At 43.1% G+C, this 68,740-nt stretch overlaps 9 protein-coding genes and 1 long non-coding RNA gene across 18 annotated transcripts; 5 read left to right on the forward strand and 5 right to left on the reverse strand.

The window, feature by feature from the left end:
* The first annotated feature begins 289 nt into the window (after nucleotides 1-289).
* On the forward strand, nucleotides 290-6,083 carry LOC4329622 (uncharacterized protein At4g26450). Of its 2 annotated transcripts, none has more exons than XM_015771109.3 (5): nucleotides 290-564; nucleotides 689-2,898; nucleotides 3,191-3,371; nucleotides 3,498-3,546; nucleotides 5,701-6,083. In XM_015771109.3, exons 2-5 carry the CDS (start codon nucleotides 758-760, stop codon nucleotides 5,754-5,756), a joined length of 2,427 nt encoding a protein of 808 aa, XP_015626595.2. In that variant the 5' UTR covers nucleotides 290-564; nucleotides 689-757; the 3' UTR covers nucleotides 5,757-6,083. The 2 variants fall into 2 exon arrangements, with proteins under 2 accessions (XP_015626595.2, XP_015626596.2); XM_015771110.3 differs by having other exon boundaries at nucleotides 3,245-3,371.
* A 3,479-nt stretch (nucleotides 6,084-9,562) lies between these two features.
* Nucleotides 9,563-11,721, reverse strand: LOC4329623 (V-type proton ATPase 16 kDa proteolipid subunit). Its single transcript, XM_015767210.3, has 2 exons — nucleotides 11,229-11,721; nucleotides 9,563-9,983 (listed from the first exon to the last, which is right to left on the reverse strand). Exons 1-2 carry the CDS (start codon nucleotides 11,597-11,599, stop codon nucleotides 9,851-9,853), a joined length of 504 nt encoding a protein of 167 aa, XP_015622696.1. The 5' UTR covers nucleotides 11,600-11,721; the 3' UTR covers nucleotides 9,563-9,850.
* A 619-nt stretch (nucleotides 11,722-12,340) lies between these two features.
* Nucleotides 12,341-13,919, forward strand: LOC107279892 (uncharacterized). Its single transcript, XR_001542776.3, has 4 exons — nucleotides 12,341-12,417; nucleotides 12,529-12,678; nucleotides 13,167-13,327; nucleotides 13,433-13,919. It is a non-coding gene; the product is annotated as an uncharacterized lncRNA (long non-coding RNA).
* Nucleotides 13,920-24,222: 10,303 nt separating this feature from the next.
* On the forward strand, nucleotides 24,223-27,449 carry LOC4329624 (protein disulfide isomerase-like 5-3). The gene is made up of 5 exons (NM_001416661.1): nucleotides 24,223-24,575; nucleotides 25,044-25,147; nucleotides 25,235-25,608; nucleotides 25,844-26,151; nucleotides 26,395-27,449. Exons 1-5 carry the CDS (start codon nucleotides 24,324-24,326, stop codon nucleotides 26,632-26,634), a joined length of 1,278 nt encoding a protein of 425 aa, NP_001403590.1. The 5' UTR covers nucleotides 24,223-24,323; the 3' UTR covers nucleotides 26,635-27,449.
* An 8-nt stretch (nucleotides 27,450-27,457) lies between these two features.
* LOC4329625 (trafficking protein particle complex subunit 12) lies at nucleotides 27,458-28,899 on the reverse strand. The gene has a single exon (NM_001416659.1). It carries the CDS (start codon nucleotides 28,830-28,832, stop codon nucleotides 27,840-27,842), a length of 993 nt encoding a protein of 330 aa, NP_001403588.1. The 5' UTR covers nucleotides 28,833-28,899; the 3' UTR covers nucleotides 27,458-27,839.
* Nucleotides 28,900-33,188: 4,289 nt separating this feature from the next.
* On the forward strand, nucleotides 33,189-33,983 carry LOC107278049 (uncharacterized). Its single transcript, XM_015768988.2, has one exon. The coding sequence runs from the start codon at nucleotides 33,189-33,191 to the stop codon at nucleotides 33,981-33,983; it is 795 nt and encodes a 264-aa protein (XP_015624474.2).
* Nucleotides 33,984-41,830: 7,847 nt separating this feature from the next.
* On the reverse strand, nucleotides 41,831-45,856 carry LOC4329626 (cytosolic invertase 1-like). Its single transcript, NM_001416662.1, has 4 exons — nucleotides 45,098-45,856; nucleotides 44,551-44,982; nucleotides 43,153-43,711; nucleotides 41,831-42,721 (listed from the first exon to the last, which is right to left on the reverse strand). Exons 1-4 carry the CDS (start codon nucleotides 45,497-45,499, stop codon nucleotides 42,426-42,428), a joined length of 1,689 nt encoding a protein of 562 aa, NP_001403591.1. The 5' UTR covers nucleotides 45,500-45,856; the 3' UTR covers nucleotides 41,831-42,425.
* A 6,416-nt stretch (nucleotides 45,857-52,272) lies between these two features.
* LOC4329627 (exosome complex component RRP45A) lies at nucleotides 52,273-55,580 on the reverse strand. 7 transcript variants are annotated; one of them, XR_010738995.1, is made up of 10 exons: nucleotides 55,369-55,566; nucleotides 55,060-55,269; nucleotides 54,872-54,967; nucleotides 54,663-54,777; nucleotides 54,205-54,285; nucleotides 53,915-54,103; nucleotides 53,609-53,774; nucleotides 53,368-53,423; nucleotides 52,721-52,947; nucleotides 52,365-52,630 (listed from the first exon to the last, which is right to left on the reverse strand). XR_010738995.1 is itself a non-coding variant. In XM_015767458.3 (10 exons), exons 1-9 carry the CDS (start codon nucleotides 55,497-55,499, stop codon nucleotides 52,748-52,750), a joined length of 1,350 nt encoding a protein of 449 aa, XP_015622944.1. In that variant the 5' UTR covers nucleotides 55,500-55,566; the 3' UTR covers nucleotides 52,365-52,630; nucleotides 52,721-52,747. The 7 variants fall into 7 exon arrangements, 5 of the variants coding, with proteins under 5 accessions (NP_001403596.1, NP_001404038.1, XP_015622944.1 ...); XR_010738994.1 differs by having other exon boundaries at nucleotides 52,365-52,633; XM_015767458.3 differs by having other exon boundaries at nucleotides 53,503-53,774.
* Nucleotides 55,581-57,456: 1,876 nt separating this feature from the next.
* On the reverse strand, nucleotides 57,457-64,967 carry LOC4329629 (protein FAR1-RELATED SEQUENCE 5). Of its 2 annotated transcripts, XR_010738996.1 has the most exons (5): nucleotides 64,800-64,941; nucleotides 62,111-64,356; nucleotides 59,744-59,811; nucleotides 58,472-59,656; nucleotides 57,457-57,854 (listed from the first exon to the last, which is right to left on the reverse strand). XR_010738996.1 is itself a non-coding variant. In NM_001417110.1 (2 exons), the coding sequence occupies exon 2, from the start codon at nucleotides 64,352-64,354 to the stop codon at nucleotides 62,255-62,257; it is 2,100 nt and encodes a 699-aa protein (NP_001404039.1). In that variant the 5' UTR covers nucleotides 64,355-64,356; nucleotides 64,800-64,967; the 3' UTR covers nucleotides 61,850-62,254. The 2 variants fall into 2 exon arrangements, 1 of the variants encoding a protein (NP_001404039.1); NM_001417110.1 differs by lacking the exons at nucleotides 57,457-57,854; nucleotides 58,472-59,656; nucleotides 59,744-59,811 and having other exon boundaries at nucleotides 61,850-64,356; nucleotides 64,800-64,967.
* Nucleotides 58,004-61,346, forward strand: LOC4329628 (ammonium transporter 3 member 3-like). Its single transcript, NM_001417111.1, has 4 exons — nucleotides 58,004-58,290; nucleotides 58,482-59,234; nucleotides 59,314-59,599; nucleotides 60,702-61,346. Exons 2-4 carry the CDS (start codon nucleotides 58,587-58,589, stop codon nucleotides 61,208-61,210), a joined length of 1,443 nt encoding a protein of 480 aa, NP_001404040.1. The 5' UTR covers nucleotides 58,004-58,290; nucleotides 58,482-58,586; the 3' UTR covers nucleotides 61,211-61,346.
* Nucleotides 64,968-68,740: the final 3,773 nt, after the last annotated feature.

The following is a 68,740-nucleotide window of genomic DNA, read 5'->3' on the forward strand; positions in this document are numbered from 1 at the left end:
CTTCACTCCAGTCAATGACACCTCTACCCCCACATATCCCTTGTCCCCACCTATCAGTGGCACACTCCAACCGAAGAAACCCAAATCCTCCCCCTTCGCAGAGCCCACCTTCCATTTCCACGTGCTCATTCACGCCCGCATCATAAACTGATACTCTGCGACCCACCAAAAGCAGCATCCATTTAATTTAATTTAATTTCCCCTCTCCTTTATTTTTTTTCCCACCCCCCACTGATTTCCTCCCTTTTTTCTTAACATATATTATATTAAACGAGGCGACTAATTCTTCGCCGTAGAAATCACAATTCCGAAGCAGAAACAAACAGCGACGCCATCGCGTCGCGTCATTCTTCCAATCGAGAACTCTTCTCCGGATTTCCTGGTTTTTTTTTCTTCTTCTTCGTCGTCGTCGCCCCCCCTCCTCTTCGATTCGTCCGTTTCCCAAGAGCACAATGGAAATCGTAGGTTTTAGGAACAGGAATTCGTATTAGCGAGTGGTAATTGCTGCCGGTTGGTGGATAATCCCATTTCGATGGCTCGATCGGCGGTTTAATTTGCGAATTCGTGAGTTCTTTTTTTATTTTGGATTCTAGGGTTCTCGATTCCTCCTCCACGCGAGGGAAGGAAAAAGTTGCGGAAATCGTAATCTCTTTCGTTGTTGTTGCGTCCTTTTGGCTTTAACCCGCAGGAAAAATTGTGGTGAATTTCTCGTGGACTCCGGCGCGGCAAGGGTGGAGGAAGGCGTGGACCGCGCGCGATGCAGTACCACCAGCACCGGAGCAGGCTGCCGCCGCCGCCGCCGCCGCCGCCGTTCGGGCGCGGCGGGGGTGGCGCCGGGTACCCCCGCGGACACAAGCAGCTGTACGCGCCTCCGCCTCCGCCGCCGCCGCAGCATCAGCAGCAGCGAAGGTACGAAGTGCTCATGGAGGCCGGCCGCCTCGCGGCCGAGTACCTGGTGGCCAAGGGCGTGCTCCCGCCGTCCTCCTTGCAGCGCGGCGTCGGGGCGTGGGGCGCTCCTTCTCCTCCTCCTCCTCCTGCTGCGGCGGGGGCGGCGCCGCCCCCGCCGCAGCAGCAGCGGGAGGACCCGGCGTTCTATGGCCGGAGAAGGTATGATGATGAGTATAGCAACAACTCTAGCGCCCGGCCTAGGAGGAACAGTAGCAACAGTAGCAGCAGCAGCAGCAGCAGAGATGATTACAGTGGTGGTAGCTACAATGGGAGAGGCAAGAGGAAGTATGGGGATTACAGGAGAGGGTATTCGGATTGGGGGAGGGATAGGGAGAAGGAGAGAGGGAGGCCGGGTTCGAATGGCCGCCGCTATGAGGAGAATGACGATGAGGATGGGGCTCCTGGTTTCCGGAGGGAGCGGAGGGGCAGTGGAGGGAATGATGATGCGAGGAGTAGCGTTGCCGACGTGTATAGGGAGGCAACACCATTGATGAGGAAGGAACTAGGGGATTTGGAAATGAATGGTACTGAGTCGAGGGCCGCGAATCCCAGTGGTGAAGTTAAGGAAGCTGATGCTCCGCAGATGGTGCAGAGTGAAGAGAATGAGGAAGGTGAGATGGAGGAGGATGGCATGGTGTTGAATTCGGAACCAGAGGTTGTGGAGCTAAGGATGGACACAAATGATGATGTTAATAATGCTTCTGTTGGTGTTGATATGGAGACAGAGTTGCAGCGTTCGCCCAATGGTAACGTTCCAGGTGAGAAAGCCGAAGATGACGACAAAGTTTTGGTTGAGTCTGCTTTGGACAGTATTGCTTTGGATGATGAGGTGGCAAATACGGAAAATAACTTGCACGGTGATGAGAGGAATTTGCTTAAATACTGTGAATATGCAAAAGCTCCAACTAAGCGCAGGTCATCACGTCCACAAAGGAATGCAGCATCTGTCCAAATAGAACCAGCAGTATCTGAAACAACCGATCAGATTTCTATTGGAGAAGCTTCCCAGATAGTACCTGGTGAAGTTGCAAATGAGATCTCAGTGACCAACCTCAAGTCAGAAAATAGAGAAGATCAAATCTACCGAGAAAACACTGACTTTAGCACTTCCTGCAATGGTACATTGGAGCCAATTCTTCTTGAAGAAAACAATGAGTCAGCTGCGACTGGAAATATAATAGAAGAAAAGAATGATGTACAGCTCCATGTGGTCAAGGAACCAGAGGAAGAAGTAAATGTATCTGCATTCGCGCCTTCTCACAAGGATAGCTTGATGCAAGAAACTGACTTATCTCCATCAACGGCTTCTCACAAGGATAGCTTGCTTGAGGGTAACTTACCCCTGTTGACAGATTCTCACAATAGCTTGATTGAGGAAACTGGACCTCCATTGACACATTCCCATGAGGATAGCATGGTTGAAGAAACCAATCTCTCGTCCTTGACAACTTCTCACAAGGGCAACTTGAAACAGGAAACGGACTTATCTCAGACAATATCTTCTCATGAGAATAACTTGAAATTGCAATTTAAGGAAAGTTGTGGCATTGATATGCTGCCACAAGATGTAGACTTGATTGAATTGTCTGGTCAACGGAAAAGTGTTGGTGGTGAACTATTTTCCAATGTTGGAGCTGAAGCTGCCTCCAAAATGGAAGATGAAAATCTAGAGCAACCAAATCCATTTAAAATATGCGATCAGAACTTGATTGGTAGTTCTGAGGTTTCTGTGATACATAATAATCCTGGTTTGGCCCAATGCTCTACAGAAGGATCTTGCACAGAGTCACAGAAAAACCAGCATCAAGATTTTGTAACCACTTCAGGTGATATTGCTGGTAGTACAAATAATATGTGCCAACTTCCATTAGATAATAAGGGTGTCCAAGTAATTGATATAGAAGATGACACACCAATTGAAGTTGGTGGCTTTGATTCTTCAAAAGCAAAGTGAGTTGCTTCTATTCCAGTTATTTTTCTTGTCTAGCATGCTGTTTGAATTTGTTCTGTTTCTACCGTAGTGTTTTCTGCCCCTTTTATTCCATTAGTGTTACTGTATAATGGTGTAGGAATTAGTTGCTAGTCTCCTTAAAACTATTTGTATCTCTGTTTTTCTTTCATGGTCAAAGAGCTGTGTTAATTGTTCATGGGGGCCACCTTGTTGCATCAGGACATAAATAATATGATTGTTAAATCTCATCGTAGTGTTTGTATTTAAAAGATATAATGTGCTTTTGATCAGGAGCGACATGATATGCTCTAACATGGATAACATGATGGGCCCTGTTGTACACAGTGGTGATCTTCCTGGTATTCAAGATGGTTACAATCTTGCAATTTCTGATTATCTTGGTGGTGATATACCATGCTACCCATCAATGCAATCAGATCTTCATGGTGGTATAGGTGCTAATGATTCTGAGGTGAGACATCCTGATTAGTTATCACGTGGAGGCTAGTAGAGTTCCAAGAGAACTTTGCAAGAATGTAATATTGCACTGTATTTATTTCCGTAGATGATGTTTTGATGTTTTTGTTTTCCTTTTCAGGGTATCACTGTCATGGATGATCCAATATATGGGTCTCTCACTGATATTGGTAATTGTGACTAAACTTTAAGTTTCCTTAATCTGCATTATCTCTTTTCTTTCTTGTTCTGTATGGCCACTTTGTCAGTCTAAGATACATAATAAGTAGTTGCCATTTTCAGTTTAATTTTTTGGGGGGATGGAACATTCTAGTACTAGGCTGTTCTGGTGTATGGTTCTGGTATAGAAACATTTACAAACGTGTTCTATTTTATATACTGTTTTTATCACATACTCCATGCAGAGAACCCCAGATAACTCCACAATTAAGTAACAGAGCATGTATTCTGATTCTGGATTCAATGGTCCATGATAGCCAAGAGTGGCCATGGCAAGTTGGACAGCAACAGTGGTAACGTCAACTTGTCATGAAGCAGCAGTAGCACGTATGCAGGAAGGCAGTGGCTAGTTGATTGACTTAGGAAGGGGATAAAACATTAGTTGTATTCCCTTATGGATATACCCCTTCAGGAACAAATTGTTGAGATGTTCGCTGGTTCCTCCCAAGATACTATATCTGATGTAATTGGAAGCCAAAAATAAAAATAAAATCACCTAAAATAAAAATAGAACCAGGTCCTCTCTCCTCAATCACTTCTCCTACCAAGCATCATCTTTAGCACTTTCTCCTCAATCCATGCCGTGTGGCCTCTTCAGGTGGTAGTTACTCCATAGAGTCATCCTATACTTCACTTTGTCTTGTCGCATACAAGTTACAAGTGAGCCTTGTTTAGACGGCACATGTTGAACAAATGGGGATTCCTGGTGGAATAACAAGACTTGACACACATTGAAAATCATGGATAGAAGGACCATATATGCCAGGAAGGAAAAGGCTGTGATGGTTGTCAACTTCTCTCTGGTATTAGAATAGTTGAAATGGCCCATAGCAACGAGATTTCGAGGCAAAAAAACACACCCACATCCTTTGTGTTAGGAAAGAAAAGTAGAATGTTCTAGACTTCCAACTGTTCCAGCTGGAAGACTCTTTAATGGGTAGACCCGCAAGGTGCAGTTCCTGCTAACTTCAAAACTAAGAAAAAATATTCTCTCAGTTTACAAGTGATTTCAATTAATTTGGAGATTAATTAGACACAACAGGAGATCCACACAATATGGAGGGAGCAAGTTTCGGGTCGGAGTAACTCTGAATTCAATCAGAATAATTAATCACTCATGAGAAAACACATGTATACACTGTAGGTCTTTGTAGAACTTCTACGGGCATGATTGCCATATAGAAATCCATTTATGTCCAGAGTGCCTAGATAATTGTGACGAAATCACTCTTCTAAATAGCAGCCTTCATGATCTCAACATCAGGCGCCATGAAGGCAGCAAGTAATAGTATGTCTACCCTGGTGCCATGTGCATATCTGTCGAATTTCAAGATTTAGAAATCCACTTTAGCAGCCCTCGAAAAGCTTTAAAGGCCTCTATAGCAGCCGAAAGAAAACATGCTCAATATGTAGCTACAAGTAGCTGAACTGGGATAATAACTAGAACCTTATTATTTGTTACTTTTCGTGGAACTGGAATATAGGATAGCATAGAGGAACTTGCGTGCCATTACTGGGATTTGAACCAGTGATTTACAGATTCATGCCATTGCTTTCCTTTTGATAATTGGGCATGTTTACCCCTGTATGAGTGGGCCTCATGTTCATGCATCCCCACAGTCCACCGCACAGAACTCTACCTTCACAAACCACCTGATTTATTATGCCCTTGTTTTTCTATGCTTCTCGTTCTGTACAGCAAATTACTGCATCAAACTCTGCTTCTAATTTTACTGAATAGATGTTTGGCACATGAGCACAAAACATTTGTTCATTAGTACACGGCAACAGTCTATATGTCTATATCTGCCAGTTATATTAGACTAGGAACCAAAGTGAATATATTGGATTGTAAGAGTATACTGTGCGCCAGTGAAATGAACGGCAAACGTGTACAACACCTTGACAAATAGAGTTGTTCAGGATTACTTGATACACCGTTCAAATGTTGGCATGGTGTTAAGTTCATTTTTGTTGCAAGTGTTGCCGCTTTGGTTTTCTATGGTGTAACCTTTTGATATTGTTTAGCACTTCGAAAGTCCCATGCATCTTTTTTTTCCCGATTTTCGCCTAGAGGCTAACCTCATATGCTATTATGGTTTCAGGTTTCATGGATGTCTGGGGGCAGCCAACACAGGATGACTACGAGAAGTTCTTCTAGTCCGCTGCCCAAAGAAGGCTGAGATTGTTGAGGAACTTTACAAATAAACCTGAGTAATCGGTAGCTTAGGCGAGAATAAGTAAAGTAGATTGTGCCCTCGTCTCAAAGAAAATGCTGTATCGGTCTTAGTTTAGCGTTGGTACTCAGGTTGTTGGGGGTGAATGGTGGTTGTTTAATCAGAGGTGTAGTAGAAGACATGTGTAAGGCCAAACAGCCGGACAGCACAGGATGGATAGCTTTTTTCTTGTTTCCCTTTTTGATATGTTGGTGTTCTGTTCTGTAGAATGATTCCGTTTGGATCAGTGTATGCTAGTTCCTACAGGCAAATGCTGCGTCTGGATCTAATGGGTTTTGATCTCGTTGGCACGATAGCGACTTCAAAGCAGATCCGAGACACTTCGTATATACTTCCGTTTCAAAATATAAACGACTTCTAATATATGCAGTTCTGTTCCGTTTATACTAAATTACTAATCCTGCAATTCTATTCCTTTTCAAAATATAAACGACTTCTAATATATAAACGTCTTATTTAAAAGACTATGAAATTATTATTTATTTATTGATTTTGTTTGTGACTTGCTTTATTATCAAAAGTAGTTTAAGTATGACTTATCATATTTTATATTTATACTATTTTTTTAAATAAGACAAATGATCAAATGTTGCCAGCATAAAGTCAAAACGGCATCAAATTTGGGACGAAAGGAGTATTTGATCCGAGATACTTTCGTATAAGCTAAATATAAGGACGTGACTACATAGCTAGCGGTAGCTGGTCCGTCTAAACCAACTACCACTTCATCTATGAGACACCATATCCACATATACTTCAAATAAAATTTTCTCTTAAACTACTCATCAGATCTACGATTCGATTACACCGTTGTGTTTGTAACAATTAAATTTTTATAATAAGATATCACATGATTATATTTTGATTAAAAATTATAAATTAATTTTATAGTGTATCTAAATTACCTTTAGATTTCACTAAATTACTTATTAGACATATAAAAGTAAATTCAATAAAGCCTAAAGGTAACTTACATATATATTATATTATAGGAGTAACTTATAACAAAAAGAAAGGGGTGAATAGCTAATTTAGTCCCTCAAGTTTCAGCGAAGGCTTAATTTGGTCCTTCACGTTTCATTTTGTCCACATAGATCCTTCACATATTTGTTTTGGCTTGAAATCATCCTTGGGTCCACTTAATATGCCATATGGCTATTTCTAGTCAATATTTCTATTAGAAAATGTCATTTTTGTCCTTAATTTGTATACATCTATATACTAGAAAAGAGAAAGCCAACATGAATAAACAATATCTGTATATTACAGATGTACTTCCCATTATTTCAACATATGCACATGAAACTTAAGCAATTGCTATTGTATACACTTGCTAGTACATAATTTTTTTCGTTTTACATAATATACTATGTATTATCTATAAAAAATTCAAGCATGCAATTTCTCTCTTATACATGTGAATGATGAGGGGTATAAGTGTCATTTATGAAGAGAGTTGTTGGTTCAAGGATAAGTTTGAACTAAAGTGAAAACTTGAAGGACTAATATGGATATATTGAAACATCAAGGACTAAACTGAGCCTCAGATGAAACTTGGAGGACCACTTTGGCTATTCACCCAAAAGAAAGTAACTTTAATGAATGCCTTTTTTCATTGGACGTGACTATACAGCTAGTGATAGCTGGTTTAAACTCCATTTAGTGTCTCCTTTCAACTTGAAAAATGCAATAGTATGTATCTTTTTTAATCTCTTTAATAACTTATATCTTTTAAATCACATATTGTTTTTAAGATCTATTTGCATCGTTGTACTCCACTCAAAATATGTGACAAAACGATATTCATATTGAATATATGTAAACATTTTATTAATTTAAAAGTAATTTATTACATGTTAGAAAGTAACTTCCATGTTATCAGGAAGTAACTATTACATCTTATACATGGTTAATTCTCATTAGTTATTTCATCAATGTTATTTACAATCTATCAAAGGTTTTATCTTCTTTTCTCATTCTACATGAAAAACAAAAATGAAAGGAAAAAAACAAATCGGTGATTAAACAGATTTATAGAGAGTTACTTCTGAACCATACAAAAGTTATTTTCAATTCACATTAAAGTTACTTTTAAAAATTGTTAAACTTACATGTGTTAATCTGTACTGATTAAATAATGTTTTCTAGATAAAGTCATATTTTTATCCCTACAACGAATTTATTTCTAATGTCGTGACAAAGTTACTTCCGTTTTGTTTTAAGTTACTTTTATAATATATGTAAATTACTTGTATACTTTATTGAATTTACTTTTATATGTCTAAGAAGTAATTTAGTCAAATCTAAAAGTAACATATATATATATATATATATATATATATATATATATATATATATATATATATATATATATATATATATATATATATGATAAAAATAACTTGCGTGTATAATAAAAGTAATTTACAAATATAAATATTTTTTCATCGTAATATAATCATGTAAGATATTGTTGTGAAGATTTAATTGTAACAAACATAATGGTGTAATCGGATTGTAGATCGGATAAGTAATTTGAGAGAAATCTTGATTTGAAGAGGAAAAAGACATACATATCTTTTAAAAATATAGCATGCATATAGTAGACTACTCCACGTGCATGAGACGGTTCGGGCGTCGCTCGTTAAGGCAAAAGCGAGAGGCCTCTCCAAATAGATTTTGATAATAATCCGGCCTAGGTGGGGTTGGCCGAGGCCCAATAAAGACTAGTCTAATAGGGGAAGGATGGCTCTCCCTTTTAAGGTGGCTTCCTCCTCCCAAGCTAAACAAGGTGGGATTATTCAGAGGCTCACACGGTCGCCGCCCGACTTTGGTGTCTGGGTGGCTCTCCCTTTTAAGGTGGCTCTCTCCTCCCAAGCTAAGCAAGATGGGATTATTCAGAGGCTCCACCCTTTTAAGGTGGCCTCCTCCCAAGCTAAGCAAGATGGGATTATTCAGAGGCTCACACGGTCGCCGTCCGCCCGACTTTGGTGTCTTTGCCAGCGGGTAATAGTGGAGGATGTCCATCATTCCCACCCCCTAAACAAGGGCTGATTATTCAGTGTCTTTGCCAGCGGGTAATAGTGGAGGATGTCCTTCATCATTCCCACCCCCTTAACAAGGGTTGATTATTCAGAGGCTCACACGGTCACCGCCTGACTTTGGTGTCTTTGCCAGCGGGTAATAGTGGATGATGTCCTCATCATTCGCACCCCCTTAACAAGGGCCCAGTTTTGATACCAAATGATAACAATCCGGCCCAGGTGGGGTTGGCCGAGGCCCAATAACTTAAGATTGTCCGGACCCCAACAGTTCATAGGCACACCCACTCGGAGAAATGCCCAATCTTCCTAAAAGACTAGTTCAATAGGCTAAAAGACTAGTCCAATAGGGAAAGCAGGGAAAGCGTGGCTCTCCCTTTTAAGGTGGCTTCCTACTCCCAAGCTAAGCTTTGGTGTCTTTGCCAACGGGTAATAGTAGAGGATGTCCTCATCAGATTTTACCTAAGTATAAACGACAGTTCTGTTCCGTTGAATTAACTATTTGAAAAGAGAACCGCAGGTCGGCAACTGCCTGGACAAATGCTGCCGTGACGTCACTCAGAATAATTAACTCTTAACCTCGTTTATATGTCCTGCAATATGTGTGCACTACAGATGATCCGTCCAGAGCACACAAACAGTCCAACACATACATTCCCAGAACACACAAACAGTCCTGCAATCCTCTATTGGGGCAAGCGATGTGTCCATAGCACAAGTGATAAATATTCAGTACAAAAATTTGTTGTTTATTCACCAAATCGTCTAGCACCATATAAGTCCATGTTCCCATGCAACAAATGTAGCCATGGCTCTGGGGTGAGTCAAAATTATAAGTTGGTTGTACTATCTCAAAAATAAGCAAAAGAAAACGTAGTCTGAACAACAGTACGTAACCACAAAGATACAGCAAAAGAATATTGACATGCCATTATATTCATGACAGACAAGTGTTACAGGCATTATAGCCTGATAAATTAGTCCGCTCGGGATTGACCAGCACGAGATGACAAGATGATACCAACAATGAGACCATAGAGTGCAAGCGCTTCCGCAAAGATAAGGATGAGGATCATACCCACAAACAGTTTTGGCTGTTGAGCATTTGCCCTGAGAGCAAAAGTAGATTATGTTAGAACAGCGCACCAAGCAAAGCATAAAAATCAAAATTCCTGTGGTTCCAATCAAGCTGCACAAAGTGTCATGAAATGGTACTAAATGCGATCATATAATCCATGAAACTGTAGAAGGAACATATAACCATTGAGAGACATACATGCATGGTTTCCTTTGTCACAAATCAAGGTACAACGATAAATTACTGTAAATCATGATTTGAAATTTAATCATAGATCATGCAACATCCAGTTATCCAGTAGGTCAGTATACCAAAAGAATCTTAGCTGCGATCACATGAACTGACCGCAGGCATGAATTGTGCAGTAATGTAGATTGACAAAATGGCTTGTAAAGTTTGGCTGAACTACAAGGACATAACTTTGCATTGAAAAGGAAAAAAAAAAGTATAACCGCATCCATTGGTACGTTCCTAGAAGGGCCAAAAGTGTTCACTAAATAATAATAAAGTCAAGGAAAGTCAAACTTGACTATCAGAGCAAATTTTAAAATACAAAACTCAACTCATTAAGAACCTCAATTACCTGAGACATTTGAATATTTCTGCTAGGCATTTAAATAGCACATAGACCTATCCATACCATACATATAGCCAGTTTTAATTTATTAAAGAAAGGGTCAATTACTTGGAGCCAAGTGAAACTCTGTTTATTTAGTAACGGAAGAATTTTGCATTCTAGAACAATAGCCCCTAGAATAAGGGTCAACATTTACATGGCGCTGAACCCCTGATATGCATGGGATTGACTTTGCTGCCCAAACTCTGAGAATCATAAGCATAGAGATGTTTCCCCTTTGTATTCTTTTTTTCCTTTAAGAAAATGCAATGCCATCAAAAATTGATGATACAATTTATGTAAAGTTCAGTTACAGTAACTATTGTAAAGTTATTAGTGAAGTGAAACATGATGGCTATTTCTAACTAAATTAACATATCAAACATAAATTACATCCATAACAGCTGTAAAGTGGGTTTAGGATCATTGCTCATATCCGCATATCACATTAGAAAGCTCTAAGATTCTAAGGATGTAGACATGTGAGAATGAGTAAAGGATTTCTCTTCTTTTCTCATGACTCCAAACAAATCACAATTTAATGGCATTAGGCACTATAGCAGTTCAGCAATTTTACCTCATTCCGGAGTATTATTAACAAATCCACATCAAAAAAAGTTTAACACATTTTGGGTGGGGGGGATTTCGGGATGGGGATAACCTGACGCCGGCGTCGCCGACGATGCCGATGGCCATCCCGGCGGCGAGGCCGGCGAGGCCGCACGCGAGGCCGGAGGAGAGGTGCGCGTAGCCGTCGAAGAGGAAGTAGGGCTTGGCCTTGGGGTTGATCCCGGTGCTGATGATGACGGCGATGATGAGGCCGTAGATCCCGAGCACCCCGGCCATGACGACGGGCACGATGGATTTCATGACGAGCTCCGGGCGCATGACGCCCATGGACGCCACCCCGACGCCGCTCTTGGCCGTGCCGTAGGCGGCGCCCATGCAGGAGAAGACGAGCGCCGCCGCGGCGCCCAGGAAGCCGAAGAAGGGCGCCGTCTCGTCGCCACTGAAGGTCGACGCGCCGGCCATGGGGGATTGGATTGGATTTGGTCTCCTCCTTCCTTGCTTGCGATGAAATCCTAGGGCGTTTGATCGAGGATTGGGGGTGGTCGCGTGGGGTTGGTGTTGGTGGGGGAAAGAGAAGAGGTGGTGGTGGGGGTGAGGAAGAAGGAAAGAGATATGTGGCGGAGACTACGGGGCTCAATGCTTCAACTTGTCACACCATATTTTAGGCTGTCACATGTCTTTAGAGTCTTATGTTTGGTTTATTGCCATGGTTATGACAAGTCGTACTTTCTTACCATCTTACCCCACATGTTATAGACTCAATTCTTTGTCTAACTTTGCCACAATTGTGGCTTATAATTTGTAGGTCATAAAAACTGTGACAAGCCACACTTATCTAACATTGCCTAAAGTGAGTTATGGCAATGTTAGTTAAGAACCAAACAGCCTCTACATCTACCGTGTAAACTATAGTAAATTTCTGTTAAATATAAAATGTACGTCTGTGATCTACTACCTCCAATCTCAGAATGTATCAATCTAGGATGGACAATGTATTTATATATGAGGCGTGTCCAAATACATTGTCCTAAGATAGGTCTCGTCTCATTTTAGGTTGTTATATTCTGGGATGGAGGGAGTATCTACGTCGTACGTGTTGAAACTTTCAGAAACGACCCCGTCTCATCCAGACATTTAGCACGTTAACCCCCTCACTCTACCCACTGCCCAAATGCACAGGGGCAGGGCTCCGATTCAAAATCCATCCCCAAATTGGCTACTCCAAGCTCCAGTGATGCCAGGGAGTCGACGGTCGGCGGCTGCCTCGGCCGACATTATAGGTCTTACTCTCCTCCCTCCTCCCACATGCTCTCCCCCCTATCCCGTTGGTCCGTATTCTGTTTTTCCCCAAAATGTACTTCCTGTTGAGTTGGACATGTTCCTAATTTCAGATGAGCTAGGGGTTCGACTCTGTCGGTGCTCATGTAGGGAAGGCATGCGAATTCTCCACCTGTAGCTGCCTGCATATCCTTCTCCCGTCTCTTCCCCCTCTTGCATCTGGTCCCTCATCCATTGGCCTGCCAGTTCCTTCCACACAAGAGGTACTAATGGTGTTCCTCCATTTTATTTGTTCAATTGATTCCCCTGGAGCCCTTCCTCTCACACACAAGATGCTGATGTTGCTCTTATATTTTATAGCCAGTTCTTTTTTCACTAGTTTGTGTTGTTGTCCTGGTTACTGTGAGGTCATCCACGAACTGTTCTTGTTGCTTGGGAGGCTGGGACTAGTTATGCTCTTTATTCCATTTTTAAACTATTATTGTTCAACTGATGCGGTACCTCCTTTTTAGGATGTGCTCATCGAGCCCTACTACTAATTAAAATGGTTCATTAGTGAACATGACTGATCTGAAAAAAAATCCAGTGTAAAAATTGTGCCTCTTGTACAAATTAATAGAATTGTGTATTTTAACACATGAACAACAATAGAACATGGCAACAATGATGATTTCATTTCATATATTTTGTTGCTTAGTTTTTACCATTAATTGGGTGTGCCCTATTATAAAAATAAAACTCTTACATATAGGATTCCAATCCTACAAAGTGTTCCAGGAGAGTGAAATGAGCATGGCAAGGAGATTAGAATTTGATGATGTACATTCTGATGCGGAGTCAGTTACTACAGGTGTTCCGCATCGGCGAGCCCAGTACATCAAACCTCAAAAGTCTACAAGCATCCCATTTTGTGTAAGTAGTATCAACGCCCTATTTTCGTTAACTTTAGTATTCCCAATATATTCTTTGATTTTTTTTTCTCAGTATGCACTTCATAGGGTTCATATTTTGTTCCAGAATGTGATGATTCCGTGGTGCCACACATAGGGATGACTTTTACGGATGTGGAATCAGCCAAGGAGTTTTATGAATGCTATGCTCATAGAGTTGGGTTTTCAATCCGTATAGGACAACACAAGAAAGTTGATGGAGTGGTTCTTTACAAATGTTTCCTTTGTGCAAACAAGTATGCTCGGAGCCCACAAGCCGTCACCTCCTCCACCACCGCGGCACCGCGTCTCCTCACGCAACCACACAATTGACCAGCAGTTCTTCTCTCTCGCTGTTCTCCTTCCTTCTCCACGCTCCAGCTCGTTGCTTCGCTTTGGCATCGGCCATGATGGCCATCCTCTCTCTGTTTTGGATCTAGCGATGGAGTTGTACCATTGTGAGAAAGGTGAGAAATAGAATGATGTATTTGAAAATGTACATAGCCTGGACGCGGGGGGGGGGGGGGGAGTGGGGGGATTCTTTGCAGTTAATTACACAATGTTTATATCTGCAGTTTTTCTTAACATCTCAAACATGGTGCGTGAGAAAGTATACCTCTAATCAAGTCAATCTATTTGCAAATGAAATGTACAAATAACTTTAATTTCACAGCATGTTTAGTATTCTTTTTTAGATAATAGGTAAAACCCATATATGGGTTCATAGACCAACATGGGTGTATGCAGACAAACAAAGTATATGGGTTCATAGACCCACCGGTTCATATAAGAGAACAGCCACCTTTAAAGAGTATAACCACACAAAAACTCCAAACGAAAGAAAGGAATAAGAGAAAGTTTAAGCTTTTAATCTTCCTCTAAAATTCCAGCCATTCCTAGAAAAAAAAGCTAAGCACATTGGATTCCAATATTATGCAGTTTTTTTTCATCAAACTTCCTCATTCATCCTCAAGCAACAATGCCCATTGTCGTGCCCAATATGTCTCTTTAAAGATCACCTGCAAAAATAAGTTAATTTTGATACCATTAAATACCACATCATTCTTTCACAATCATCGTCCAACAAAGTGTCGTAATGCCTCCGAAAAAGTGATACTTTAGCGTAGGTTGACAACCGCTAAGCCAAATCACTGAGCAACACTATTAGGATTCGGAATCTGGCATTTCATAATCTATACACCATCTATAGAAGGGCAAATGATAGTGACAGCTCACTTTACATAGGTCATAAAAGATTAAAGCTGGGAATAATATAGACAATCAGAATGTTAAATGTAATTTGAAATTTAATGATTCCTTTTTATAATTGTCTGACAAAGAAATTTAATCTTCACTTTTCAAATTAGGAATTATTAATTTTGATAACGATAGTAATTTTGTGAATGCTATTAAGGATATAAGGAGTTTAGAAATATCTAGGTTAAGTAATGTTTAGAATTGAAAGATAAGCAAATTTCTATTGTTTCTTCTAAAAATGATTTGGTTGATGACCAGTTGGAGGATAATTCAATTTTGGAAAAACTTTGTACTGAAATTATGAAGGAGGTGATTATGATTGTAATTTTCATACCACCTTAGGTTTTGTATTATCTTCTCTGGAAAAGAGAAATGGTAAGAAAGTTAGGTGCAAGAAATAAAATCAAAGTTGTTTTAATGAAAGAAATTTTTGGAATTATGATGGGTTTAACGAACAGAAAAAACATAAGTTTATTTCTGACTGTACTAAAGAACATTAATTAGATTTCATTGCTTTATCAGAAACTATTAAGAGAGATTTTACAAATTCTGTCCTTAAAAATCTCTTTGCTGGCAAAGATTTTTTATGGTGCTGTAAACCTCCTAAGGGACATTCTGTAAACCTCCTAAGGGACATTCCGGTGGTATGTTATTAGGGATTAATTTACAGACTTTTGATATTGGCTTATTTGATAATGGTAATTTTTATATTAAGTCCCATTTTTGGAATAAGATTGATAAGTTTAAATGAGCTTTAGTTTTGGTGTATGATCCATCACACAATGAATTTAAGGAGTAGTCCTGTGAAAAAAGAATAATGATAATTTTGATAACAGATAGTATTTTCTATATAATGTTATTATAGATGACATTAGTCTTAGAGAGCTTACAATATTGAGGAGGAATTTTACATGGGCCAACATGCCAACTTATGAGAAGTTAGATAGAATATTAATGTCGACAGTGTGGGAACAAAAAAATTCCACTGTCCATAGTGTTTGCTTTCAATAGAGACATAACTAATTACACTTCTTTACTTTTAATATAAATTCTTCTTCTATTTGTAATAGCCATAGAGACATAACTAATTACACTTATTTACTTTTAAACACAAATTCTTCTTCTACTTGTAATAGCCATCAAAACTTTAAGATTGATTTAGGTTGGCTGTTAAGGGATGGATTTGTGGATATGGTCAAATTTTTAAGAGGTTGGGCCAAGTAGAATATTGGCTCTTATAAAATAGAGAAGAAGGTTTTGTTAGAAAATCTTGATTTTCTTGATAAAAAGCTGATTCAACTTTGTTAAGTCAAGAAGAGCTTGATACTAAACTTTATTTGATGAATGGGTCATTTTGTTTGCTAAGAGAAGAGGAAATTAAATGGTATCAACGAGCTAAGACTAAAGATATTTTGAAAGGGGACTCAAATACTAAATATTTTCATTTGATAGGAAATGGTAAGCATAGGAAAACAAGGATTTATCAGCTACATCATGGTGGTCGGGTAAATAATGGTGATGCGAATTTGAAAGTGCATATCACAAACTTACTATAAAGATCTTTTTGGCCTTCCTGAAGCTTCTTCTTTAACGTTGAATGAAAGTCAAATAAGTGATATTCCCCATGTTTCTCAATTAGAAAATAATGCTTTACAAGATTTTACTAAGAAGGAAATTAAAGATGCAATTTTTCAAATGGAACGTAATAAAGCTTTCCGGATGGATTCCCAGCTGAGTTTTATCAAGTTTTTTGGATTGTTATTAAGCCAAATTTGGTTGATTTATTTAAAGATTTTTATAGTGGTAGTTTACCTCTTTACTCTCTTAACATTGGTACTATTATTTTATTGCCAAAGTGTAAACAGGTTATGTAGATGCAACAATATAGGCCTATTTGTTTACTTAATGTCAGTTTCAAATTTTTTACTAAAGTTGCTACAGATAGAATTTCTGGAGTGGCTCAGAAGGTTATTAGTCCCACACAGACAACTTTTATACTTGGGAGGAATATTATGGAAGGGCTTTTCATTCTTCATGAAACAATACATAAATTTCACCATAAAAAAAGAGATAATACAAGAAATGCTATTGACAAGCGTCCAAGTCCCAGAAATGCCATTGACAAGTGTGAGTTCCAAGAAATGCCATCGTACAAACAATTTTGTCCCAAAAATGCCATCGTCGTTAGGGTTCCGTCCAATTTGCGTCGTTAAATACACTGTTCATCCTATATAACTTAACGGCGTGGAATGGATAGAACTCTAACGGTGATGGCATTTTTGGGACAAAGTCATTTGTACGATGGCATTTCTTAGAACTCACACTTGTCGATGGCATTTCTGAGATTTGGACGCTTGTCAATGGTATTTCTTGTATTATCTCAAAAAAAAAGGAGTGGTGTACTTTTTAAGATTGATTTTGAAAAAGCTTATGATAGTGTAAATGGTCTTTTATTCAACAAACTTTGAGAATTTTCAAACCTATAAAGGTTTAAGGCAAGGGGATCCTTTATCTCCAATTATTTTTAATATAGTTGTTGATATGTTAGATATATTAATAAAGATAGCAAAAGATGATGGTCAGATTTCTGGAGTGGTCCCACATCTGCTTGATAATAGTTTATCTATTTTATAATATGCTGATGATACTATCATTTTTTAGAGAATGATATAGAGAAAGCAAAAAATATATATATGAAATTGATTTTCACTGCTTTAGAAAAATTATGTAACCTCAAGATAAATTTTCATAACAACGAATTATTTTGCTTTGGCCAAGCAAAGGAATGTCATAAGTAATATTCAAATATTTTTGGGTGCTACTACGAGATTTTCATATTAGATATCTTGGCATTCCTATGCACCTTAGAATTTAGTAATAACGATTGATTAACGGTTGAACAAAAAATTTGGGACAAACCTTGAGGTGATAAATGAGGTTAAATCATTCTTGTCTCAAAATTTTGATATGAAGGATTTGGGTATAGCTGATGTTATCCTAAACATTAAGCTAATTAGAGGTGAGAATGGGATTACACTCTTGCAGTCCCATTATGTGGAGAAGATCTTGAATCACTTTGGCTACATTGATAGTAAGCCTTCTCCAACACCTTATGATCCTAGCTTGTTGCTTCGCAAGAACAAGAGAATTGCTAGGAATCAACTGGAATACTCCCAAATCATTGGCTCACTTATGTACCTGGCTAGTGCAACTAGGCCTGATATCTCCTTTGCTGTGAGCAAGTTGAGCCGGTTTACCTCTAATCCGGGAGATGATCACTGGTGTGCGCTTGAGCGAGTAATGCGTTATCTGAAAGGTACTATGGAATTGGGGCTTCACTATACTGGGTATCCTGCAGTACTAGAGGGATATAGTGATTCTAACTGGATCTTTGATGTGGATGAGATTAAAGCCACTAGTGGATATGTCTTCACACTAGGTGGTGGTGCTGTTTCGTGGAGGTCTTGCAAATAGACCATTTTGATGAGGTCAATCATGGAAGCAGAGCTGACGGCACTGGATACTGCTACTGTTGAGGCAGAATGGCTGCGTGATCTATTAATGGATCTGCCTATTGTTGAAAAACCGGTGCCAGCTATCCTTATGAATTGTGACAATCAAACGGTGATTGTCAAAGTGAATAGTTCTAAGGATAATATGAAATCGTCTAGACATGTGAAAAGACGATTGAAGTCTGTCAGGAAATTGAGAAACTCCGGAGTTATAACGTTGGATTACACATCCAAACAGCTAGAAACCTGGCTGATCCCTTCACGAAGGGACTATCACGAAATGTGATAAACAATGCATCGAAGGAGATGGGTTTGAGACCCATGTGAGTTATACTATGGTGGTAACCCAATCTATGTGATCGAAGATCCTGTGAATTAGAACCTGGGAAGAACAAACCATTAGTAAACTAGAGGAGAGTACCAATCTATACCCTCTCTAAGTGAATATGCATGTACTCTTGTGAGCTGCAAGGCTGGTTGGCTATGCCTTAATGTGTTCTGTTGGCTTTAATTAGCGAAGATGCTGTCCTGCAGAACATTCTTGAAAGAACTCACCTTTGTGAGCTTGACTGTTGGTCGCAGTCTATGGAAATTTTGGGTGAATCTTCTAGGAAGCTGTCACGCCCAGAAATTCCCGAATAGAATTCCAAGCAGAATGTGCATTAAAATCCCCGTCCAGGACCAGCCAGGGTACACAAACGACAATGTTGACATTCAGATCCACGTCTTACAAACATCATAAAAGTCTTACATAAATGCAGCGGAAAGAAAGAAAGACAACAGGAGCTAAGCCTTGACTTGAACTGCAGCGGGAACACCACTCCACAGGCATCCTCGACGGCACGGACAAAGCCTACTCCTCGGAGAAACCTTCATCTGACCCAAACTCGAACTCTGGGGTTGGGAAAAGTAGAGCAAGACTGAGTACTACCCACTATACTCAGCAAGTCATACCGGAATAGGGGTATGATGCAGGGAATCATCAAAGAAGAGCTGAAGTGGTTCATTTGCATAAAGCGAGCATTTGAAAACAGAAATTGAAAGATTTAAACAGTTGTAATAATTAATTAACATCAACTATCCACTGTCCAATGCTAACCCATGTTGCGACAGGCCCAACCATCCACCTAAACTATCCAAATTAAAAGATTACACTAAGGTGAGACTAATCACGGTGAATCTGGTTGACCGCCCATAACCGCGGGCACGGCTATTCGAATAGTTTTACTCTGATCAGAGGTGTACAACTGTACCCACAAGACACAGCCCCACGACACGTTACCGTGCGCCGACATGCCACCACGACATACCGGAAAGAGGCCGTGACAGGACCCTTCGCATAACCCCCTCTAGCCAAGCACACCACACCTCAGGTTTCACCCCCGTCCCCAGCGGGCAACGGGCAGTCCCCTCTCGTGCCTAGGTGAATCCGGAAGCGACAGAGGCCGTCGCAGGGCCCGCCCCGCTCCATCACGCCCACCCTTGCCTGGATGCGTCGACTAGAGGAAAGATACACTACAAGTCCAGCCGTTGCCCACGCTGGCTTGTGGTAAGTACGATAAGTTCTTCCAGTGCATCCCGCGAACCGGTCCTTAACTGCCATGGGTGCGACCAGCAAAACCATGCACCCACAGCCCACCATGTGGTTTATTTTAATTAACCAACACCAAAACGGTGTCACTAATCCAACAACACCATTGGAACCAACAGTCTAAACATTAATATGATTTTCCCCGTTGTGAACTAGTTGAACTAAGCATGGCTAAGCAATTCCTAGTCCAAACTCTAATCATGTTATAACCCCAAGCTAACAAAGGAGCATGGTATCCGAAAAGCATGGCTGTAACAATAGGTAGCCATCCCATAGTAATATTATAAAACAATGCAATATTTAAAAGAAAACAATAGAGCATTTGCAATATAGGATCAACATGTTCAAGTGACAAGCATGACTTGCCTTGCTCTGCTGCTGGAGGAACCTCGGCGACTATCTCGAAGTACACCGGAGCGTCGGAGGAAACGGAATCTAGCGACATACAAAGCAAACATTGCAAACAGGCTATAAGACTACTGAAACAGGGAACAAAACCATTTTTAATGGATTCGGCACAGTTTTCTTGATTTACTGAGACTTGAATGGGCTTAAACGGAGCTCGGATGAATTAGTTATGATTTTTAGAAGATTTACTGTGTTTAAAACTATACAAGAAAAACCTTAAACTATTTATTGCGCAATATATTCCAGGGCTGACGTCAGCACGGAGGGAGTGCGGCGCCGACATGCGGGGCCCACCGGTCAGTGACCCGGGAGAGGGCGGTCCACGGCGGATCGGGTCCACGGACCGGGGAGGAGCGGCGCCGACATGCGGGGCCCACTGGTCAGCGACCCGGGAGAGGGAAAGAAAGGGCGGCGGCACGGGGCTCGGCTTGGCTCAAGGCCGGCCGACCGACCGCGGCGACGGCGATGACGCGCGCGCGAACGCGTTGCCGGCGACGCATGCGACCGACGACGGCAGCGACCGGCGGCACGCGAGGCGGCGGCGGTCGAAGGCGACAGCGCGCGACTTGAAGCGGCGGCGCGGCACTAAGAGGAGAGGAAGGGGAAAAGAGGGGAGGGGATGCCTCACCGAGGGTGGCCGGCGCGGAGGAAGACGATGGCGAACGGTGACGGCAAGCCACGGGAGGACGACGTCGGCGAGCGGACGAGCTTCGGGGTGCCCTAAGGAAGGAGGAGAGAGGGATTAGAGAGAGGGAGATGAGCCACGGCGACCGGAAGCCATGGCCGAAGGCGGCGGTAGAGGTGGTGCTCACCCGAGTGCGAGGGAACGAGGGCTCCGGCAACGAACCTCGACGGAGGAGAGGTGGACGGGGTGGATCCCGGCCACGCGAACCCGACGGCGGCGATGGCGCGGCCTGGCGGCGACCCTAACGGCGGCTAGCGGCGGCCGGAGTAGCGGAAACGGCGGCTGCGGATGGGCGCACGGCGCGAGAGCGATGGGAGGCTCGAGAGAGTACGGCGGAATGGGGAAAAAGTGAGAGGGGACGACGGCGATGCTTAAATAGGGGGTGAGAGGACCGGACGTGGCCGGGAGAGGCGGGAATCGCCGGCCGACGTGGGGGAGTGGGGGAAGAGAGAGAGGCGGGATTCGAAAATCGAATCCCGGCCATCTCGGGCGCGGATGCGAGCGGGAGAGAGAGGAGAGTGGGCGCGGGAGACGCGGCGCACGCGCGGGCGTGGCCGACGTGGCCCGGAGGAGGCGGAGACGTGGACGCGGCGGCGGTTTCGGGTGCGGCGGTTGCGGGCGCGGCGTCGGCCGGAGGAAGGGGAAAGACCCGACAGGTGGGCCCCACCTGTCGGCGACCCCGGGAGAGGAGGGAGGCGGGCAGCCTGGCTGGGCCTCGGCCTGCGGCCGGCCCAGCAAGGGGGAGGGGGAAGGAAAGGGGAGAATGGGCCGGCGGCCCATTCGAAAAAAAAGGAGGAAAAAGGGAGGGAAAAGAAAAAGAAAAAGGAAAAAGGATTTTCCCTGGAATTACAATATTGCTGGCTCAATTTTAACTGGTTAAAATTATTTCTAGAGCTCTGAAAATTCCACTAAAAATCCTGTTAATGAATTTCGACATGTAGAACTCAAGAAAAAAAATTCCACATGTCAAATCCGATTATTATTTGCATTACTTTCTTAGGGTTTTCTCCTGATTTGCACCGGTATTTTCTTAGGGTCATTTATAAATTACAATTTTGGCTTGGGAGGAAAACTTCGGGGTGTGACAGAAGCTTACTAAAGACCTGGGAGTATGACTTATACGCTCCACCCAAGGGGTAGTCTACAGACGGTCTAGTACCAGATAAGACTCTGAGTGAAACTTGCTTGCACAAGACTTGCAATTCAAGGCGTAGTCCATTGTTCAAGTTGTGAGTAAGTGTAGCTTGGAGTTCTAGGTGGATGTTCAATCTTAATCGGTCTCCATCGAACCACTGGTATATAAACAGTACATTGGAAAAGGCAAATCTCAGTGGGATTTTGAGATTTGGTGGGGGATTGTTGAAATTAATGGATGGGCTAAGGCCCACTCAAAGATTAATTCTTTGGAAAATCAAAAAAGCCTACCTCATGGGATGGCATGCATGGGGAGTTTAGTACCACCTTGCTTTTTCTAGGAGAGGGGGACTTCCTTAAAGGGAGGATGCCCTCCTAGCCACTTGAAACATGTGTGGTGGAGAGAAGAGAGGGAACACATGCGCGCGCTCGCTAGCCTGGCCTGGCATGGCAGGCGGCGCACGTGCACGACGTACGTGTCAATAGTCCGCAAAATTGGCTCCTCGCCCTTGCGTAGATGCAGCCTCCTTTTGCAGTTTTGTTTTCCTATGGGAAATTCAGATTTGTTTTGTTTTGGAAACATTCCGGAAAATCCGGTGCATGAAAATGGCGTGGAGTCCAGATAAGTTACGCGCGACTTATTCGGTTCGGTTATGCGGAGTGAAGATCGTGCGGGCGCCTTGATCAAGCGACCTATCTCTATATAAACCGAGTCGTCGCCTTCACGCAACACACGCGAAATCAATCTAGGGTTTGCCTCCTACTCTGTGCTGCGCCGTCGCTCGTAGACTACTCCATCCCGTTCGCCGGCGTGCACCGGCGATCGGGAGAGCAGATCTTCGGAACCTGTGCCTTCGACGTCATGCACAAGAAGAAGGCGGTAATAAGGTTTTTGGGAAGCGGTTCGCACGACTGCTCCCTGTTCGTTCGCGACGGCTCGTCTTCCTCTTCGCTCGCGTGCTGCGCGCCTTTGTCGATGTCCGCAACCGTGAGTGATTCCTGCCGAGCAACTGGTTGTTCCTCAACCTCGGTACATGTTCAATATGTTGCGCATATTTGATCTGTTCATGTTTTACTGCTTAGTTTATATGTGTAGATCTAATGATGCATTAATGCTAGTATACATCTGCAATGTCATGATTTATTTATGGAATATATTAAATCATTATATGCCTATCATCTCAACATCGACTACGGCACAAAGAGCTATTATCCGTGTTGAGCAATCTTGTCGGTTTCTTCTCCAGTCCAAGTATCTGCGTTGCTCCTTTAAAAAGACTCCAACAGCGGTAGTAGTGAATCTGCCAACCCACCTACTCCCATTTTCTATTTCTATGTATCACCCTTTAACTTCTTAAATATTAATAACTAATAAATCTTAAATCTAAATGGATATCCACATATAAAATTAACGTGGATAGCCACATTTTAGGAAAATGTGGGTAATATATTGCATGGAAAATATAATTTATTTATTTTATAAAAAAGTGTGATATTTTCCTTTTATCCGTATCAAAGCACGAGCATTAGCTAGTATTTCCAAAAATACTTTAGTAGTGGTCAGTTTAAGGCTCTTCCTACATGCGTCTACGCGAGTGCGGAGTAGTCGAGGTCATTGGGAGCGACTCTGACGATCCAATTGGTAAGGTAAGGTTCCGATTGACATTGAAGTGGTTGACTAAGCTAAGGTTTACCACAACCATCTCGTTTGTTGATTACAACTTACTCTATCCGTCCCCACTTAAGCATGGTTAAATTAGGTACAGTTTTGAAAACTATTTTTTTACTTTAAATTTCTTATATACTATAATGTTTGTAACAACAAAATCATAATCACATAAAAGTAAATTTAAATAATAATCTAAATTTATTATTTTCATCAAATAAAATTTAATTCATAATGAAATAATTATTGATCAACTATTTAAAGAGTTTATGCGTACCCATCTTAGTGAGTAGGACGGAGCCATGGAGGGTGTATTATTTGGAATATTTGTGAACTTACTAATGGATGATGGTCAAAATTTGAATACAAATAGTTGAAGTACTAGTGTGTAATGATAATAAATATAGTAAAAACCGAATTATTTCGTGCTAGGATTTTAAACATCGTGTAATCCCTTCTTTGTAAAATAAATTTAACTTTCATATACGTATATTCCAATATAGGATATGTTTAGATTCACGTACAGAATTTTATTTTTTTTTCCGAGACAGTGGTGTTATAGAAAAAAAAAAGGGGGGGGGGGGGGGCAAAAACACACATATATCTTGGGTCAAAGTGCAGTGAGAAACATCAAGACTACATACAGATCGCACACGACCGGTGCGAAAAGAGATCGAATCGAACCGAAGCCGAAGTGAGGAGAGCGGCGAGCCCCCGTCGCCGGCGATGGGCAAGCCGACGCTGCCACCCGTCGTTGTCGTCGTCGTCCTCCTCCTCCTCGTCGTCGTGCTGCCGGCGACGACTTGCGGGGCGGACGCGGGCGGCGGAGGGGAGGCGGAGGAGTTCCAGATCCCCCGGGACGGGAGGGTGCTGGAGCTGGACGACGGCAACTTCGACGCGGCGGTTCGCGCCGCCGGCCTCCTCTTCGTCGACTTCTACGCGCCATGGTGCGGCCACTGCAAGCGCCTCGCCCCTCAGGTACCCCTGCCCTCTACCTCCTCCACCGACCCATCCCCCTGGCCCCTGCCATACTATATAGCTTTGCTGCGACCGCCGCCGGTGAACTGCTATGCTCGCGCTGCACCATGGCCCCCGTCAGGCTCCGTTTCCCTTGTTAGCAACTGCAGTGTTGGTGGTGCTACTCACGATCAAGTAGGCAAATCGGCTGGGGGATTTGAGGATTTTTGTTTTTGTTTTTAAGCAGCGAGCGAGTGATTCAAAGGTGTGCAGGTTGACACTGCCATTTTGAATTCAGATGACTTGGGTGTCATCGCAGACATCTCAAAACGGAAGAGAAAAATTCAACTCCACTCTACTTGTGGTGACTCTAGAGTTTTGCCACCTAATGGATTGAGCGCGATTTTTATTATGCTTTGTTCATCTGTGTGTGGATGTCTTTGCCTCTTTATGAAATGGTGGATAGGTGAGCCGTTGCTTGTGTTGCAGTTAGATGAAGCTGCTCCGGTGCTGGCTGGATTGAGCACACCCATCGTAGTTGCTAAGGTGAATGCCGACAAATACAAAAAGCTCGGATCAAAATATGGAGTAGAGTAAGGCACCACCTTAAATAGAGATGTGTGGTTCACTGAACACTGAAAAGATTGAGATGCCTAATGTTTCTGCATTTCTAAATGCAGTGGGTTCCCCACTCTGATGCTCTTTGACCACGGAACCCCAACAGAGTACACTGGTTCAAGGAAGGCCGATTTGCTCGTTGAGAACCTTAAGAAGCTTGTTGCGCCTGATGTTTCTGTTCTCGAATCGGACTCAGCGATCAAAAGCTTCGTTGAGGATGCTGGCATGGGTTTTCCATTGTTTCTCGGGTTTGGGGTGGATGAATCCTTGATTGTTGAGTATGGAGCGAAGTACAAGAACAGGGCCTGGTTTTCTGTAGCAAAGGATTTCTCTGAAGATATGATGGTCTTTTATGATTTCGACAAGGTCCCTGCATTGGTTTCTGTTAACCCAAAGTATCGTGAGCAGAGCATTTTCTATGGCCCTTTTGATGATGGTATGCTTGCTATAATCATTTACTACTCATTTTTTATTCATGTACTCTGAGGGAAAGCCTCAATAACAGTCTCATTCTGCTCGATCCTCCTTTTTGTTCTCCACTTATCTAGTAATGTAAACATGTAGTTTACATAGTGTAGACACCACGTTTTGTACAAACTAACAAACGTGGACACATGGAATACATCCTTTTTTTCAAGCTTGATGATTTGTTGCTGCATTTGTTGATGTAGGAGCCTTCTTGGAAGATTTTATACGGAATTCCCTTCTGCCTTTAGTTGTGCCCATGAACAGAGAGACTGTCAAGATGTTGAATGATGATGGGAGGAAAGTAGTTCTTATGATTTTACAGGATGATGAATCCGATGAAAATTCCCCACGGCTGATAAAAGTATTGAGGTCTGCAGCCAGTGCAAACCGTGATCTAGTGTTTGGTTATGTAGGAGTCAACCAGTGGGAGGAATTCACTGAGACTTTTGATGTTAAGAGCTCAGAGCTGCCAACGATGATAGTCTGGGACAAAAAAGAGGAGTATGAAATAGTAAGTAGATCAATTTTCACATTCCTCTTTCAAAACAAACGCTTGTGTTTTTTTCTTATGAGATGCCAAAGAATTTGCCTATTTTCATTTCTTAAGTTTAATTCATGTCTCATACTCTCATATTGTCATCACATTCTGTTTGAAATGATCTCTTCATATTTACTACTTACTCTAGCTTGAAATTCCCGTCTTGTTCATCTATTCAGTTTTCCGCATGACTAATTGGCATGCTTCTTGTTCAAGGTTGAGGGTTCAGAAAGGCTTGAAGAAGGTGACTATGGGTCCCAGATTAGCCGTTTCCTTGAGGGATACAGGGCAGGAAGAACAATAAAGAAGAAAGTGGGCGATCGATCCCCGACCCTGCTTGGTGTGAATGCGGTGTACATTCTCGTCTTTCTGGTTGCTGTTCTTGTTCTTCTCATGTATTTCTCTGGGCAAGGCGAGGAAGATCAACGACCAAGACAACGAGCCCATGAAGATTGAAGATGTACAATAGTGTCATTCTTGAAAGATTAAAAGGTCCAATGAGTTCCTGCGTCTGGTCTGCAGTAGATGGCTCTTGTGACTCAGAGAGGGGGGTAGCGCGGCAGGGATTCAGATTGGGTGACATAGCATAGGCATGTCACAAGGTGACAGCGTAGATCTCAGCCCTCCAAACCAAATCCAACGGCTGAGATTCATCCACGTCATCGCGAGTTAATTTAACTCATAGGAGTAAAAATTTTACTGGGAGTAAAATTTCAGGAGTTAAAATTTTACTGGAGTTAAATTTTAACTCGTGATGACGTGGACGAATCTCAGCCGTTGGATTTGGTTTGGAGGGCTGAGAGCAAGGATAATGGTGAGCTAAGCAAGCTATATACTTATGTGGAAGAGAGAGATAAAGAAAAGTAGGGAGTGTTGACTCTCATGCAAGAGCTAGCTCCACACAAGCTCCAAGAAATAGGTATTAAATTCATAGTGAGATAAAGAGAGAGGATGAAAAAATAAAGCCAACCTTATAGCTAACCTATTATACATGTTAGCTTTAACATTGGCTTATAGTAAGTAGTGGGCTGTACTACTAAACCTGCTCTGAGATCTACGCTATGTCACACTGTGGCATGCCTATACTATGTCATCCAATCTGAATCCGTGCGGCAGATAGAATGTTTTCTGATTTTCATGGCATTTATCTCTGGAGGGTTTCATCCCAGCATCTGTCCTGATATCTAATTGTGCCACTTGTCAGTTATCAACCCCTCACATTTTTTTTCTTATTGTGAAGAGAATAGCTTATGGATATTGTTTTACTTCCACTTCCAAGTTCCAACCCAGAAACAATTTCATTGAATTTTGCTACTAGTTTCAAGGCTTGGTTTATTATCTTCTCTGCACTTCAAATTATCTGAATATGTGCATCGTCTATTATTATGTTCATGTGTAAAAAGAACAATTCTAAGGAAATCGACGACTTGCTTTCGATAATTTTCCATCATTTTTAGATAATAGATAATTTCATTAAGTAATGAAATTCACAAGAGTAATATATCGATATTAATTGAGCAACAACAGAAAGCTATTGATCCCAGGTAGGACAATCAACTGAAACCCATTGTTTGCTAACCCCCAAATTGTACATCCCAATTTCAGCAAATCTTTCACACAAATTCAAGCGAATTTGAAGAACAGAATTCCAACAATTTCCCCTACATGCGAGTGCAGGAGGGGTCGAAGTCGTCGGGGGCGACCCTGGCGATCCAGTCGGTGAGGCTGCGCTTGACGTCGGCGTGGTTGACGAAGGCGAGCTCGTACATGCTGCACAGGTTCACCACCACCGTCTCGTTCAACGCCGCCGTCGGGTGGCCCTCCAGCGCCGCCTCGAGCACCTTGATCGCGTCGCCGAGGTCGCGCGAGTACATGAGGCACAGCGCCTTGTTGTTCACGGCCACCGCGTCCGCGGCGTCCGCCTCGATGCACCGCTCGTACTCCCGCACCGCCGCCGCGTAGTCCTTGGCCACCACGCACTCCAGCGCGCGGTTGCGGGCGAGGAGGCTGGCGTGGGCCGGGTCGCCGCCGGCCACCGACTCCACGTGGCGGAACGCGGCCGCGGCAGCGGCGAGGTTGCCGATCTGGAGGTGGGCGTAGCCGAGGCGGGAGAGGACCGCCGGGTTGCCCGGGTCCAGCGCCGCGACGGACGCGAGGAGCGCGAGGGCGACGTCGAACTCGCGGTGGGCGAGGTGGTCGGCGGCGAGGAGGGACGTGACGAGGGACTCGCGGCGGCGCCACTCCGGGTGGGAGGCGTCGGGGCGGGCGCGGACGGAGGAGAGGAGGGTGTAGAGGCGGTCGAGGGCGAGGGGGCGGTCGGCGGGGAGGAAGAGCGGGAGCAGGGCGTGGAGGAGGCGGAGGAGGAAGGGCGGCGGCGGGCAGCCCGGGTCCGGGCGGAGCGAGGCGATGAGCGCCGCGGCGTCCGCGTAGCGGCGGAGCTTGGCGAGCGAGAGGGCGGAGAGCGCGGAGAGGAGGAGGCGGTGCCGCGGGTGCGACGCGTCGTCGAGGTGGGAGAGCAGCGACTTCCACTGCCCGCGCGTCGCCAGATCGTAGGGCACGGAGAGGTCGGGGAGGCCGAGCGCGGCGGCGGCGGCGGGCGGAGGAGGAGGCGAGGCGGGGGTGGAGTTGGACGCGGCGGCGGCGGCCTCCGCCATGGCTGGATCGGGATCTCGGAGGTTGGAATCGGAGGATCAGAAGAAGAAGAAGAAGAAGACAGAGGCTGGTCGACGAAGTGGGCTTGGGTTGTACACTTTGTACACAGGTAAGGTATTATTGGGCTTTTGGGCTGTCTCAACTCTGTTCGCTAATCATCACAATCACAAGTGAATAAGTAGATTAAAAAAAGAAAAGGTGATCCCTTTTCTGCTATTAGTTGCCCCAATTCAATTTAAATCTGAAGGTTAGATAGTCAATTTCATCCTCAAGTCAAGGAAAAAAGACCGACGGATGTAAACTCATCAGGAGTAGTATTTTCACAGTACTATCAATTACCGGGAAAACACGCTAAATTACGGCATAGTGGTTGGGGTCCGGTGGGAGGAAGGAAGGTCATGGGAGGGTGAAAACCAAACGGTGAGGTGTCACTCAGCTACAAGAGATGAAGACACGATGATAGACTGGTATTTTCGCAATGGTATCAATGACACAAACTTTGGGTCTAGTGGAAAGAGAGATAGTAGCCTCACAGGAGGGTGAAAGGCCAATAGTGATAAACTTGAATTGTTAGGAGGCTAACAGTGGTAGCAGCAAAAGAGGGGGGGTGGCAACGGAGGAAAGCTTAGGATGGCATGAGTAAGAAAGGGTTCGATCGGGAAGAGAGACGGTTAGTTTTTATATCTGATGCAGCAAGTCTAGTCTAGTTGTCCAGATTTAACACGAAATCAAGAATTTGACAAATAGGCATTCTGATTTGCTCTATATTTTAATCTTTTAACATATGGTCCTTTTACTACTCCCTCCGTTTCACAATGTAAAACTTTCTAGCATTACACACGAAATTTTTTTGAAATTATACCGTTTATCGATTGATTGTGCAAAAATATACCGGATAGCGAACGATTTGCGGAAATAAACCATCGGTATTGCTTTTTGGAAGAGCGATACCGATGTTCGCTCGTTGAAAGTGCGATAGCGTGGCGAAATCGCGATCTGACAAAGCGATAGCGAAGTTGAGCTGGCGCTCTCGCGCAAGCGAGAAGCGAGACCGCAGCGATATCACTTTTCCCACGAGCGAGAGCGCCACGTGGAGAAATCCCCACGACTACCTCGGGTGGAGCCATCGCTCTCGCACTTTCGTTGCGCGAGACCGAGGCCGGTATCGTAATATGAAACCGCGAGACCGATTATGACGCAACGGGGAAGACGTGGGCACGCGGTATCGCGCTTTGCACGCACGAGACTGCTGACGCGGCATGCGCACGAGAGAGAAAGACTGGGGGAGGGCAGTGGGCCCGCGGCGTCGCGCTTTGGGAGCGCGAGACCGAACGTGGTGTCGCTATACGCGTGCGCGAGAGCGAGGCGAGAGCGAGGAGCGCAGTGGGTCAGCGCTGTCGCGCTTTGAGGGCGCGAGACCGCGCGGTGTCGCGCTTTGCGTGCGCGAGAGCAAGTGCATCGAGGGCACGGCAGCAGGCTCGGTATCGCGGTACGCACGCGCGAGACCGCCCTCGGTATCGCGCTCCACATGCGCGAGAGCATCGCCGCTTTTCGCCACCGCTTTGCATGCGCGAGACTGCTTTTTGCACGGGTTCTAGCCATCTACCTTAGCTTTTTAGGGAGAGGTGGAAGAGCTCTGTGTATTCTCTTATCAGGCCATTTGTAACTGCTAGCGCTGGAATTCAATGCGCTCACGGGGTTAAATTGAGAGGAGAGGAGATGGTCCTCACAGAGGAAGACATAAGGGAGTGAACTGAGGAGAGAAAGAGCAAGAGAAGAGAGGAGGCAGTGCAGGTAGTGGAGAGAAGGAAAAAAAGACACGTAAGTTGATTAGTTTTCTATTAGCACAAATTCTACGATGAGGATTTAGAAAATATTAGTTCACGTAGTTAATATTTGTTTTTAATTATGTCAGAGAAAAATTTAGGTATGTACAGCTACATTATATTCTGTTAGGTCGTATGTAAAAATAGAAATGTAGAAAGTTAATAGAGTCGATTCGGGTTAAAAAATAGGTAGACATAATTAATTTATAAGGTACATAAGTATAATATAAGTTAGAATTAATTTGTACGTAGTAGTAATTATAAGTTATAATTAATTAGCAGTTCATGTGATGTTTAATTTTATATATACGGCCAATATTATATGTAAGAAATGAAAAAAACTGAAATATTAATAGTTATATTTGTAGTTATTGATATTGATATTAATAGTATTAATAATTATTAAATGTGGTACAAAAATTAAATTAAAGTTGTAATTAATTTGTAGTAATTTTAAGTTACAATTACTTAGTAGTTCATGCATTTATTTATTTTGTAAGAAATGGAAAAGGTATAAATATTCGTTAAGTAGCGGGAAATATATGGTGTACTTAAACACGAGCTTTACATTGTAGGTTGTTACAACGAACAAAGAAATGCAGTACTACGAAGAACTTTGAAATTGGGACTTTTATATGAGCAAATTGGTTGAAAAGAAGAAGGCAAGACAAGGTATGGTACTATAATGGAAGACAGTTTGCAATTAATAGATAGTTTGTAATTTATTTGGTATTGTAATTAAAGTGCAGTTAAATAAATTTATGTCGCTGCAAATAGTTTTATACTATAATAAATTGGTAGTTATGATTAATTTGATTATGTAATTAATCAAGTGAAGTTAAACTTAGTTCTATTAATTTATCATGTTATGATAAATTTATAGATAATTTTGTACTAACTGATAATTACAAATATTTTGTATTTAAGTAAAGTTACGGTCCGTTAGATAATTTATAGTTAAAGTAGTAATATATTAAATGTACTCATCCAAATTTGCAATAGTAGTATTGTTTCGGAGGTCATATCTAAGTAGGTACAAATAGTCCGTAGCAAAGAACATGATGCAGCTCAATGAGTGTCATTGTCTTAGATAAAGAATATAAAGAGCTAACCAAAATGATTTTTAACTTAGCTTCCGTCAATGTTTCTTCGGTGCAAGTAGTCATTTGTTGTATTAAAATTAATTGATATGTATAATTAATTTGTTAGTTAAACTTATGGATTATGCAGTGAACTAAACTTTGAGACAGCAATTGTTATACGAGCAAGCTGGTTAAAAAGGAGTAGGCGGTGTCTCATAAACGCAGGTAAATATTTCGTCATCATATTTATGTACGATATGGTATGGTTGTGTTGTTTTAAGTATTACGTACTCTTTTACTTAAATTAACTGCCATAGTTATGTTTAATTACGTGTTTTAATTAATTAATATGTATTAATTTTATTGTCATGTGTATATTTTTTATGTAAGTTGTAGTAAAATTATAAATAATGAATTGCATTGTCATGTATTCGTAAGTAAATAATTTATGTTTACGTAATTATTTATTTGTAAATTTTTTATTACAAGTACATGATTTTATTTATAAATAATATGGAAATATAAATAAGTAGTTATTGATAAAGAATTTTTTAACAAAAAAAATAGTATGCGTGTAAACGAATTTTGGTCGCGAATAGGACACGTTTGTTCTGTAAGACTTCCTTACGGACTAGTCCGTGTTGTCTGCAATGGCAGGAATGTCGGCATTTAGAGTGTACTTCGGTGAAGGTGAAATTATGGAAAATGAAAGTGGTGTCGATCTGAGCAACTTTAGGCGATGCACACTATACCATCCAAATCCTGACACTCTTACCATGCCCGAAGTTTGGTACTGGCTAACATGCACATTTTCTTTAGATCCGGGTATATATAGTGTTAACGTGAGGGTTATGTGGAGCCGATCGGCCAACAACATAAGATGGGAGTTAAAAAATGTGACACGGAGTAAGGCTGGTAGGATTGGCTCGCTGGCTGTAGGAGACAGGGATATGAATATGTCATGCTGGTGCAAGCATGTCAAGGAAGAGTCCCCACGAAGAACGCAGCGGGGCAATCCAGCAACTGTGAGGAGTTGGGGTCTAGTTCACACGAAGAAGATGAAGTTGTAGCTCCCCATCGTGGTGGCGATGTTGGTCCTGACATTCAAAATCTATCCATACAAGGAGATGAAGTGGTCAACCGCCATCATACTGATGAAGCCGATGAAGGGGAGGACATACCTGCTATAGTTGAAGAAATTGAGAGGGTGGACCGACATGCAGTCGAAGATGAGGAAAACCTCGCTGCTAAAGAGAATGATGACGAAGATGAACAAGAAGTTGAGGAAGTACCTATGCCTGCTTCGTTGAACCTTGAAGACCCTGGTTATATTGCAGAAAACTCTTGTCATGATTCAATATGGTTCTACGGGAATGGCCAAATCAATCTGGGTGCAATGTTCCGTGACAAAACGGGGTTGCAAGACGCAGTGTAGTCATGGTCATTCCAGATGCAAAGGCAGTTCAGGGTTGTGAAGTCTAACAAGACTAAGTACATGGTCGTCTGTGAGACGGAAGGTTGCACCTTCCGTCTTCATGGTCACGTGCCAAAGTACGAGTCTTACCGGATTGTGTCCAAACTGCAGGAACACTCCTGTCTGATTCGGGACACTAGGGAGTCGCACCGCAACCTGATCGCGGCATACGTCGCGAACAAGTACTACAATGAAATTATTGAAGGTGATGACCTGCCTGTGCAGCACATAATAAAACTGGTGGAGAAAGGTGAACAATACACAATTAGTTACCACAAGGCTTGGAGAGCGAAGCAGAAGGCCATGGAGAAAAGATATGGGACATTTGAGGAAGCATATGACACTCTGCCACAGATGCTTAACATTCTAAAGAGCAGGAACCCTGGGACCAATGTTGCTGTCCAGGATCGGGAGTCAATTCGTCCTCCAAATTATCTTGTGATGCAACGGGCATTCTTTGCATTCGGAGCATGCATTCATGTGTTCCAGTGCTCGAGGCTGGTGCTGTGTGTCGACGGTACTTTCCTAAATGGGAAGTACCGAGGCCAGATATCAACAGCTGTTGGTGCGGATGCGAACAACCAGATAATTCTAGTAGCTTTTGCTTTTGTTGAAAGCGAGAACTATGAAAGCTGGTTGTGGTTCTTGCAACTTCTAAAGTGGGGAGTGGTGCAAAAACGCACATCGATATGCATCATCCATAACCGGAATGCCGGTCTGTTGAAGGCAATCAAAGAGCTCCAGGAGGATGGTGATGGTGCATACTACTAGCTTGACATGCACAGCCGTTGGTGCATGCGGCACATGGGAGCCAATTTTTTCAAACAATTCAACAGCCGGCGGCTGATGAACATGTTCAAGCAGTTGTGCAAGGCAAATCAGTCTACAAAGTTCGATGAGCTTTGGAAACAACTTGACCAGGCGACAAGGACACATATCCGGTCAAAGCAGACCAACAACAACCCGCAGGATGTACATGTCCCCCAGGCCCTGGAACCAATGGATGATCTTATTCCATCAAATGGAAAGAAGTGTAGGTCATCAAAGAATATCAAATGTTTTACCCATTGGATTGAGTGCGAGCCGAATGATAAGTGGGCACTCCTGCATGACACTAATGGGGCTAGGCATGGCATAATGACCACTAATCTTGCAGAGGCGTACAATGCGGTTCTTCGCAAATTAAGGCCTTTACCTCTGACTGCTATTGTTGAAGGCATTATGCATAGGACAACGATGTGGATGAAGACGAGGCGGGCCGCGGCGTTGCAACAAATGTCTAACGCACAAACACCTTTCTGCAAAAAGATGGCAGAGTACCTCCAAGAGAAGGCTAACAAGGCAAGATTTCACACGGTCATTACCACTGGGAACGTCAGACGAAGGTGGGAAGTCACATGTCGCACTAAGGGGGGTTTTGGATCTTCTACTGGGGTCATCACTCATGAAGTTACTCTAGGGCACGAATCTGATAACACATGTTCGTGCTCTTGCAATAAGCCAAAGCTTCTTCATAAGCCATGTAGCCATGTCCTAGCCACATGCGATAAAATTAAGCTTGATTCAACATCATACGTGTCGACGTTCTACCTAAAGGATAGAGTTCTGAATGCATGGAGTGCTGAGATCCTCGGGTGGAGGTCCCTCCAACACCTAGGCGAAACTGGGGGTGATAAAAGGATCTATGTGCCAGACTTGAATTTGTTGAAGGCTGGTAAGGGTAGAAAACAAACACGGTGCTTAAGAAATGATATGGATGCATCCGAAGTGGGAGGGCCTGTGAGGCGATGTGAGGACTGTCTTCAGTACGGGCACCGCACTAGAGATTGCAAGAATAACAAGGAGGGTGCATCTTCAAGCATGGAACCTAGGCAACAACGTGCGAGGAAGAATAGAAGGGGCTCTCAGGGTGCTCACGATAGGGAGGAAGGAAACCTGCAGTAGTTATAATCTACACTGTCCGGTTATTTATGTTCGGTCATGATATGTTTGCTGCATGACGTTGTATTTCAATAAGTTTATAATATGTTAGTCAATAAGCATGTGTAATATTTATTTTATTATGGTAATGTTGTAATATTTTATTGTAAGGTGTTACCAAGTTTGTAACGTTTGTAAACCTATTGTTGTACTATTTATTTCAATGATACTGGTCGAGTTTGTACTTGTACTATGAGAAAATTTGTTTCCTTAATTTAATGCATTATGTACTTTTTCGTATGTGCACTTGATGAAATTTCTAGTTTACCCTTCAGGATGTACATGCAGATATGGAAGATGAGTGGCCTTACCCGTTGCTTAGCAAAGAGATCGATGCACGACATCGTGCAAAGAAGATATCTGATGGAAATTCTTGCTCTAGTCTAGCTGTCCTGATACCGCGTACAGCCGGATGGTGGGGGATTGATCCACGATGGAAGCCGAGGTGCATAAATGGTTAAAGTTTGCAACATCATGATATCGTACTATAACATTGCCTAATGTGACTAATAAATTTCCTCATAGGTTGTCAGCTGCAGATCTTCTTACCTTCGTTCAGATAATGCAGGCAAGGATGCATTACGACGCTAGAGAACCTAAACAAAAACAAATGGGGGCACATAGCAAACGATGACAAAATATCGACAAGTCCCTACTTATGGCAATGGTTGATAGGTGGAGGCCAGAGACACATACATTCCATCTACCGTGCGGAGAAATGACCATAACTTTGCAGGATGTGTCCATGCTCACAGGGCTGCCACTAGCCAGCCAGGCAATTGTACTTCCGGACCCTCCGGAAGATTGGAGAGATGATATTGTATCACGGTATGCCTGTATTTTGCCACGGTACGCTACCGGTGATACAGACGATGATGAGGACAAAATATTTTTCTCTGAAAAAGAAACTCATGGCCCCACATTGAAGTGGTTGTCACAGTTTGAGGTAATTGAATATTTTTAATTAAGGCATATTTCGTTCACATTCACATATCTGACAACACATTGTTTTTTTGTTAGGTGCGATATATGCCCGACGATGTCCAGGAGTACCAACTGACGTTGTACCTTGAGGCTTATCTACTTTGGCTGTTTGGTTGGGTCATGTTCACCGGCTCGCACGGGAACACTGTGGACGCCAGGCTAATCCCCCTTGCTCGCCAAATTACTGAAGGTAATATAGCGCCTTCTGCACAGTTTAGCTGGGGATCAGCCGTCCTTGCCGCCACATATCGTGGATTCTGCGACGCTTGTATTAAGACCGGACAAAGGGAGGCAATTTTCACGAGGTGTCCACTTTTGGTCATGTTGTGGTCGTACGAGCGCTTCTCGTTCGAACGTCCATACATGAGCGTGGCCGTGGCCCACAAGGACGATTACACTGACGCAGTTGATGATCGTCCTACCTTCGGTACTCGCTGGTGCTACGGACTGGTACGCATGCTTGCATTAAAGGAATATTTCTGTCATTTCAATGAAATTGCATAACTAAATCTACAATCTCTGATCGTGCAGCCATAGTGGGCGAGAATCCAGGTGCACAATGTGTACGAGTACTTTACCGAGGCGTTCGAAAGCCTTAGGGAAAACAAAGTTCGGTGGACTCCGTACACGAACGAAGAGGCCATTTTGCGTGCACCACATGGAGTAAGCATCTTATGCTACCGCGATGAACCGTACTGGATGACACAAAAAATGCTGGTGTACGACATATTCGTCGAGGGGTATAATGTTCAAGGGTAATGCGTCAGATGGGACTGTACCAACAAGTCCCAATTCCTGTTGGACTTCACCTTCCACCAGATGTGCACATGTATGTTGTTATTTCAATCCTGTCTAATTTCTGTGCACTAAAAATTGTCAGATATAACTAACAACTAATTGTTATATTTTTGTTGCAGGCAAAAGAGGCAAGCTGACAGCAAGTATCATCGATCTATGCACTCAAGGATGACCCCATGGATAGAGGCATGGTCACAGGCCTTGAATGATGTCGTCCAGGAGACCAGGGCATACGACCACAACAATTACGAACTATACATGGCCTGGTACTCATCGCAGACTCGCATCCGGCTGCTTGCACCCAAGGATCCCGACAAGCGAGGTCCACCAACAATTGATCAAATATATGATATGCAGCTAGCACCCTCCACTCACTTGACGATACTACTACCATTTAAATATTTCGTTGCATCGGTGTGTCCTTATACATGGGGTTCCACTTTCTAACATTGTTGCTACGCTCCATGCAGACCGACATTGCAGGGGAATTAAAAAGGGATGCGAAAACATTGTGGAAGAAGCTTAGAGATGGAATGGCGGGTACCAACCAGGAAGTTATGGCCGCGGTTGACTCCCTCCGTCGAAAAGGAAAGCGAATCATGCGGCTCGCATCGTGCCGACATTCCTCGGACGTCTATACTCCGGCAACATCAAGAAGGACGTTCGAGACAATGCCGGAGCGTCCCTCTACCTCTTCCCGGCCGTCCACCTCAGCCCGCCCTTCAGCCTCCGCGCGACGATCCAGTGATGGTTGTGCAGGAGTAAGGTCAACTTCGTTTCGTGAGCCACACCTATTCCGACTATCCCAGAAATCGCTGAAATTTCGGAACGCCTAGGAGGCTTTGGTACAACTCAAGGTAAAATACGTTATTGCAGAATGCTAAAATAAATGTCATTTATATTAAAGACTAATTTATTTTTTCGCAGCACAACCGGAACAGGTACCCCCACATAGCTCTACGCCCATCACCTCTCAATGGCAGGGTGGGTTTGCGTCGTTTACTGGTACGGGATAGCTCATCATTATGCTAATTTTTTCCCCAATTGTTTATGTGAAATTACTAAATGATGTTTTCCAATTGATGACAGAGGGAACGTGAATGGTCTGTCCCGTGCCTCATATGCCTCCTGCAAGGCCACAAATGATTCCTCAAATGGCTCCCGATGTGCCAACCTCACACTGGCAAGGAGGATTTGCACCTTTTGCAGGTCCGTGTACATTCAGTACCATATTGGCATGCATATGTCCACTCGTAATTTTACTTTTGTTAATTAATTGCACATACAGGGACTAGCCAAGGTATCCCTACCATACCCCAATTGTCTGCAGATTTTATCGGTCAAGGAGGGTTTACGTCGTTAGGCGGTCAGTCTCCCCTTACTCTAATTTCATATTTTTATTATTTTAATTTATTAAATTTTCATGTATATGAATCTTATTGACTATTTACTTCCTGATATTAACAGGGCCTACTCAGTCGGTTCCACTGCATCCACCTACATATGGCACCAACTCATGGCAAGGACAATCCATGGATTACGATGGTACACACAGCCATCATTCTCCATACACATATATCGATGGCACTTTCATACCTTACATGACTCCCACTTCAACTTAAGACAATAACTCCGTGACATTTTATATGGATGCAAAGCACGTCGTTTGATGGTGGAGTACAGGGTTATATGGACTTGTTGCAACAAGGTGATTGGCTATTTGGTCAATATTCCTCGCATCCTAATGAAATTCCATATATGCAAGCACCGTCAACAGGTTTGGATTTTTTTTATGTTATTGTTGTTTGCTCCAGCTTTGATAATTTCTTTGATATCTACATTGCTTCTGTAGGGTCATTTCGCCCTGAACCAATGTCAGGGTTTAGGCCTTACACTGCATCGTACGGCGACATGTCCAGCTTCGGTGGAGGGTCGTCACCGGTACCCAATGAGCCTCAGACTTCACAAACTGATGATGCGCCCCCTGTGACATAGGCCACACAACCAGAGGTTGGCGAAGGAAATGACAATGACCCGCGTAGATCTAACCGTGAGCGCCATGAGCCAAACCGTATGTCACTCTCAGGCCCTCGACATGCCGCAGGACAAAGGAAAAAAACTACAAAAAAGCGAGGTGAAACATCTAGGACTACGACTGACCATGACGATGATGACGAGTAGAACTGAACATTATGTCTTTCAGTTCACTGGCAACCCTATCTGAACCTTGCTGTGATTTTGGCTTATTCTTCATGTTATTTGTACTGCAATGAACATTATTTATTTGTACTGCTTATTCTTCATGTTATGTACGATGTTTCGTAGTTCATAAATATCTCACATTTTTATGCCCTATTTTGTAGCTAGTTAACACATATGATTTTTGGTTAGCTATTAATTTTTCGTACGAGAGCTAACAAAAATAATAGTCTCACAAACTAAATTAATAGTGCAGTTTCAATGTTACTCGTGTGGTTAAAATTGCATATTACTTTTACTTTTTACTACTATGACTTAAATTGCCCACTAATTTCTTTTCACAGAGATGCAATGATACGCACCTATAATGGCATCCTCTCTTTCCAATCACGGGACATGCGCCAGAGCATCAAATCATACACAATTAAACTTTCAAGATTCCGCTGCGCTATGCCGAAAGTGACTTCGTCGCTTTGTAATTAATAAAGCAAACAGTTATGCAGCATGTGCTGCCAAAAGTGACGGTGTCGCTTTGCAATTATTGTCATCACGAGTGAAACAATCTGGCGCTATTGAATTGATTAGTGAAGCAGTCCGACGCGCCGTCGTCTCTTTCTAATAATTGAAACTGTGCAGCTTCTTGCCATCCCCTATGAATAACAACCAAAACTAGCACACAACTACATCTCTTCTTCATAAACGTTCTGCTGGTTCTAACTTCGTCTTGCATATTCTTAGGCCCGATCTTGAGGCAGGAACTGAGTAGTTCGTGAACTCGCTCTATGTTGTTCGTTCACCCACTATTCGGTTCCTGTCCCAAGATCGAGTCTGTGAATATACAAATATGATTTTTTTACTACATTCTTACACCCACTCTTTTTTTCAAGTTCTAGCATCCGTTTGTGAATATGACCTACTCCTGCAAATTCATAAACTCGGTGTTGCATATTCTTAGACCCGATCTTGTAGCAAGAACTGAGTAGTTCGTTAACTCGCTACGCGGTTCTTGTCACAAGACCGAGCCTGTGAATATGCAAAGGTGGTTTTCTCTGTGAATATGACATATTCTAAATTCCTATTCTTTATTAACTTTGTAAAAATTGCTCCCGAATGATCTCTCTACTCCTTTATATATTCTTAATAAATATATATTCAATTTCTATTTTTCTATAGGTAATATATTGTTTCTTTCTCTGATATCATTATTTTGCAAATTCCAAGATATTTATCTTTCTTCTCGTAGCCGCGTACACAATCTTTGCCTATTTTCAATATAAACTTGTTTCTCATGTTCATTTATGTATATATATGTTGCACACATAATAAAAAAATTATGAAAAAAAATTATCCTTTCTACTCCCTCCATCCTGAAAAAACGAATCTAGTACTACGCTGGTTTTTTTAGGACGGAGGGAAAAAAATATACTTTTTACTTTTTCACTCCAAAAAAAAACAAAGCTAGTACTAGTTTGGTTTTTTATGGGACGGAGGGAGTACGTACCAACGGTGACATGAAATATTAGCGATTTGCAAAACGTAATTAGCTAATCGCTCTTGCGCACGGGGAGAGCGATATCGCTTGCGGTCTCGCTCTTTCAAAAAGCGAGACCGAAGCCGTCCCTGTCGCACTGCCACCTCCCAGGATTAGCAGATGGATTAGGGGCGTGGACCACGCGTCAACAGTATCGCGCTTTCAATGAGCGATACCGCCGGCGCTCTCGCATGAGACCGACTCGCTCTCGCTAAACGGTAGCGCGAGACCGCTCCGGTCATTCCTCGGACCCCACAGGCGTCAGTCGGCCCATGCTGCTATGGTCTCGCGCAGCCCGACCGCGATACCGCACGCGCTATCGCGCACTCGAAGCGCGAGACCGCTTCGTGTCCCGCGTGCGTCAGGCGGCATCATACAGACCGCGCTATTGCTTTACAAAAGCGCGACACCACCTCGTTCTCGCGCTTTAGGACCGCGAGACCGATGCATTAGCGCTCCCTCACTCCCAATTAGCGATAGCCCGCCGCTTTTGCGCACGCATTACGCGATATCGCGCTATCGCTGTTTCAAACCGCTACGCCGGTATATTTCCGCAAATCCGCCCTTAATCAGCTTAATCTTGCAATTCCGGTCAAGAACACGATTAATTTCAAAAAATTTTCCATTACACACATACATATAAATGTTAATAATCTAAACGCATACATATGTCTAGATTCATTATCATTTAAATAAATATGGGCAATGCTAGAAAGTCTTACATTGTGAAACGAAAGTAGTATCTATTCAGAGAAAAACCAAGAAATATTATTGACAAACACCTAAATCTAAGAAATATCATCGACAAAGTGTGAATACCATAAAATACCATCGTACAAGCGATTTATCCTAGAAAGTCATCACCGTTAAGATTTCATCCATCACCGTTAAATGCAGTATTTATCTCATAGCACTTGATGGAGAGCTACGATCGAAATCCTAACGGATTTCTATAACAACAAAGTCAATTGCACGATGTATCTCATAAAACCCGTACTTGTTAATGTTATTTCTGGAATTTGAACTCTTATTATCAATAGCATTTTTTGGATTTTCTCATTAAGAGATGGCTCAGTTAAGGATAGCGTAAGCAAAGAAAATGTAATGAGCAGAGAAACTTTGCAACTTTCGAAGATAAAGTCGTTGAGATAACTCCAAATGAATTATTATCACTTGCTTGCACAAACTAGCAAGCATGTTCCAACAATGTCTCAAGAACCCAAGATACTGTGATATCCAACCAGGGGACCAGGGAAAAGCTTTTGCCAAGATCTTTCCTTGAACACAAGTACAACTTCAATTTTGTAAGAGAACGAAAAGAGGAAGAAACATACAAGGCACACAGTTTGTATGACTTGCCCTTCTCAGGCAGCAAGTTAACGAACCCTCTGGATAGGAGGCACTGCAGAAAAATGAGCTTTTATTATTCGTTAGAGTAGCACTTCTCTCCATCAAAAGACCAGGAAACTGGAATCAGCTTTAAGATTTTTGACCCAAAGCAGGAATCTTCTTACAAGCAGGGATTGAAACCAAAACACCCATTTCCGCAATTGCTTCTTTTTAGCTAAGAAATGGGCTGACATATTGTACAACCGGGAAATCCAGATGAAACAAACCTTTCCGGTTCGAAAAGTCAAACGGAGGGATGAGCAGAGAAGAGCTACCAAAAGAATTTTTGTTCCCAAACTGACTTTGCTTCCCTAAAAATTTTCGTCGACATCTTAGTTTGTCCATGAGGCAGACCTCTTCAAAACAGGCTTCATTGCCTTATCCTCCTCTAGTGATATCATTCCGAGATGAGAAGGGTCCTCAAGCATCATCTTGGCGACCAAATACCCTGCGATAGACCAAGTCTGGAATTTCCTTGCCTGCTTGCCGACATACCGCCCAAGCTTCCCATCATAGTACTCTGGCCAACCATCCTTCAACAGCCTTCTCTCAGCTAAGTCAATTGCACGCCTTGCAATTTGTGGCCGGCCAGTCTTGATGCAGGCTGCTGTGAGCAGCCATAGTAGTACTGCAGAAAGAATGGGAAAAATTGTGTTAAAGTTATAACATGTTGAAGTTACTCAATGTCATGCTATCCGTTTGTAGTACAAATAACACAGAAAATCAGAAGAGATATAATGTGATGTTATATGTTTATACGTAGGTTTCATGGGCACATGTACCGTGACTCCGTGAGGAAAAAAGAGAAGGCATCAAATTTAATAAACATTGCTCTTCTCAGCACATAAAAATTTCATTTAAGGCCATAGCTCATAAACAGAAATCTTGGGCACAAATGTATATGGTCCTTCACTAATCACCGAAAGATGGTATATGGTTATCAATTGGTTTAATTCAGCGTCCAAATCACATAATGATAAAAGGGAAGCATGATAACATTTTTGCGACTAAAAACTGTAATATTTAAGAGAGATTTAAATAATAAGAAAACCTTCTAACCTGGCCAAGATCCTCCATTGTGGTAACTCCATCTAGTATTCTTCGGATCACAGCCTGTCACAATACGCCATTCGTGATTCTCAATAGCAGGGTAGCATATCTTCAGAGGCATTTCACCAATAAGCTCTTCCCATCGCTCCTCAATGAGATCCATTATGGCCGTTGATTGCTCAGGTGTAGCAAGGGATGATAGTATAGCAATCATGTTTCCAAGTGCAAACCACCGGAAGTCCATCCTTGCAGGACTAACATTACCAATGAAAAAACCACCCTGGCAAGGCATAAAATCAAATAACCAATCCGGAATAGAATCTGGGATGACATTGAATTTGTTGACAGCAGTGTGGGAATATTCCTCTGTCTTATAGCGATAAATATCATTTAGCTGCTGGAAATCAAGCCAATAGTAACTCCGCATGTGATAACTTAGAGCGTGAAGACGAGTTGCAATCCTCTCTACAAACTCTTTCCCTTCGTTATCATGCTTAAGCAATTGAAGAGCACACCTTAGTGCCATAAAGAACAGGGCTTGAATCTCAATAGGGTACCCATAAACACCCTACAACAAAGATCAACAACAGGAGTGAGCAAAAGGAAGCTTAGCCATAGGCCATTTTGATTTAAGTAAGCATTACAGCCCATGAGCTCATCAGTTACTCATAAAGACATAAGACATATCAGAAGCATATGTGAAAAGTCAGAAACAAATGTTCACAAGTAAACAGATCTATCAGCGATTTCCATAATTCTAATTTCTATTCTACACTTCTGTGTAACCAAAATAGCATCTGGAACTTCATATAACAAGAAAGGGGACAGTTATCAGGACTGAGTAGAGTGTTGCATGTCCACGTATTAGGGCATGGACCCATACAAATGGTAAAAGCAGGATCCAGCAGATGAAGCAAGCAGAAGGCTACATGCCTATATGATATTCTCCACTCATTAGCAAATGTAGGTTCAAATATAGTAATGGCATTTGAAATCTAAACCGCGCCCACAAGAACGAACTGAGAGCCCTGTCCCAGTTATAAAATAGTGCTGCCAATGTGCAATATATTAACTGTATGAAGATGAAGAATCATTCAAACCACAAGAAAGTTATCGTATGAAGAATCAAATATGTTGCAGGCAGATCACAGAAATCAAGCAAATTGTCATGAAATTACTGAAATCTCACATAATTTAACCAATACCAATGTAAAATTAAATCTACAGCGTCATGACTTTTGGTACAAATGGTAAATTATCCAAAAGTTTATTAGTGATGTTACTGTCAGCAAAAATCAGACCAGATGCTTCCGTTATAATAGAAATGTTAATTATAGTTTATACACTTGTGAGTTTGAAACATGTTTTTATAAAAAAAAAAAACTTGAGCGCCACAGTAAAGTTTACCATTCTGCGATCTATCATGCAGCAACCGTCTGCACACAGCAATGTTGGGAAGGTATCAAACCCCTCAGACAAGCACAGGCTCAGTATCAGCCTCATTCCCTTCTGGCATTCCGGCGTCTCCGCGAGCGTGAGATCCCCGGTGGACTTGGTGTATGCCCGTAGAAGTATGATCCACCAGAACCCCGAATCCACGGGAGCCACCCTGCCAATGGCGCTCTCCCCGAAATCCGCATGCAGGGTGTCGACGCCCTTCTTGGAGTCATGGAGCACTTTGAAGCTGGCCGGCATGGCGCCCTCCCCGAGCTTGAACCGATCGACCTTCTTCTCCCAGCCCTGCAGCAGGAGCGTCTTGAGCAGGAAGTGCCTCACGATCTCCGGCTCGCCGTTCATCAGGAACGCCAGCGCGCTCGGCACGAAATCCCTCACGAACACCTGCGAGCAAAGCAAAGCAAAGCAAAAGCTCCCCAGATGAGACAAGCCATGCGGTTTCCAGATGAGCTGAATCCGCACAATCCGAAAGCGCCGCCGCCGCGAATAGCTAACCAACCTGGTCGTAGTTGAGGACCTCCTCGGAGGCGTGGTCGAAGGCGGCGATGGTGCCGAGGGGCTGGCCGCGGAAGAAGACGAGCGAGCGGCGGAGCGCCTCCCAGGCGTCGCCGACGATGGGGTGGGGCTCGAAGGAGTGGAGCGCGGAGGAGGCCGGGGTGCCGACGAGCGACCGCAGGCCACCCCCCGGCGAGTACATGCCGTCGAAGCCGCCCCTGGTGCCGCCGTGGCCGCCGCCGGAGTAGGAGACGTCGCTGAGCGAGCGGTCGTCGAACGAGCGCTGCCGCTCGACGTTGATCCGCGGCTTGTTCAGCAGCCGCGACAGGTCGAAGTCGTCCGACTCCGACAGCGACGTGTGCGACGCCGACCTCCGCATCCCGCCCGCTCCCACCGCCAGCTCCATGCCCCTCCGCTTTGCTTGCTTGCTTCCCCTCCCTCCCCTCCTCGCCGCGGATCTCCGCCGCCTCCCGCCCAGATCTACGCGGATCGCCGGAGGGGAGGGAGGGAGAGACGCAGCGAGAGATCTAGGCGGCGGCGGCGGCGGTGACCACAAGGCCACGCGAATCTCGATGGGGAGAAAAAAAAAATCTAGCTGCCTCGAGCTCCCCTACTATATATCGCCGGCGGTGCGGGATTCCGGCGGGGGTCCGTACACCCGGGGTGTATGACGGGTGGGGCCGGGGGAGTGGGGCCCACACGTCGGTGGGGGGTAGGCGAGGAGGGTTTTTTTTTTGTTAATTCGGGGGGAGGCGAAGCGGGCGCGGAGGTGGTGTGCTTGGGTTTCGCTTTTTATTTATCGCGAATACGGGAGCACGTGGGGTTGGTGGCGGGTGGGGCCCGGGGATTCGGGGAAGGTTGGAGGAAGAGGAGGGGGGAGGACGAGGCGCTGACGTGGAGGGCTCAACAGCGGATGGGTTTGGTCGCCGCCGGAAGGGGATGGTTGGACGGCGACGGCGGATGACCGGCGGCGAGAGTGTCCGGCGATTTTGGGGAGGCGGAGGAGGGCAGCGGGGGCAGCCGTGGAAGGGTGTTCGTAGGCTGGCCGGTCCTCTCTTGGTAATCAATTTCAATCGTAGCATACGATAGCGAGACCCGTGTGATAGGGAAATTAGTGATTATTATACGGCTTTCTAGTAGCACTGTGTATCTTGGACTTCTGTACAAATATATTCTAGTTTATTCTAGCAAGACTATATATCTCAAACTTCTGCACCAATATATTCTGGTTTGTTTAGTTGCTACTATTTTGTGTCATCAATGTTTGAAGAAAGTACAGTAGGTTGGTTTAACACTTCACTTCTGACTAATTATAATCGATAGGAATCGAACAATAATAATACAACTTCTAAAGAGGGCTGGTATATTTAACCCAAATGAGTTCTCTGGATATGTACTTGTATAATCTATGCAAATAGAGTATTCGTATTTGGCTGCTTGGTGCAGCCAACATAGCCACAATAATTGAAAAAAGAACACCATATGAGTTGGTCATATTGGGCTCTAGTCGTAGTCCGTATGTAGTCGAATATACTTCGTATTAATTATACTGTAGTACAAAACATTTTGATTTCTCTTTATCAATTAGTGTAAAATAGTGATACTTGTATCTCTTTTTATGAAAGGTACTGCAGTTGACTATTATCATATTGTGTGCGAATTACAAATTACTCCGACTGAGGATAGAAAAAAAAATTATATGGATTGAAGATGAACATACTATAAAACATTATCGTGTGACATGTTATATATATTAATATCATATAACTAGTGGCATATGGATCCGCCAGTTATAATATTATGAGATTTCTTTAGATCATCTTCTGTACTCTTCCCTTTTAAGTGAAGATAATACTCCATCCGTTTCAATATATTTGACACCGTTGACTTTTTAGCACATGTTTGACCGTTCGTCTTATTAAAAAAATTTGTGAAATATGTAAAACTATGTGTGTACATGAAAGTATATTTAATAATGAATCAAATGATATGAAAAAAATAAATAATTACTTAATTTTTTTTAATAAAACGAATGGTCAAATATGTACTTAAACATTTTGAAACGGAGGGAGTAATTATCTTTTCCCCAAATTGATGCATGATTTCAGCTGTTCAAAGCGCTATAATCGATAAAGTAATAAAGCATGCTTAGAACGACGCCAACTTGCCTAAATAATGCATCGCAAATGACATTTAAAAAGTGAAAGAAAAAACTAACAAGAAAAAAAAGAGATCGAGGACCTATAAACAGCCCACTAACTTAAAATGCTACAGTAAATGATATGCCGTCATGCATGACGCACAGCAAACACGAGCTTAGAGGAGACTTACACAAACAAATAATCTACTTATTTTTACAAGATTATTTGTTCTATATCGGAATCATCAATTACCAATAAGACACAAGGAACACGAGATGGCAAACGAGGCAATATTTATCGATCAGGCTGGACAAAACAAAAAGGGACAACGTTTAGTGTTTCCACGGTCGAGCTTGTTTTGGTGTTTCGTTCATCGTGTTGATTGCTGAAAACTAATAGTCATTTCAATTTTGTCATATTGCCTGCATTTTTCTCGAGGGGTCTTGGTGAGTACAAATCAGAGATGGCCCCGCTCTGATCCTGTTACCGTTAACACCGCTTTCTTGCACCATTCCATGTCGGATATATAGTGTCATTGGAAGTATATACGCGTACTGTCCTGGATATCCGACACCCAGCCAGCAAAAGGGATTGATTACCATGTTGTGGCACAAAAATGCAGGTTAAAGTAAAACAATGCATCCTGCTGTTTGTTGGATGAGATGCTGCTCCCAGTTATTAATCACCCTCTTGCTCTCTCTGGACTTTGGCTATGTCGCTTGTTGCACCTCAACGCCCCCGTGTCCTGCATGATAATGTTATTTTGGCCACTTGGCCAACAAGGATACACTTAACAGTTGGTTCTATACAATTGAGAATGTATAGCTATACAATTCAGAAAAAAAAATATTAAAAATTGATTCTTACACTTAATAGTTGTTTCTCACCAACTTGACATCTCCTAAATACTCCAACTATTTTATATTATAAGTCATTTTGATTTTTTTTAATTAATTATTTTTAAGTTTGATCAAATTTATAGAAAAATATAGCAATATTTTTTAATAAAAATATATTAAATGTTAGTTTTAATAAAATTAATTTGGTGTTATAGATGTTGCTAATTTTCTCTATAGATTTGATTAAATTAAAGATTAAGAAAAAGTTAAAACGATTTATAGCAAAAACGGAGATAGTATGACTTAAATATGGTTTCTCAAAACATTTTTGTGTACATGCACACTTGACCTTACGCGGTGGCCAAGAGCGGACGAGCCCAAAGATTTTCGACGGGACCTAGCTTGATGCAGTTAGGCCATTTGGGTGAAAAAAGAAAAGGCTAATCCAGTTAATAGGCCATTTCGGTGGAAAAAAAGAAGAGGCTCATCAGCATCACGAGGAGACACAAACTAGCTTTACCGCCGTAATCAAGGGGAGCCCCTTTTTTTCTTTTTACTTTTTTTATTTTCCTTTTATTCTACTCCTAGTAGAGTAGTACGTGTACACGTGCAGAGCACACGTTGACGATCTCCAGCGCTCGTGAGTCGGGGCCTGGCACTGGCAGGCCGTACACGGCGGCACGAGGCCCAGTGGGCAGCGGGTGGGCCCCGCCGACGTGGAAGGGGCAGCCGAGATGGAGAGCGGAGTCGGCTGGTGGTGGTGGGTCGGTTGGCTGGTGGGTGGGTTTGGGTGCGACCCGACCGGACGGCGATCACGCGCGCGGGACACGCTACTTCCGTTCCGTTTCGTGTCCACACGCCAAAACCAAAAAGTACCCTATAACCCACCGCACCGCACGTGAAGCCTCGCCCAACGGTCAAGCCTCTGCCCTGACACCTCGGGCCCACCTCCAATAGATAGTACTCCGTACGAAAAACTTCTGGTAGCTGCTGACACCTTGGGCCCACCTTCAAAAGATATTTGTAGTGATACTTACTCCCTAGAACCTACTTTATTCTTCCTATACTGACCATTTGTCTTATTAAAAAAACTAAAATTATTATTTATTTTACATGGGAAATGCTGTGTGTCGGGCGCTCGAGCGTCCGAACCACGTGCTGAGTATTTTAAATAGCTTTAAAACGATTTTTCTCATAAACTAATTATTCAATCTACAATCCGATCACGCTGTTGTATTCGTTGTAATTAAATCTTTATAACAAGACCACACATGATTATATTTCGACAAAAAATATTTTAGCTTTTTTAATGATATTTTTTAAAAATGCTGCATATGGTTCTTTTAGATGTTTCAACCAGTAGTTTTACGATGTTTCAGCTAGTGTACTCGTGATATTTCACTATATACGGATCAAATGTTGCATTGGATTTAGATATTATAGAACGCGTCGTTACAACAAATCACTCACATATTTTGGAGATCCTCTATTAAGGAAATTTATTTCTTTTTTTGTTCCACCAAAAATGTTTCACCTAGTGTACTCACAATGTTTCACTATATATAGATCTAATGTTGCAGTGAACTAAAACATTCTATTGCAACAAAAAATCTACTTATTTTGGAAACTCCCTATTAAGGGAATTTGTTTTATTTTTTGTTCCACCGAAAAATATTTCACCTAGTGTACTTATAATGTTTCACTATGTATGGATCAAATGTTGCAGTGAACTGAAACATTCTTTCGCTATTTGCTGAACACCCGATTTAAACGAGTGAAATATTTTCGATCTACTTAGTACAACAATTTCGATATACCTGGTGGAACATCGTGTAACATTTAAAAATAATTCAATAATTAGGTAAAAAATTTCGTCGGAATATATCGATGTGTGGTCTTGTTTTGAAGATTTAATTGCAACGAATTTAATGGTACAATCGGATCATAATTTGGATAAGTAATTTAAGAGAAAAATCAGTTTAAAGTAAGTTTGCACGTAAATCGGGCGCTGACGTCATGCCGACGGCGAGGAGTCGTGTCCTTATTTGTGACTTACTTTATTATCCAAAGTACTTTAAGCATAACTTTTCATTTTTTATATTTGCACAAATTTTTTAAATAAGACGAGTGATCAAACAGTATAAGGAAAAGGAAAAAGTCAAAATCACTTATATTATGGAACGGAACGGAGGGAGTACCTCCCTGGCTCTACTCTTGTTTGTGATAATTAAAATTTATGGATAATCCGAATTTGATATAGTTATTTTAGATTACAAAAGAATTAACCACTATGAAGTTGAAAATTTACTCTAAAAAATATTTAAGAAAAAAATATATACCATATTTTTACGTGGAAAACATAAAATGACGAATAATCTGATTTTTTTAGTAATTTAAGGGTATAAAAGAATTAACTACTATAAAGTTTTTATATAGAAAAGTTTTATACAAAACACATCTTTAGAATTCAAGGATTTTTTTTAATAGCAAACAAAAAATCCAGGAGAATAAGAAAAGATCCGTAATACTCATATTGGTATATACTTTAAACAATTTTTTTATTGAAGCTCACATATATTGGTATATTTTAAACATATATATATTATATAGCTATATTTTAGATTTTAGAACGGATGGAATATTTTTTACTGGAGTGCAACTGCAAAGCACAGGTGAGCACTGGCCCGGCACAGCGACCTGCCAACGGCGGCAGCCTTCCCCTTCCCCATTTTCAGACACACACCGACTCGCTCTCTAGCCACAGCGAATCTCTCTCATCCCATCTCATCTGATCCGATCACTGCAGCTGCCATGGATGAGGAGGCTGGGGCTAACCTGTCAGAGGCCATGTGCTGCAGCTGGCAGGTGGGCCACCACCCCATCCCTCTGCTGATACTCGGTTGCTTTCAAGCCTGTGCAAAACATAATTAATGCTAACTCTCTGGTTGAAGAGAGTTATTGCAAATGAACAGCTACGTCATTGCAACGTGTAAAAAAAATATGAGAGATATACTCCTCATGTTGGCAAATCTCTCACACCAAACAAACAAGCACGTGGGTTGGTGGCTTCAAGTCAAGGCCAGATAAGCAGATCTGAGAAGGGAACCTTGACGGTGAAATAAAGCGGATATTTGTCCATAAGAAATGGAGCATGCTTAGAATGTGGAGTCCCTACACTTTAAAGTCAATATAAATTTATAAGATGCACTTATGTTCGATTATAACGTATCTTTCACATGATCCTTCCCCATATCAGAGCTTGTTCTACAAAGCCGAATTGCCCTTCTTTACTCCCTCCGAATCAAATTATAGACCATCCTCTTTTTAAGAAAAAGTAAACTCGGTAACTTTTAACTAATAATCATACTTGATATACATTATGAATGTTATATCATTAGTTTCATATTTTAAAGTACTATATCAAGTGATGCTAATTTCATATATTCGTTGAAAACATATCATGAAATATATTAATGGTTAAAATATCTTCCTGAATACTGCGTAAAATAATACTCCCTCCGTTTTTAAATATTTGACGCTGTTGACTTTTTTAAATATGTTTGACTGTTTGTCTTATTCAAAAAATTTAAGTAATTATTAATTCTTTTCCTATCATTTGATTTATTGTTAAATATACTTTTATGTATACGTATAGTTTTACATATTTCACAAAAGTTTTTGAATAAGATGAACAGTCAAACATATGCTAAAAAGTCAACGGTGTCAAATATTTAGAAACAGAGAGAGTATAGACTTGGACAGAGGGAGTATCTCAAAAAAAAAATATAGACTTGGAGTATTTCAGAGCTTGTTTTATAAACCGAATTGCACCAAGGGTCCAAGGCAAATTGCTGGCACAACCATATCCGTATGGGCTAGGCTGTGTTTTTTTTCAATTTTTTTCTATAAAAAAATTACTTCAAAAATCATATTAATTTATTTTTCAAGTTTTTATTATAATACTTAATTAATCGGACACTAAACCATCTCTTCATTTCACGGCCCGGAGGGAAGGTTCCCAATCCTCCCTATTCAACGCAGCACCATCCAAACAAAGACCGAAGCTGAAGTTTTTCTGACAAAGTATTGACGTATGGGCAATGATATAATGTTGCGATAGCCTGCAAAGACAAATGGTAGAATTTGCCTTGAAAATTAACTAGGATCCATTTCTGGAAAATGGGCGTTCTACAGCTTGTACAAAACTTTTCAATTTTTGCGGCTAGCATTCGTCACAACGAAGGCGCACAATTACACAAAACATCAGAAGAAGAAACTCAACTCATGGTGCTATGGTGAAGGGATCTTTTCAGTCAGGAAAGCTTGGCTAGGTGTTACAGAGATGTTCAGACATTGACTGCAGAAACAATCAACATCATAACAAATGGTGGTAGTGAAGGCTTCCACAAAAAAATAGAGGAACTAAAAATGATAGAAACCTTCCACGTTGATTTGAATCTCATGAAAATACATCGTGCTGTATAATCTAGCATGTACACCATCAAGAGAACAACGGAATTTTGCCAACCATGCCCACAAACATTGCGCTATCTAACACTGCTGCAATTAGATGAAATAAAAATAGTCAGTACCAATATGTTAAAAAGAAGGTATTTATACAAAGCAGGAACAACTAAAAACTCTTACCTGACAGGCCTATAAGTTACATGAAATTTAACTCTTGCTGTGTTGTTTTTTCTTTATTTTGTGTTTTGGCTTGACAGCGTCTTTTAGACTCTTTGGCGATATAGCTTCCTGCGTCTCATCTGACCCTCCAGCAGTCAACCTTGATTCACTTTGCGGCTCAGGATTACATTCAGATAACATTGGTTCAACATCCTCCTGCTTGTTGTCCTCAACCACAGATGGTGGTTCTGCATATTGCAATGTAACTTATCAGATGTCCGCATATTGATATTGCAAGATAAATTATCAGAAGGATGGGCATGCATAATGATATTTAAGAATCATTTGTGTCCCATCTAAGATAACAGAAGTTCTCCCTAAATTTATCACAGATAAAAAGCAATCTGTACTTTATATCAGACATGACTAGTTGATAGCTTGATATTGGAGGACTGGCAGGAGGAAGAATATCTATTGTCCCATCTAAAATATTGTAATGCCATATAGATTATAGCTTCACTCAGCCAAAACCTGAACTCTCTGTACTATGATGCTCTAAGGTAGAAACATTATAGAGATATGGGGAAATTCATACATGTTTAACACATGCTCATGCACTGGCTATCATAATCAGAAATAGAATAACAGGTAAACAATATTAACAGTACCAGGCAATTGAGAAATTCTGAGGGAGCTTAATGAAACTCCTTTAGAGTATGGATCCCTACATTGCAAGAAAATCAGAACAGGTTGGCAAAACTTCAATGTAGATTTACAAACAAGTACAATGCTCCAATAACTACCAATTTGATGGACCACCAATGAATTTGGATGTTTGTTTTTGTTTAGCAGTTCTGTCCACAGTCAAGGATGAATTCCGTTTTATATTTCGATGATCCTCATCATCACCTTTGTTTATCTGCTGACCATCGCTGGATGGTTTTGTACTTTGAGTTTCCAATGCACCATCAGAACTTTCCTTCATAGCCACATCAGGAGCATTATCCTTTTTCAGTGCTGAGGCTGGCAAACGCTTTACTTTCTGCAGTGCCTTCGCAGAGGTGTATGAGTTAACCTGAACAAAGAGATGCTTAGGATGAAATGCAAACCCAAATCAATGAAATACAATGGATGGTGAGAAGCCAAGTATTTTCACAGTTCATAGAACATCAAAGCAGGCATATAAATTGCAACATCGTATGTTTCCTCACAGACCTCATTCTTTATTTTGCTTGTTATATCAGCAGCTTTAACTGAAGCAATTCTTAAACACTGCATGATAACACTTGACATGACACCCTCTCCACCAGCTTTCTGGATGGAACATACATCACCGTTTGAGTTAATTGTAGCAGTCATTCGTCCTCCCATAACAGCTTCTTCCTTATATGTCGGATCAATAACCTAAACATGAAATTCAATTAAAAAGTTGTGGATAAAAAGACCAGAACATGATGGACATCAATAATACACCCTGGCATTTTTAGAAATATATTGGAACATACCATGATGTTGCCCTCGCCAAAATATGCAAATGTCACAGCAATAGGGAGATGATGAATTGTCAAAGGGAGTGGGTCCCTTACCTGTAAAATACTTAAAACTATTCAATAGATCAAATAGGGCATAAGATAACTTATGTGTAAGCGCAAACAAAGTAACTAGCATAGTAGCATATGACATTTTAACGAGGATATGTTTCAACAACACTACAAGAAGCTACAGACACCATATAAAGTAGCTAGTCCCGCTTACACTGATGAGTGCTGAAACAAACTAGGAAATGCCATTCCTTATTGGTGAACTTTGAACTAGGAAATCATGTTTCAGTTACACACTACAAGAAGCTACAGATGCCCAAATTAACTACTCCTGACATCGATGAAACATAATAGGAAATGTCATTCCTTATCATTGAACTTTGAACTCTGGGAAATACGTTTGCAAGACAATACTAGCTTACCTCAGGGTCATGTACTGTAACCTGTTGACCATCTTCCCCTCCGACCGTACATTCAGGCCTCCGGAAAGTAGACAGAGCTGCCAGCGCGGCAATGTTAGCTGCATCAATGAGATTCCTGAGGGATAAAACCATTGCATCGGGCACATTTAGCTCTCTTAGCCAGAAACATCACAAATCAGTCATGTCACAAGGCAACGTATATCTCATACCCTCCATTATCCAAGATATGAAGGTCGACGCGCACCGACCAAACATGCTTCCCAGCAACAACACACAGGGACTCCATATCGACGGCTCGGCTCTCCCTGAGAATCACCAAAAAGGTGCTCATCAGACTACACGCTCACTGAGCTCTTCGGCAAAATATACCAAACAGCAATCTCAGGGGGGAGACCACCTTAGGCCGCGATCGACGACGCGACCGAGCTCGATCGCCGACTCCCCTGGCCGCCCCGGCTCGAAGGCGGGGTCGGCCATGGGCGAGAACTCGGTGAATATCGCGAGCGTCCCCTCGTTGGGCCTGTCCTTGTACGGCTGCACCAGCTGCGCCGTGGCGTAGCCCATGACGCGCGTGTCCCCGAGCTGCACCTCCGCCGAGCCGTCCTCCCTGCACACGCACACACACACTCCAGGAGCTTCAGAGAAACGAAACCCCCAGCGAAACGCCATGGAAGGAGGAGGAGGAGGGGGACGCAAGGAAGGCGACCTGCCGAAGAGGATCTTGAGGCGGCGGAAGTCGAAGGGGCGGCGGCCGTCGACGCGGAGGTCGGACTGGAGGGCGCGCTCGATGAACTCGCGCTCGTTCACCGTGGGGTGCCACCGCTGGTGGTGGTCCATGGCGTTCGCCGTTCGCGTCGCTCGCCGGCGGCGGGGGTGGTGGCTAGGGTTTTAGCGGCCGCGCGGCGGGGGAAAGCGAGAGGGAGAGAGAGAGAGAGTTAACGCCCAGTGGATTTTTGGAGCTGTGTTGGGCTGTCCGTGCTCGGCCCACCTCCGGCCTCGGCCACGCGCCGCCCATTCACTCTCAGCCCAAAAAGGCCCAAAACAAAGCACCTCCTCTTGTTCTTTGTGTTTTTTTTTTCGTTTCGAGTAACAAAGCACCTACACTTATTTTTTTAAGAATGGTATTTTTAAATTAGGAACTTAGTCGTAACTTAGCCCTCAATAACCATACACATGTAACACCATATTTACACCCCCCGAATGTGCTTCCCTAACACTTTCTAAGAGATGAAAATCAACATCACATCTTTAATTTCACTAATGTTACGTTGAAAGCACGGCTGACTGTACATAATATTTTTCAATCTGTCCGAATTCTAGCAAATACCTTGATTTTTTATTACGAGTAGCACCTAGTATCCATGTGAAGTCATAGGCTTTGAAAACGAAAGCATGTTTTAAGGCCTGGTTTAGTTCCAATTTTTTTTCCTAAAAAGGTAACATCGAATCTTTGACATATCCATGAAGCACTAAATATAGATAAAAACAAAAACTAATTACACAGTTTGTATGAAAATCACGAGACAAATCTTTTAATTAGTCTATGATTAGCTATAAGTGCTACAATAACCCATATGTGCTAATGACGACTTAATTAGGCTCAAAAGATTCGCGGTTTCCAGACGAGTTATGAAATTAGTTTTTCATTCGTATCCGAAAATCTCTTCCGACACCCGGTCAAATATCCTATGTAACTCCTAAATTTTTTTTTTCACGAAGCCCAGAAAAGTTAACTAGTCACAATCGAAAGCACAGTGCGTCAACGGAAAAAGACGAAACGGTAATGCAGCCGCATTCAAGTGCAGCAGTCGAAGAAGGCGGACGCCGACGACGAAGATTCTTGCGTCTCCACTGGGCATCGACGACTCGCGATGCAAATGCAATGCACACAAGATTCCGAACAGCCGAGCTCTCTCTCGCCACTTGTTCAAAACCAGGTCACTTAACGTCTTCAACCGTATATGATACTCCACTTGGACTTATTTTTACAGATAATATCCCGCTTAGTTTCTAGAATGAAAATATACAATTGTGGCTTTCCGACCAGTTTACGGGGTATGGATTATGCCTCTATTTCTCAGAAGGAAAAAAAATTCTACATTAAAATTGCTTAGAAAAACTTTAATATATACTCACTAGGTTTTAATATTTGACACCATTGACTTTAGGGTATATATTCGACAATTTGCCTTATTAAAAAAATTTATACACATAAAAAATTAATATAAATAATATTTAAAGTACCTTTAATGATAAAAGAAATAAAATAAAAATGATAATTATATATTTTTTTAAATAAGACGAGTGATCAAAAGTGTGTCTAAAAGTCAACAACATCGATCATTGAAAGCCAACCAGAGGGAGTACTATTTTTCAGCTTTATTATTATAAATCCAGAAACTCTCTATTGAAATATGCCACATGTGCGTAAATAAAGAAAGTTGGATGCAGTCGAACATTACAGCTCTCTAGTTCGCCAAAGGTTCTACCCAGGGAAGAAATGCATATCAGGGGACACTGGAAGCTGCCCCCTTCATTCTTCCAATATCATGATTCTTTTGGTTGTCCAGCCAGGGGAAGCATGGGCATCACTTGGGAATGCATGCAACATGTCCTAGGCTTCAATACTTTTCATCCATTCCCAAGGATCATTACAATGTGCTAGTTTATGGGTGGTAAATGGGTTTCTAGCTGGTATAAGTACTACACAGCACACAAACAAAACAAGTCAACAGCAACCCCTTCTGTCTCGATCGGCCACTGACAGAAATGCATTTAGTATCACCAAAGTCCCTTAAAAAAAACAGTACCAAACAGCCTCGCCTCATTAGAAAAGTAGTGCGAATCTCCAATAGGAGAGGAACAACATGCATGCCAAACTGTTACATCTTTAAACTTTCTTGAACGAATGGACGGTGAAAGTATCAAAGCGTAGAATAATTCCATCTATATCTCGGAGTTGATTTGATGATTCTTACAGTTCATTGAAGGGGTCGTGAAAGAGAGTGAAGGGAAAGATACTCAGCTGCTTTTGTTCAGTTATTCTTCCTCGTGAGGTGATGTCCTTTTCGCGAGCCGTTCAAGACTGGAAATGCAGCTCTTCTAGGTCAACCAAGTACCTTTCTGAATGTTGCTTTCTTCTCTTTGTATTATTGTTTCAGTATGCGGTTTAGTCCACGCATTCGGCCACCCCTGAAAGGAGAAAAGGAAAAGATATTGACAAAGGAAAATATACCAATATCAGTTCTTTACTGTTTTTCTCTACAATACTTTGTCCTGTACTATTGCTCATGACTCCATGCCAAGTGGCCAGATCTTATTTAGTTCCAAGTCACATAAGGCAGAGAGCACTAGTACTCCCTCCGTCCCAATATAAGTGCATTTAGGACAGGATGTGATATATCCTAGGACTACAAATCTGGACAGTTGTCTGTTCATATTCGTAGTCCTAGGATATGTCACATACTATACTAGGTGTATTTATATTGGGACGGAGGGAGCAGTACTTAAAGTATATTTGCAACTTTTTACTGAACTTGGTGTGCTGTGTCAGGCGACTACTCCAGAGGATTGATTACTTCATGCCTTGACAATGATGTGAAGTAGCATGACCTTGCGATTCATATGGGTAAGCTTAATTATCAAAACAGAATTGCAGTTAAGTAGTAAGATCACAGCACTGCACGAAGCAAAACTTTCAAAATATTATACTCGTGCAAGTACAAGCCAGTTAGTACCAATAGGAATATATACTTGCATCATGCCCAACTCCAGAGTTTAAGGTCGTTTTGAGAGTTGAGACAGCTTACTTGTTTGTAGTCGGGGATCGAGGCATATATACACCCAACCCAGTTCATTGAGTGATCAGTAGAGAGATTCTTCCCCTCTTCTCCTGCCAGCTCTTCCAGGTTCTGAGTTCTGACCATGGCGGCTGGAGCGATTCCAATGGCGTACCAGACCACTCCGTCATCGCCAGACTGGCTGAACAAGGGCGACAACGCATGGCAGATGACATCGGCGACCCTCGTCGGCCTGCAGAGCATGCCAGGGCTGGTGATCCTGTACGGCAGCATTGTCAAGAAGAAGTGGGCTATCAACTCGGCGTTCATGGCGCTGTATGCCTTCGCTGCTGTCTGGATCTGCTGGGTTGTCTGGGCATACAACATGTCGTTCGGCGACCGCCTCCTGCCATTCTGGGGTAAGGCACGGCCAGCGCTCGGGCAGAGCTTCCTCGTGGCGCAGTCTGAGCTCACTGCTACCGCTATTCGCTACCACAATGGGTCAGCTGAGGCGCCCATGCTCAAGCCGTTGTACCCAGTCGCCACCATGGTGTACTTCCAGTGCATGTTTGCGAGCATCACCATCATCATCCTCGCAGGCTCACTGCTTGGGCGCATGAACATCAAGGCGTGGATGGCCTTTGTGCCGCTCTGGATCACCTTCTCTTACACGGTCTGCGCCTTCTCGCTCTGGGGTGGCGGTTTCCTCTTCCAGTGGGGTGTCATAGACTACTCTGGTGGCTATGTCATCCATCTCTCTTCTGGCATCGCAGGCCTCACTGCTGCCTACTGGGTACGGCAAAGATCTCTCTCTGGTTAAATTCACCATGCCACTTCTGCATCTATGATTTCTGACATCTCGCACCATGCAGGTTGGACCAAGGTCAGCATCAGATAGGGAGAGATTCCCGCCCAACAACATACTGCTGGTGCTAGCAGGGGCGGGGCTGCTGTGGCTTGGGTGGACAGGTTTCAATGGAGGAGACCCATATTCAGCCAATATTGATTCATCCATGGCAGTGCTCAACACACATATCTGCGCATCCACCAGCCTACTCGTGTGGACAATCCTGGATGTCTTCTTCTTCGGGAAGCCATCGGTAATTGGCGCGGTGCAGGGCATGATCACTGGCCTGGTATGCATCACCCCTGGTGCAGGTGAGAAGCCTCCCCTTCCTCCATTAGCAGGTGGACTAGCTCAGCTAAGACCAACCCCTTAAAATATTGCAATTTGCATCAGTACCTTGTCACCATAGGAATCAATTGAAAAGTCTCAAACTAAAGAAAAACAAGCAATAGTACCTTCAGCCAATCAGGTCTGCATCTGACGAAGTCAATACCAAGAATCCAATACCAGCATCTTCTATAACCTGCACAGTATTGTTTGCATTGAAAAGGAAAAGAAATGCTTTTTTTTTAATTCCAGTGCTGGTGCTTACTACAGCATCAATGGCCTTAAGGAACACAGCTAATTTTATTAGTGTATATTGTAATCTTGTTTTCTCTGATGCGACACTCTTGCTACTAAGTTACCAGCAAAGGGCATCTATTGACCCAGGTTTTTAAAACATGTGCCAGTCAGAATCCATCCATTTAGCACTACTGATTGATTATTTTATGAGAAATGGATTCAGCTGCTGTTCACAAACTACTATTTTGCTTTCATAAATGCTAAACTAACTTGATCCATTGTGTAAGAAAGCCTCTGTTTTGTCCCAAGTTCGACTAATTTTGTTTTGGCTCTCCTTGGCTTAGAAAATTTATGTGTCACTTTCTATCTTATGCAAGGATAATTATCAACCATGACTGACTGAACATGATGCTGACCTTGGGTTTTCTACCAAATTGCCTTAGGAAGCTAGCAACTTTCCTGATTGGTTTCAACATAGAGGAATAATGCCTTCTAGTAATTAAATTGAGTTAATTGTTATGTACAAGCTCGTTTCTTTTATTCTCTGGACCAGGCACACTTTTGAAATTTTACAGGTTCAATATTCAAACCTATCCACCCACAAAATGTGTGCTAGCATGCACAAACACATAGGAAACAATAACATTCCATGTCACCATTTTAGATTTGTTCCCCTGAGTATCATAACAATAAACAAAACAGAAGAAGTAAAGATACGAGACAGAAAAAAAAAACAATGTGGAGTTCAACAATTTTCATGCTAGGTGTGAAAGTATGTAAATATGTGGTTATTTTGCCATTTTAATTGTTCAGCAAAGACTAACTAGATGTGTCCTGATTCATGAACAGGCCTGGTGCAAGGTTGGGCAGCTATTGTGATGGGAATTCTCTCTGGTAGCATTCCATGGTACACCATGATGGTGCTGCACAAGAAATGGTCATTCATGCAGAGGATTGATGACACGCTTGGTGTCTTCCACACCCATGCGGTGGCTGGGTTCCTTGGTGGCGCCACCACTGGACTCTTCGCCGAGCCCATCCTATGCAGTCTCTTCCTATCTATCCCAGATTCTAAAGGTGCATTCTACGGTGGCCCCGGTGGATCACAGTTCGGGAAGCAGATTGCTGGCGCACTATTTGTCACTGCCTGGAATATTGTTATCACCTCCATCATCTGTGTCATCATCAGCCTAATCCTGCCCCTCCGTATAGCTGATCAAGAACTGCTTATTGGAGATGATGCTGTACACGGTGAGGAGGCATATGCTATCTGGGCAGAGGGAGAGCTCAATGACATGACCCACCACAATGAGAGCACACATAGTGGTGTCTCTGTAGGAGTGACACAGAATGTTTGAACAGTACCCACTTTATTGAGGAAAAAGAAATATAATTGTCTTTTTTTCAGCAATCAATTGATGGAACAGGTGCCAGCAGATGGGCAGAAAAAAATACAATCATATAGAGGACAAAAACAAGAAATTAGCTTATTCATCCCTCGTATTATAGCAGTTGTTCATGCCATGGTTGATGCAAGCATTAGAATCATTACATTAATTTTCTGTGGATTTCAACTTTCTTTTTTCCCAAACAAAAGCACTAAAGAACTTGCACCAACTGACATCTAAAAGATGCAAGTAGCATGCTATCGATCATAATGCATAATCACAAGTACACAGGGAGGAAACTGCTACACATGCAAAATATTCAGATAGGGAACATACATAATCTATATTGTACCTATTTCTATTATCACAGTATGAAGCCACGCTTATTAGAACGCCACAGCCCACAGAAGGGTCTTCGGTCTTCCTACTGATCAGAACTATGGCACTGAATTACTACATCCATCCCTAAAGAGTGTCTTTTGAGCTATGAACTTGGACAGTGGTCAAAAGACACTCTTTTAGGGACAGAGGTAGTAGGACTTAGCGCTTGCCACAACACCATGTCCATTAGCTACACAATCCTACATAGTTTGGCACACTGGTTCTTGTCATAAGAGGTGTTCAGACTTCAGAAACGTCATTCAACACAAAATAAACCAATCTAAACTAACTTATGTTCATACTACACTTGCCTTATTACCAATCTAAACTAACTAACACAAACTGGCCAGTTGCCCAGTTCCAACCGGCTACCATCAATATATTCCTAAAAACACCACTGAATTGTGTATCAATTTAATAAACATGGATTCATGGGTATTCACAAAGATGAGAGAAGCTTAAAGAATAACGACTTACACAAACTTGTACCTTGTTTCAAAAGTTTATATTTTCATTTCTTAGAGTACAGTTTGAGTCTGAGTCGGTGGAAACTCGGGCACATCTTCTAAAGAACCCAGAAGTACATCTTTCTCATTGTCAGCAGTAAGTCTAAAAGGTTAGTCGATGCTTCTTTCAAGTGGCATAGGAAAGTGCATACTGGGTAACATTTTCTAGATATTTTTCCAATTCCTTTTCTCCACTCTCAAGAGTCTCCCAAAGTGATTTCCTCAATTCCTCGTTTCCTTGACTTTTTGTAACAAGGTCATAAGCATAGCGCATAACATGGCTGCAGTATGCAGCTTCATCATCCATACATTCTTGATAGGATGATTCATATTGCTTTGGATTAAAAACACACTTCTTAGCACCTTTGGTCCACCTCTTCAGTATATAGGTTTCTGGAATACTGCACACATTCTTGATGCTAAGAGCTTTAAGAGCATGTGGACAAAGCAAACCCATTGTTTCAAACTTACTACAGCTGCAATTGAGTTGCATTGTCATCATATCAAAATGAACTGTGCAGACTCTTGATCCTCGCCCTTGCATTGTCATCTCAAATTGATATCTGTTATTGTCTTCGCAATGAAGCTCCTTGAATTTTGTGGCTCCACATCCATCAAGAAAATACGTCTCAAACAACTTGTAGATTCTGTATGTATAAACTTTTGCTGCATGATTCAAAATATCACTGTGCTTTATAATACAAGCAGGAGGCTTTTGGCTGCACCGCGTGTCTTCATCGATCTCTTTTTCACGCCAATCTTCAGTCAACTTGTCCACAACAACAACAATTGTAGACGGAGAGGTAAATTTCTCGGCAATGCAGTTAAAGATGTTACTCAGACTGTCACATTGTGGCTCATATTCAACCCCACCATCAAAAGTGTGTTTGTTGAGAGCACCACACCACTTCTGCTTGAGTTTATAAAGTTTCTTAAGCCATTTGTTATCCTCCAACTTAAACTCTCTGAGCATCCCAGCCCATGTTTCCTCAAACTCAGCTTCTGAGTCACATCCCTGCATACACTTGGTGAACAGCTTATTAAATGCTTTGGAACCATTAAGTGTACCAAGACGAGAAGCAGCATTCTTTTGTATGTGCCAGCGAGAGATGCGATGGCATGTATTTGGAAATACTTCCTCAATTGCCTTTGACATAACTTGATCTTGATTGGTAAAAATAGAGCGAGGATGCCGATTGCCCATTGCCTCCAAGAAAGATTTAAATAGCCACACAAAAGATGACATAGACTCGTCAGCTAATAGAGCACAGCCATACATGGTGTTCTGCCAATGGTGGTTCACACCAACAAACGGAGCACATATCAAATTATGTTTGTTTAAGCGATAAGTTGCATCAAACACAACAACATCACCAAAACAGTCAAAGTCAATCCTGCTCCTGCCATCACGCCAGAAAAAATTAGTCATCCGACCGCCTCGGTCTATTTGAACATCCCAATAGAACATACCATCTTCATTTGCCCTGCTCTTAAGGTGTCTTACAAGGTTCTGCAAATCTGCATTCCCTATGGCAAGTGTCCTTGCCATACTAATGTAGCATGAGAGTGAATCTTGCTTTGACGTCTCTACAGAACTTGACCTCCCTGCTATAAGTGATCTTGCAGACCGTAAAAGATGTCGTTCTTCAGGTCTTGCCAAGTTGTGGTTGTGATCAGAGACCAGCCGGATAACCTTCCACTCCCCGTGGTTATTCACTCTGAAGCGAACCATGGCCTTGCAATTCGTCCTAGTATGTGGGTCATTGAAGTTTGCATCAGTAAGCCTCTCCCCTTCCTTCAGGCCCTCCTTGGAGCAGAAGTAATCCTTGGTCCTGATCCTTTTCGTGCCAGTAAAGTAGGACTGCTTCCCCTTTCGGATACTGAACCCCATGCGGTGCCCATAGTCACAGTACAGCTTGTACGCCGCCTCCTCGCTGTACACTACCTTGCGGAGTAGTTCCTCGGTGCCCTCCTTGCTGCCATGAACCGTTGCTGCCTCTTCAGTCTCGGCTTCATCACCATACGCCCTCATCCCCATTTCATCACCAGAGTTAGTAACCGCCCCTTGTCCTTCCATGACCCTGTCGCCACCAGCATCGTCATGCTGCGACCCAATTCCTTGATCTACACCAACGCCCGTCTCAACTGCGACGATAGCATTATCGTCAACACACATCGGATCTCCACCCCCGCCTTCACAGCCACCTTCACCGTCAGTGTTCACCATCACTGCAAAACCCCGAGATAATTGGGATCAATGTGTCAAAGCCACATCATAAGGCAAGTGTAACAACGACACACCTATCATCATTCCTATATATCAACCGAAAAAATCCCAAACCCTCACATAGATAGAAATAAAATAAAGAAATGCAGCACCTTCCTAACGGACATAGTGGCGGATCTAACATAGGACATGGGGGGTTCAGTTTTTGGGAAACCATCAAACTGTTAGTAGTATTAAGGTTAAGGCAAAATTTCTAGAACAGAAGTTAGGGTTAACGCAAATTCGAGAAAACAAAAGTGCGTGGGTAGAGAGAGAGATGGGAGCGTAAGCGTAACGGATGCGGCGGAAGCAGTGGGACGAGCGACGGCGACCCTGCTCGCTCGCTCGCTGGCTGGTGCGACGGATGGGGATCGGCGCAGGCGGCGGTGGCGGAGGACGTGCTCACCAGGATGGATGCGGCGGAAGCAGCTGGACGAACGACGGCGCCCCCTGCTCGCTCGGCGGGATGGATGGGGATCGCCGGAGCCGGAGCCGGAGGCGGCAGCGGTGGGCAAGGGCAAACTGACGAGGAGGCCTCTGTCAGGATTACTCCACTCACGCTGTCACGCAAGCACGACAGAGGCGTCGAAATGGCGAGGGTAACGTAGTAATTTCGCCTAGCACTCAATCCACCCGGATTGCTTGCACACCCCACCACCACTCTACCCAAACGGTGAAAATATGAAAAATAAAAATAACGGAATTGCTAAACTTCAATCGACAGAAAACCTACCTCCAAATCTTGCAAATTTTGCTTCACTAGATATGCTTCACGATTCGTGCTCCAGCTGCTTCTTATCCAACTCCGACGAACTCCTCTTCTTGTCTGGTGCCGGCGACAACCCAATCTCCGACGAATTAGGGTCCTGGGGTGAGATGGGGTGGGAGGGGGAGGGGAAGAAGGGGGAGTTCGCCGGGCTTAGAGGGATGGTCGTGGGAGGCGGCGGCCCGGCGGTGGGCGGCAGAACGGGTGGGCGGCGAGCGTCGGCGCCGGTGGCGGAGCCGTGGGGATAGAGGAGGGTGGTGGCCGGTGTTGGTGGCGGGGGGCATAGCGAGCTTGTATCTTGTGGTGGCCAACGGTAGCGGATCCGGCGGCGAAGAGTCACCGGAGACGAGGAAGACGGCAGGGCGGGAGCATCTATCTCACCTTCTATGGCTTGAGGAGGGAGGTGAGGGGGGAGGGGGAGTGGGAGGAGGCCGGCCCGGGGGGGTGGGCCTCGTCGGCGCCGTTCACACCTTCCGGCCAGCTGGCGAGGCCGGACAGCGGCACGCTGGGGCGGCGGTGGAGGCGGCGCGCTCGCGCTAGGGAGAGTGGCGATGTGAGGAGGAATCGGGAGATGAGGTGATGTTTTAGGGTTTGGTTGCCTGCACGAATCTTAAAGCAATCGGATGGTCTAAAATTTGCAAGATTTCTAAGGGGGTTTTCTATCAAATGATCTATAGACAGTCCCAAAAAAAAAAAAAAGAGTGTCCATCAGTCCTAATCCCAAATTTTCAAATGAAGCCTCTGGAGTCTTGACTGGCTCTTATGAGGCGTGGCTTTTTATTTTAATTTTTATAGGGTTGATATGATAGGTAAATATAATAGGTACGGTTGGATACTGCTCGATTAGGCATGGCTCATCAAACAGACCGTGCCCTGTTGGCCTACATGCTTTAGGTTGGAGCTCAGGCATGACCTAGTGAGATGTTGAGTTATGTCATTTGGCCTGACACGATGTCACACCCTGAAAATTCAAAATATATAAATTGTTGTTTAAATGGAATTTTTTAGAATTTATTTTTTAAAAGTCTTGAAGAGAAGATCTAATTTTAATTAATAAATTCCAATATAAAATGGGGCCAGATAAAATTTCATTAAATACTTTGCTTAATTCTATAATTCCTAGATTTTTCTGGGATTTATTTGAGCTAAGGAAGTATTTTTAAAAAATGGAATTGCATTTAAGAAATAATTTAAATTGAAAAAGGTTTTAAAAGTCTTCTTTTGGCTTTGGGCCGAAAGTCGGCCCAAAACCTCTCTTCTCTCTCTCCTCGGCCCAGCCGGCCCAGTCCGCCGCGCGCGCGCGTCCGCCCGCTGACAGGTGGGGCCCGCCTGTCAGGTCGTCGTCTTCCTCGCGTCGGCCGCCGCCCGGAACCCTAGCGCGCCGCCGCCGCCGTTCCCTTCCAAATCCGGCCGCTCCTTTCCTTCTCCGGCCGAATTGATAGAGGGGAAATGATCCTCGGGATCTCCTCTACCTTTTCTCCTTTGGAAACATCGGCTAAATCGGTTTGGAATGTGTTTGATTCGAGTTCGAATCAGATCGGTCTCTTTCCTTCAAACCCCGATCTTTCCTTCTCGTCGCCGGCCGCCGTGGGCCTTCGCCGCCGCCTCCTAGCCCCTTTAAAAGGCTCCCCGGTGTCTCCTCTACCCGCCGCCACCCTCGCCTTCGCCTCTCGTCGTCGGAAGCGCCCTAGCGCCGTGTGCCCTAGCGCCGCCGTCGCCGCCGTCGCTCCAGCCGTGCGCCGCCGCCGTTCCAGTCGTCGCCGTCGCTCGGGAAGGTCGTCATCGTGGTCGCCAAGTCGCCGCCGTCCTCGTCCGCCGCTTCGCCACCGTCGGAGACCGCCGGAGCATCGTCGCCGTCGTCAAGCCGAAGACCGCCGCCGTTTCAACCTCGTCGCCGTCGCCGTCCGTTGGTCTTCCGCCGTCGCTTTGGTCGCCGGTGAGTTCGCCGCGTCGCGCTCTACCCGTTGGTGCCCTCCGTTCGTGCCGAAGCGCCGCCGTTCGCCGGCGAGCATGCGCGCCCGAGCCGCCGAGCCGCCGCCGCCGGTGGTGACGTCACCGCTGACGTCATCGGGACCGTCCGCCGTGAGCCGGTCGTGGACCAATCGATCTCGGCCGTCCGTTTTGGATCAAGTCGATCTCGGCCGTCCGTTCGCGTGAACCGCCGCCGTGCGCCCGGTCCACCGCAAACCCTAGCCCGCTGACGCAATAAATCCCTTTTTCCTTTTCAAAAATAATTCATTATTGCGTCATAATTCAATTAAAATCAATTTAAGTGTTTTAATCCGATTTAATCTTCAAAAATTCATAACTAATTCATCTTAGCTCCGATTTAGTTGGTTCAAGTCTCTAAATTTTTCTAAAATTGAGATCTACATGTTAAAAATATCCACATGTACTGTTCATGCTTGTTTATGTGCTTTTGCTCTTTTCTGCTTAGATTCCGTCGTTTCCGGAGAGTCCGTTTTCGCCGGAGAAGAGTTTGAAGAGTTCCAAGGCCAGCAAGGCAAGTCACACAGATCCCAAACAACTCTTTGAGCATGTTGATCCCGTTTAAAGCTATTGTTTCTTTTCAACTATTGCATTTATTTTCGAATGTCATTGGGTGGAATTAACCTATTGTTTGTTATGGCCCTTTTGTTCTTGATTACCTTATTCCTTGATACCTTGGGTTATTATAACTTGACTGGTTGAGCTCTATATATTGGTTCAACTAGATATTAGATATAATTGCTTAGCCCTGCTTAGAAACATTAGCACACTATTGGGATAACTTATGACTCACTATTATTTAATGATGGCTTAATGATAGTTCACGATGGTCAATCGTGATTAGTTAATTAATTCATGTGCCAACTAAAACCTGGTAATGGTGGGTTGTGAGCACATGGTTTTGATGGTCGTGCTCATGACAATTAAGGACCGGTTCACGAGTTTCGGTTGTGAAACATTAACCGTGCCAACCACAAGCCAGCATGGGCAACGGCTTTATCTTTTGTATAGCATGGTTCATTGCGGGGCACCAGACTGAGAAGTGGCGGAGATAAGCCCACGGGGGTCGCTGGGGAGTCCATGCCTTGTTTATAAGGGGGTGATTATGATCCAGGAAGGTGCGCTGCAGTGGATTGTGTTATGCAAGGGGTATTGTCACAACTCCTTTCCGAGGTACCGTGGTGGTATTGAGGCACATGGTGACATGATGTGGGGTTGTGTCTTGTGGGTACAGTAGTACACCTCTGATCAGAGTAAAACTATTCGAATAGCCGTGCCCGCGGTTATGGGCGGGTCTAACAATGTCTTTCGTGATTAGTCTCACACTTCTCACCATAGTAAATGATGCTATAATTGGTAATAATTTGTTTAGCTCCTGGTTTGGAATGGTACATTCCTGGTTTGGAGATAGAACTGTGCAGCCGGGATGGTTGTTCAGAATGGTTGGGCCTATACAACAGGGTATGTTGTATAGCGTTGGATTAATATTGTTTAATACTTAACTGTTTTACTAAATTCTCAAATGTTTGCTAAATGCTGCTTTTGCGAATGCAACCCTACTATGCCATCCTTTGTTATCCTGTGCACTTGCA

This window comes from Oryza sativa, chromosome 2 (genome assembly GCF_034140825.1).
Source record: "Oryza sativa Japonica Group chromosome 2, ASM3414082v1".
Lineage (NCBI taxonomy): Eukaryota > Viridiplantae > Streptophyta > Magnoliopsida > Poales > Poaceae > Oryza > Oryza sativa.

Excerpts from the sequence above, each read along its gene's own strand:
- LOC4329624 (NM_001416661.1), top strand. The coding sequence starts at position 24,324 with ATGGGCAAGCCGACGCTGCCACCCGTCGTTGTCGTCGTCGTCCTCCTC. Across the intron at positions 25,148-25,234 it reads GGATCAAAATATGGAGTAGA|TGGGTTCCCCACTCTGATGC; the intron begins GTAAGGCACCAC and ends TTCTAAATGCAG. Across the intron at positions 26,152-26,394 it reads AAAAAGAGGAGTATGAAATA|GTTGAGGGTTCAGAAAGGCT; the intron begins GTAAGTAGATCA and ends TTCTTGTTCAAG.
- LOC4329627 (XM_015767458.3), bottom strand. The coding sequence starts at position 55,499 with ATGGACCACCACCAGCGGTGGCACCCCACGGTGAACGAGCGCGAGTTC. Across the intron at positions 54,968-55,059 it reads GTCGTCGATCGCGGCCTAAG|GGAGAGCCGAGCCGTCGATA; the intron begins GTGGTCTCCCCC and ends GGTGATTCTCAG. Across the intron at positions 54,778-54,871 it reads CATATCTTGGATAATGGAGG|GAATCTCATTGATGCAGCTA; the intron begins GTATGAGATATA and ends TTTATCCCTCAG.
- LOC4329625 (NM_001416659.1), bottom strand. The coding sequence starts at position 28,832 with ATGGCGGAGGCCGCCGCCGCCGCGTCCAACTCCACCCCCGCCTCGCCT.
- LOC4329622 (XM_015771109.3), top strand. The coding sequence starts at position 758 with ATGCAGTACCACCAGCACCGGAGCAGGCTGCCGCCGCCGCCGCCGCCG. Across the intron at positions 2,899-3,190 it reads TTTGATTCTTCAAAAGCAAA|GAGCGACATGATATGCTCTA; the intron begins GTGAGTTGCTTC and ends GCTTTTGATCAG. Across the intron at positions 3,547-5,700 it reads TGGGTCTCTCACTGATATTG|GTTTCATGGATGTCTGGGGG; the intron begins GTAATTGTGACT and ends TTATGGTTTCAG.
- LOC107278049 (XM_015768988.2), top strand. The coding sequence starts at position 33,189 with ATGCAAAGGCAGTTCAGGGTTGTGAAGTCTAACAAGACTAAGTACATG.
- LOC4329623 (XM_015767210.3), bottom strand. The coding sequence starts at position 11,599 with ATGGCCGGCGCGTCGACCTTCAGTGGCGACGAGACGGCGCCCTTCTTC. Across the intron at positions 9,984-11,228 it reads GTCGGCGACGCCGGCGTCAG|GGCAAATGCTCAACAGCCAA; the intron begins GTTATCCCCATC and ends TTTTGCTCTCAG.
- LOC4329628 (NM_001417111.1), top strand. The coding sequence starts at position 58,587 with ATGGCGGCTGGAGCGATTCCAATGGCGTACCAGACCACTCCGTCATCG. Across the intron at positions 59,235-59,313 it reads GCCTCACTGCTGCCTACTGG|GTTGGACCAAGGTCAGCATC; the intron begins GTACGGCAAAGA and ends CGCACCATGCAG. Across the intron at positions 59,600-60,701 it reads ATGCATCACCCCTGGTGCAG|GCCTGGTGCAAGGTTGGGCA; the intron begins GTGAGAAGCCTC and ends ATTCATGAACAG.
- LOC4329626 (NM_001416662.1), bottom strand. The coding sequence starts at position 45,499 with ATGGAGCTGGCGGTGGGAGCGGGCGGGATGCGGAGGTCGGCGTCGCAC. Across the intron at positions 44,983-45,097 it reads AGGTCCTCAACTACGACCAG|GTGTTCGTGAGGGATTTCGT; the intron begins GTTGGTTAGCTA and ends CTTTGCTCGCAG. Across the intron at positions 43,712-44,550 it reads GCATGATAGATCGCAGAATG|GGTGTTTATGGGTACCCTAT; the intron begins GTAAACTTTACT and ends TCTTTGTTGTAG.
- LOC4329629 (NM_001417110.1), bottom strand. The coding sequence starts at position 64,354 with ATGGTGAACACTGACGGTGAAGGTGGCTGTGAAGGCGGGGGTGGAGAT.